The sequence below is a fragment of the Pan paniscus genome, chromosome 8 (genome assembly GCF_029289425.2).
Source record: "Pan paniscus chromosome 8, NHGRI_mPanPan1-v2.0_pri, whole genome shotgun sequence".
NCBI lineage: Eukaryota > Metazoa > Chordata > Mammalia > Primates > Hominidae > Pan > Pan paniscus.
In genome coordinates, this window is record NC_073257.2 from 141,667,709 (window position 1) to 141,738,341 (window position 70,633).

General features: G+C 47.7%; 2 protein-coding genes and 1 long non-coding RNA gene across 10 annotated transcripts in view; 2 read left to right on the plus strand and 1 right to left on the minus strand.

Moving 5' to 3' along the window:
- The first annotated feature begins 27,989 nt into the window (after positions 1-27,989).
- Positions 27,990-43,986, plus strand: LOC129393255 (uncharacterized). The gene is made up of 6 exons (XM_063607206.1): positions 27,990-29,833; positions 30,910-31,011; positions 31,227-31,317; positions 35,043-35,205; positions 41,846-41,915; positions 43,661-43,986. The coding sequence occupies exons 1-6, from the start codon at positions 29,725-29,727 to the stop codon at positions 43,984-43,986; spliced, it is 861 nt and encodes a 286-aa protein (XP_063463276.1). The 5' UTR covers positions 27,990-29,724.
- A 3,191-nt stretch (positions 43,987-47,177) lies between these two features.
- Positions 47,178-59,389, plus strand: LOC129393256 (uncharacterized). Its single transcript, XR_008620045.2, has 4 exons — positions 47,178-49,024; positions 49,612-49,747; positions 55,278-55,383; positions 58,446-59,389. It is a non-coding gene; the product is annotated as an uncharacterized LOC129393256 (long non-coding RNA).
- A 4,006-nt stretch (positions 59,390-63,395) lies between these two features.
- EBF3 (EBF transcription factor 3) overlaps positions 63,396-70,633 on the minus strand; it is a 127,853-nt gene continuing 120,615 nt past the window's right edge. For 2 of the 8 annotated variants that reach the window (XM_034931720.4, XM_063607587.1), the window contains exons 13-17: positions 70,202-70,379; positions 68,933-69,121; positions 68,333-68,422; positions 67,171-67,283; positions 63,396-66,065 (exon numbers count right to left, since the gene is read on the minus strand). In XM_034931720.4, the coding sequence (XP_034787611.1) occupies positions 66,048-66,065; positions 67,171-67,283; positions 68,333-68,422; positions 68,933-69,121; positions 70,202-70,379 (588 nt within the window). In that variant the 3' untranslated portion in view covers positions 63,396-66,047. Of the gene's footprint in view, positions 66,066-67,170; positions 67,284-68,332; positions 68,531-68,932; positions 69,122-70,201; positions 70,380-70,633 lie in introns of all 8 variants that reach the window. The other 6 variants (XM_063607585.1, XM_034931715.3, XM_034931722.4 and 3 more) reach the window with 3 other exon arrangements.

Sequence of the window (70,633 nt, forward strand, 5' to 3'; positions counted from 1 at the left end):
GGCTTTGATTCACTCCCACGATGTGTTTCTTTTTGGGGTAAAACAGTCCCCACGGAGAGTTAAATTTTAGGAAGCCATGAGATCCTTCCAGATGAAAGGCATCATGTAAGTGTATGATACTGTTACTGAGCAAAAGCCCCAGTGCTCCCAGGTGTGGCAACGAGACGCCTGCACTCACCGGGCACCACCCAGCCGGGGCAGGCGCTCCCCGGGACTGGCAGGTTCTCCAGGTGCCTCCTTCCTCTTGCAGCTTTGCTCACTTTGTCAATTTTCAGGAAGGGGAATTTTAAATGTCCTCCCAGTCCTGAAGAGATTGAGCAGCATTTTCAGGAGGAGGCCTCACCGTCATCATTGCCACACTGGCCATAAACCAGAGACCCTGCTGGAGAAACCCTCTGCAGACCTTGGAGGCCTCACACATCCCAGTTACGGGCAGCGCAGCTGTCCCCTCCTGAGAAGATTCCTCTGCAATGGGAAAGCATTTGTGAAATGAGGCAGGGTTTACATAATTGTTGTGAGCCTGAGCACACCTGGCACACCTGTGTCCTCTGCGTACACCTGCCTGGGTGCCGACACTGCTTGCAGGTGGTTTTGGGGAAAGTGCAGGCCTGGCTTCCATATGGCACATAGTGGCTTTTCTAAGACTGTTCACATGTCCCCCAATGAGGAATGGCCCTGGCCCCTATTTCCTGTAGATTCCCAACACCACTGGAGGGCCCGTGAGGATCCTTCTGTCCCTGCAAGGTGTGGCCTGCTGGGGTGTCCCTGCAAGGTGTGGCCTGCTGGGATGTCCCTCCGAGGTGTGGCCTGCTGGGGTGTGCCTCCAAGGTGTGGCCTGCTGGGGTGTCCCTGCAAGGTGTGGCCTGCTGGGGTGTCCCTGCAAGGTGTGGCCTGCTGGGGTGTCCCTGCAAGGTGTGGCCTGCTGGGGTGTCCCTGCAAGGTGTGGCCTGCTGGGGTGTCCCTCCAAGGTGTGGCCTGCTGGGGTGTCCCTGCAAGGTGTGGCCTGCTGGGGTGTCCCTGCAAGGTGTGGCCTGCTGGGGTGTCCCTGCAAGGTGTGGCCTGCTGGGGCGGGTCCTGCCAAGTCTTCATCTCCATCACCGCTCAGCAGGGTGTAGCCTGATGTGGGAGGCGCCCAGGAGGCGAAGCAGAGACATCCTGCCTTTCTCTGAAAGCCACCCCAGTGACCAAGAGGTAACTTGAAATCATGGGTACAAACACCCATAAATCATCATCACAGCTAAGCCGGCCCCCAGCCCCCTCCCAAGGGGTCTTCTGCTGGCACCACCACCACCCAGAAGGAGAGGTGGGTTGCCGAGTGGTCTGCTTTGGCCTGGCTTCACCAGGGATGGGAGATACTTGCAAGGTCCGGAGCCGTGGCTGACCGTGGAACTGGGAGGGAGGGGAGCTGTTTTGCAGTTGTCAAACCCAGTATCTGCCATGTGACGCTCCCTGCCCCACACTTTGCAATTCAAACCTCACCTGGGCAGGCATCCCTGAAATGCACCTTTCCCAGAAGTCTTGCTGTTTCCAGAACTTAAGTATTCTCACTCAGGGAGCCATCTTCTAAGCCACCATTCTGGAGGGCTTTCTTGGGAAAAAGCCTTTCGTGGACTCCACATGGTGGCCCTGGGGACTGGCACTCACCTCCCCTGAGCCCCTCGCTGGAGACAGCGGAGTATCCCGACCGAGGGCTCCTCCCACCTGACCAGACGGGCCATCCACCAGTGCACCCAAGGCTGGACTCCAGCCTTCAGGGAGCCTCGGGTCCAGGTGAGTACATGGAAGAGAATCCCTGAGCCAGACCTGGGACAGAACTTCTGGAACACTCTGGAGCCAGCTCTCCTGCAAGAGCTGTGGGCTGGGAGTTGGCACCACCAATTCCATGGAGAAGTTGGCCTGGTGGTGGCTGTGGAGCTCTGGAACAGGAGGCCCCCAAGGGGCTGCACGCCAGTGCACAGACTGTCTCTCTCATTGCTGATGGGTGAAGCAGACCCTTGGGACAGAAGGACCCTGTGCTCCCCCGCCCCCCAGGCCAGGATCGGGTGGCTTTCATCAGAAGGTCCCACTCCAGGGTGTCGCTGTCGGCTTCCTGGGTCCCCAGCAGGCTTTGATCCTTCCCCCACAGCCACAGAGGGTGGGCCTCCCTCACCCACAGGAGTGTTGGAGGGCAGTGTTCTCACCATGTGAGGTCCCCCAGGGTGCTAACTCCCCTGCCCTTTGGCTGCTGTCCTCCAGCTGTGCAGGAGTGGAGAGCAGCCCTGCTCCATACCAGCAGTGGCCAGAGGCGTTCTAGCCACCCAAGCAGGAAGCTCACAGCCCTGTCTTGACTCTAGGTTAACCAAACACAAGACCACTGTGGGCCACTGGCTGCCTCCACCTCCCCCTCCCCCAAGGTGGCCACACCCAGCACGTGGTCTGCAGAGGCCACAGTGAGCTGAACTGGGGGAACAAGGGCCTGAGGAACTGTGGAGAGAAGCCCCTTTCCCAAAGAACCTGCACAGTGAGCATGCTCTCGGAGCCCCCGCAAGGCCACTGGAGGAGACAGCCGGGCTCTGGCCACCCCAGATCTGCAGGGGTCACAGCCTTCACTCTGATGTGGAAGCGCGGCTCACAGGGCTCAAGGAGCAGGCAACAGGGAGCAGCCATGGAACCCCAGTCCCTGGGCTCCTGCATGCACTGAAAGCCTGGTGGGGTGGGTGGTGGGAGAAAGTACCCAGAGGTGATGGGGGAGAGGGACGAAGACCTCAGGCCAGCTCTGATGTCCCAGAGGCATCTGAGTGCCATGGGCACTGGGCCCAGTTCAGGGCTTTGCAGGCTTCTGGATACCCTGTGTGGCTGGGTTTTAGGCCAGGACTGTGACCTGTGGTAGAAGGTCCAGAGTATCTGAAGACATCCAATCCCAGAATCTTCCTGATCCAGGGATGTCAGGCCTGAGTGACCATGCCCAGAAGCCAGAGGGAATCCTGGTGTCTGTAGCCCTGACCGAGTGTCAGGCACTTTCCCAAGGCACACTTGGGCCTCCCAGGAATGTCCTTCAGCTGCAGGGATGCAGCCCTGGATGGCATGCACAGGGTAAATCCAGAATGTTCAGACAGGTAAAAAGAAGGGCCATAGCCATGTCAGCTGCTGGTGCTCACAGACATTCCTCTAATAAACTGTGACAATGAGGATGGCAGATGAGATGTAGGATGTTGTGGTTCAGGCCTGGGAGAGGTCGAGGCTGGTGGGCCCACAGATGGGCTGGTTCTTTTCATCACCTTTTAATGATTGCATCTGTGGGGTGAGCATGTTCCTCTCGACCTTCTGCTGTGTCCCCCTCTGAACCAAAGCCTGAAGTGGGCTGGGCCTCCTCCCATTAGGCCTCCTGCCGGGACCCGCCTTGCTTCTAAGGTGGAGGGACATCTTCCCCTGACTCGGGAGGGCCAGGTCCTGCCACTCAGACGGGAGGCCACTGCATGGAGCCAGGTCCTGCCATTCAGAGCAGGGGGCCAACGCATGGAGCCAGGGTGGTAAATGTGGGCCTCCCTGACCCGACCTGCCCAGGGAGGTCCTCGGTGTTCATGTCTGCAAAACAGCAATGGGGGAGCTTGCCTCAAAAGAGTGCTGGAAATAGCAAGAGACTTCAAAGATCTTTGAAAACTTTACAAGGCACACAAAAAAATACAGTGATCACAAAATCTCTCCAAGGCACATGCAAAGAAGTATGGCCAAGGATATGTTTTGCATAACATAACCAAAGTTGTGTTATGCAAAGAAATGGGATCAACCCAGTGACCCAGCAATGAGGGACTGGATACATCCACTGGAAACATTCAGTAGAATGGGTGTGATCTCAGCCTGTTTGTCTTCTAAGGGGAAGAGGCCCATCCCTACAGAGTAGCAAGATGACACGTAAGGCATGTGCCCAGGTGCGATGCCCAGAAACAGGCCAGAGCTCATCACCCGTCTCTGGGTGAGGGGATTACAAGCAGTTTCCCTTCTTTATACCTAGCTATGCAGGTGTGTGTATACACACACACACACACACACACACTATACACACTACCTCAGGAGGGAGGAACAAAGGAAGGAAGGAAGGAATCTCAGGTTTTTTAAATGCAGCCTGTAACATATGTGAAGGTTTTTAAAATTTGCTTTTCATTTCCATTTTTATTTTAGATTCAGGGGAGGCATGTGCCGGTTTGTTACAAGGGTGTATTGCATGATGCCGAAGTTTGGGCTTCTATCGATCCTGTCACCCAGATAATGAACATCTGTATCCAATAGGAAGTTTTTCAGCCCTTACCCCCCTCTTCCCTCCCTTTGGAGTCCCCAGTGACTGTTGTTCCCATCTTTATGTCTGTGTGTACCCAAGACTTAGTTCCCACTTATAAGTGAGAACATGTGGTATTTGGATTTCTGTTCTTGCATTAATTTGCTTAGGATCATGGACTTCAGCTGCCTCCATGTTGCTGCAAAGACATGGTTTTCTTCTTTTTTTATGGCTGCATAGTATTCCATGGTGTATACTGGATAAAGTGGACTTTATCCAGTCCACTGTTGATGGACACTTAGGTTTATTCCATGTCTTTGCTATTGTGAATAGTGCTGCAATGAGCATAGGGGTGCATGTGTCTTTTCAGTTGAACAATTTTTTTTTAGTAGATACCCAGTGACGGGATTGCTGGGTTGAATGGTAGTTCTGTTTTAAGTTCTCTGAAAAATCTCCAAACTGCTTCCCACAGGGGCTGAAGCAATTTGCGAGGAATCTCTATTTTTTAAAAAGAAAGCTCAAGAGAGAGGAAGCAGCGGAACCCTTCCACACAGCACAGACCCCCAGGACCCACGTGAGGAACACAGTTCTCGATTTGAAGAGACCAATTCCCAAGGAGGTTTATAAGAAGAAATACCTGTTAGTGTTCATTTACTTTCTCAGGAAGACCCCGGGGTCTGAGGAGAAGTGGTCTTTGAAGTAGTTGGTTCATAAGTTATTGACCGAGGGTCTAGGGGTAGAGGAAGCTGTTCCTGGCCAGCTCCGTGGCTGTGTTCTCCGGGAAAGAGTTATCATTTTGTTAAGAAGTTACTCTAAAGGATGCTTTTAAGGCAATGACCAGAATGTAGACAGAAATTAGCATCTGCCCCCAGAGAGTGCGTACCACCCAGGATTGCGAAAGCGCTCTCATCCCAGGTACACAAGAGCCTCTGTGTGTCTTATGGCTTTTATGATTTTAAATGACCTGAGGTATGCACGCGTGACAGCAGATTCATGGGGGCTGCAGAAACCCCGTGAGAAGCGAGGTATGTTGTCTCTGCACCTCCTGTACACATGTTGCGTCGGGGGTTTCCTAACCTGGGGGGCGGAGGAGTTCGGTGTTCGGTGCATGCGCATTACAACTTCATCACGTGTCCTTCCGGCAGCCCAGCTCAGGGGCCGCGCAGGAAGCCATGGAGGCGTGGCCTTTCTCTCTAGCACCAGTGCCCTCCCGTGGTCCAGGCTGCCCAGGGATGTGCGGAGCTGGACGCCAGCGGCTGGACCCTGAGGGACAGCTGTGGGGGCCAAGAGGACACGTGGAGGTTTTTCATCTGCGTGGAGAAAACACTCAGGGAATGGGGGAAGGATAGTCGGTTTTTAAATTTCATTTTTGCAGATTCTGCCTCGTTGTGGCTGCCGTTGTTGTAACTCTTGTTTCTGTTGAGAAAGTGGCGGAAGGATTTCAGAAGGACAGAGGGTGCGTTTGGAAGCGAGTTCAGAGATCACCAGCCAGCCTCATTGACTCTTCTTCCTGAAAGCAGCACTGGGCGAGCGGTCTAAACCCCTTGGCCGCAAGGGCCGGTCCCAGCCCTGTGAGAGCTGCCTGGGGTCCACACTTTCCCATCCCCTTCTCAGTTTGTCTGCTGGGTGCTAGACAGGCTGGGCCAGATGCCGGGAACTCTTGACAGCCCCTGATTTGTGCTGATTTCCTTTCCTGGGCCCCCACTGGAGTCTTTCCTGGCTCAAGGACTCCTCGTGGAGCTTCCTGGAGCTGGGAGCACACGAGCAGGAGGATCTTCAAGGCCAGGGAGATGGAAGTGCACACAGCAGAGACATCGTCTCACACAGCAGAGACGCCGTGTCACACCTGCAGAGGACGAGATCAGCAGGTTTCAGAAGCCCCCGAAGAAATGGGGAAAGCCCAGACCGCGGGGCAGCACGGCCACCGTGCCAGCTACTAAAGTCACCTCGATGAGGTCAGGAGGTGTTTCTTTTCTTATCCTTCAATGCTTTTTGTGAAGATGAAGCTTTCAGCCATGGAAGACATGAAGCCCGTGGGCACGTAGGCCTCATCTGCTTCTGAAGCAGTGGCTTTCCACACTGCTGCTGTCTTCCAGTGGACGCGCAGGCCTGGCAGGAGTCTTTGGACACAGCACGCCTGCTGCCTCTGCCCCGCCTGCACACTGGGAGTGCCAACACCCGTGTCCCTGGCTGGTGGTCCTCACAGTGCCCAGCAGCCCACAAGAAGCAGTGGGTGTTGGGGGAACATAGACGGCCTATTTTCAGCCACTTAAAGGGAAAATCAGCTCAAAAATCAACAAAAAAATTTGTTGCAACACACTATACATAGTTTCATGAGAAAATCAAATTACACATAATACAAAGCGATTCGGAGTCCCCTGATAGCACTGAGAAGACCTGAGCACAGCATCCTCCAGCAGCTGCTAAATCCCTTCCTCCCTTCCTAAAAAGGGAGCAACATCAAAACTCTCCTTATGCGCCTGACTTCAGAACGCCGAGACGGTCGCCACGCTGCGCTTGCCTAGGACCCAGCCAGTGCGGGCTGCCCTGAAGCTCAGCTCCTTCCTAGCGCAGGGCTGCACACCGCTTACCGCCCTGCAGTGTGGGCGTGAGTGCCCATGTGGTCGTTTATGTTGAGGACTGTATGCTCTGACCATGATGGCACGTGACCCAGTTCCCAAACATACGAACCAACGTCTGGACCTCAGTGTGACTTAAGACCAAGGGCCCGAGATGGCACCGGGTGCATCAGCGTCGGCGCTGAATTCGAGCCATGGTTGAAAAAGCCGAGCATGGGTTCTGCTCAGCTGCTGGAGGGAGGTGGCCAGCTCCTGCACGGTCTCCAGGCCAGGAGGACTCGAGCCAAGCTGAGAACGCTCATTTATTTGAAGCTGCTGCTGCTTTGAGACACAGAATGACACATCTAAATAGTACAGCACCAAGAGGTATGTAGCTGCCTGTATTTTTCCGAGCAAACATCTGACTGCTGTGCCAGGAAGCAATATGACAGGTATTCTGTAGTTTCAAGCAAATTGGTCTCAGATGTAGATGAACAGATTTTCACAAGGAAAGGATGGAAGTTTGTCATGTGCTGGGCCTGAGCCTGCCAGGTGCTGCGAGTTCCTTCGTTCCTGGCTAAGGATGGAAGCCGCCATCTCCTCCCCCTCTCCCTCCTCCTCTTCCCCCTCTCCCTTCTCCTCTTCCCCCTCTCCCTTCTCCTCTTCCCCCTCTCCCTCCTCCTCTTCCCCCTCTCCCTCCTCCTCTTCCCGCTCTCCCTTCTCCTCTTCCCCCTCTCCCTTCTCCTCTTCCCCCTACCTTCTCCTCTTCCCCCCTCCCTTCTCCTCTTCCCCCCTCCCTTCTCCTCTTCCCCCTCTCCCTTCTCCTCTTCCCCCTCTCCCTTCTCCTCTTCCCCCCTCCCTTCTCCTCTTCCCCCTCTCCCTTCTCCTCTTCCCCCTCTCCCTTCTCCTCTTCCTCCTCTCCCTTCTCCTCTTCCCCCTCTCCCTTCTCCTCTTCCCCCTCTCCCTCCTCCTCTTCTCCCCTCCCTCCTCCTCTTCCCGCTCTCCCTCCTCCTCTTCCCCCTCTCCTTCTCCTCTTCCCCCTCTCCCTCCTCCTCTTCCCCCTCTCCCTCCTCCTCTTCCCCCCTCCCTCCTCCTCTTCCCGCTCTCCCTTCTCCTCTTCCCCTCTCCCTTCTCCTCTTCCCCCTCTCCCTTCTCCTCTTCCCCCTCTCCCTTCTCCTCTTCCCCCTGTCCCTTCTCCTCTTCCCCCTGTCCCTTCTCCTCTTCCCCCTGTCCCTTCTCCTCTTCCTCCTCTTCCTCCTCTCCCTCCTCCTCTTCCCCCTCTCCCTCCTCCTCTTCCCCCTCTCCCTCCTCCTCTTCCCCCGTCCCTTCTCCTCTTCCCCCCTCCCTTCTCCTCTTCCCCCTCTCCCTTCTCCTTTTCCCCCTCTCCCTCCTCCTCTTCCCCCTCTCCCTGCTCCAGGAAGGCCCCCCAGAAACTCCACTCCCTGAGCAGGTCCCCTGGCTTGCCTCGGCCAGCATGGACTTCCATCACGCAGGTTCTGACCCCCAGGCTGCAGTGGAGCCATCGTGGCCTTCAGGTTTCAGTGCTCAGAGAGACAGTGTCACATTTGGGCCCTGCCTTTGCAGAAGCCCCACAGATTGGGAACCTTTGGCCCGTTGCAGTGGGGAGTGGGGGATGGGGCAGTCATGCTCGGTTCAGGATCAGAGTCCAGCACATCTGCTTTAGAGACAGCTTCTTGTGTGGGCTGGATAACCTCTCCATGCCTTGGTTTCTGTAGTGGATTGAATGGGGGCCCCCAGAGAGGTCTATGTTAAATCCCTGGAACCCGTGAATGTGATCTTATTTGGAAAAAGGGCCTTACCAGATATGATTACGTTAAGGAGCTCAAGATGAGATCATGCTGGATTATCCTGGTGGGTCCTAAATCCAATGACAGTTGCCCTTATAATAGACAGAAAAGGGCCGGGTGCAGCAGCTCACGCCTGTGATCCTAATACTTTGGGATGCCAAGGCACGAAGATTACTTAAAGCCAGGAGTTGAAACCAGTCTGGGCAACTTAGCAAGACCTTGTCTCTCTAAAAAATAATTTAAAGATTGGCCAGGCAGGTGGCACACACCTGTAGTCCCAACTACTCAGAAGGCTGAAGATGGAGGAGGATCACTTGAGCCCAGGTGGTCAGGGCTGCAGTGAGCTATGATAACACCACTGTACCCCAGCCTGGGCGACAGAGAAAAAACCCGGTCTCCAAAAAAAGAGAGAAAAGGGGAAGACACAGACATACCCCAGCCTGGGCGACAGAGAAAAAACCCAGTCTCCAAAAAAAGAAAAGGGGAAGACACAGACACAATGGAGAAAGCCATGCAAAGACAGAGGCAGAGATGGAAGTGATGGCAGCCACCAGCTGAGAAACACCTGGAGTCACCAGCAGCTGGGGGAGGGAAAGGAGACTGCTCCCCTCACGCCTTCGGAGGGAGTCTGGTCCCGCCAGCACCTGATTACAAACTCCAGAACTGTAGGAGAAGACATTTCTGCTGCTTTCATCCCCCCAGTTGGTGGAATTTGTTGCAGCAGCCCCAGGAGCTCCTGCAGCCACCTCACCTGCAGAACAGGGATGGCAGCGGCCGCCCTCACGAGGCCATACCCAGGTTCCAGTGAAGGCGACCTGGCTTCCTGGCATGTGCAGAGTGCTCAGATTGTGGTGGCGGCTCCTTGGCTTCCTGGCATGTGCTGAGTGCTCAGATTGTGGTGGCGGCTTCAGGTTAGATTTTTGCATCAGACAAGCCCAGGTTCCAGTCCCTAATTCCTAGCTGTGGGACCCTCAGGGATGTATTTGCTCTCAGAAGCCACAGCTGCCTCACCTGAGGAAAAGCAGGCACATGTCCACCCTGCAGGTCTTCTTTGGCATTTAATGGAAAGTTCTTTCCGTTGCCCATGCAACGTGCCTGTCATTTTGTATGACGGGGTAATGCCCAGACCGCTGACTTCAGTACCCTAGGCCGTCCCTGAAGGGTGGGGAATTCATGCAGCGTCTTTTCTGGATGGAAAGCTGTTGAAAATGGAGGCTCGTGGGATTGTGATGTGCACCCGGCATGGGTGTGTAACATCACAACTGGATCTTTGACGAACTTATAACTGGGGTTGCAGCTTAAGGTGGCCACCCTGCGAGACTGTGCCCTATGTCAGGGACACTCAGAAGGGCCTCTCTGACAGCAAATGCCAGGGGCATTTATGAGCCACATTTTTAAAAGCAGCAACAAATAAGGATTCCCAAAGCCCACGCCCCCCCCAGCTAGGCCTGCCTCTGATGTCCACGACAACATTCACAGCTAAGCTTGGTCACTGGGGACATGTCTTTGCTCAAAAACAGCAAGGTACATTTTTAATACTAATGGCATCAAAATGAATCCTAAAGCCACTGTAAATAAAGCATTGTAGGGCCAATGCAACAACAGACATAAGTAGATCAATGGAGCCAACTGGCCCATCCAGAAACAGCCACAGGTCTGTGGAATCTCAGGATGTCATCATATGGCATTTCAGTTCCGTGGGGAAAGGAGTCATTTAATACATGGTATCAGGACAAACTGGCCAAGCTATTTGGAAATAACGCAATTCCAGAAACCTTAGGGTTCTAAACATTTGTTAAATTGGGTTTTAATTGTTACTGTATCAGCTGAAAATAGGAGAAACACGCATCCATGTCTGCATTTGCAGGAAGTGCCTGAGAACACGGCAAGAACTCAGAAGCTGGCCGGGCACAGTGGCTCACGCCTGTAATCCCAGCACTCTGGGAGGCAAAGGTGGGCGGATCACGAGGTCAGGAGATCGAGACCATCCTGGCTAACACAGTGAAACCCCATCTCTACTAAAAAATACAAAAAATTAGCTGGGCGTAGTGGCGGGTGCCTGTAGTCCCAGCTACTTGGGAGGATGAGGCAGGAGAATGGCGTGAACCCGGGAGGCGGAGCTTGCAGTGAGCCGAGATCGAGCCACTGCACTCCAGCACTCTAGCCTGGGCGACACAGCGAGACTCCATCTCAAAAAAAAAGAACTCAGAAGTCATAAAGAAGAATGTTGACTTGCCTGACCTCATGAAGCTGTTGGAAACAGAAGACAAATGGTACCCTAGGAGAAACCATTGGCAACATGTAAGACAGAAAGATTGTGTCCACAATATATAAAAAAACTTCTACAAATCAATAAGGAAAAGGCAAACCACCCAGAAGATAGATGAGCAAGGAATATAGACAGGCACTTTGTAAGGGGAAACATACAAGCAGCAGCTGGAAGCCTCTAGAAAAAGCAGCAGAAGGACCCAGTGAGCTTGAGAGTGATCACCTGGAGTGACCTCCAGGGGACCTCCCACCTCACGAGTGATCATAGCATGACAAATTAAAGCAGGAGATAGCATTTTGTTGTGATCTGGGTGAAAAATGCAAATGATGTGTAATTCTTTGTCCACAGTGTAGAGAAGGGGCAGGCATTCACTGTTGGTAGTAATGTTGGCATGTTTTTGGAGGGTAGTGAGGCAGTATTGATTAAAATGGTAAATGCCTATGCCATTTGACCAAACAATTCCACTTTTAGGAATCTATTCTACAGAGTTATTTCCATGAGTATATAAGGCTGTAGCTACAAGGATACACATGGCACTGTTGTTTGTAACAGCAACAAATGGGGAACAGCACAAATGTCCCATGGGCATGGGGTTGGCTGGATACATCCCAGTAAATATGTCCACACAACACAGAACAATTCTGCTATTAAACGTGGTAGAGTAGACCTCTATTTACTGACATGGGAAGGTAGTCATGACTCACTGCTGAGTGAAAAAGGCATATAAGAAAACATCAGGCTGGGCACGGTGGCTCACGCCTGTAATCCCAGCACTTTGGGAGGCCGAGGCGGGCAGATCACAAAGTCAGGAGATCGAGACCATCCTGGCTAACACGGTGAAACCCCGTCTCTACTAAAAATACAAAAAAACATTAGCTGGTCATGGTGGCGGGCACCTGTAGTCCCAGCTACTTGGGAGGCTGAGGCAAGAGAATGACATGAACCTGGGAGGCAGAGCTTGCAGTGAGCCGAGATCGCACCACTGCACTCCAGCCTGGGTGACAGAGCAAGACTCCGTCTCAAAAGAAAAAAGAAAAGAAAACATCAGGTACGATCAGTGGTGTTTTATTAAACTAAATTTTTAAATTGTGCTTACAGACATAAAATTGTGGAAGAGAGATCATCAAATTCTTTGCAGGAAGACATCTTAGTGGAAGTTGGAGAGTTGGAGAGAGCTGCTTTTGTTGTGTGCCTATGTGTGAGTGAGTTGGGGAGAATTACTTTGGTGTGTGGGCCTGTGTATGAGTGAGTTGTGCAGAGTCGCTTTGGTGTGTGGGCCTGCGTGTGAGTGAGTTGGGAAGAATTGCTTTGATTGTGTGTGAGTGTGTCTGTGTGTGTGTTGTGTTGCTTTTCAGAGTTATTCAACTCTTATAAAAATGTCTTTATTTTCTAAGAAAGAAATAGTTGTTATCACTTTGAAAATATGATCCATGATTGTGTTTTAAAACTATATATATGGCCATGTTGTAACATTTTTTGAAAAGACCATCTGCAGAGCAAGGTGCTTCAGTGATTATCTCAGCACGAGGAAATCACTTCATTTTTTGTGTGCTTAACTGTACATTCTCAATTTTTGCCATGGAAATGCGTTATGTTTGTAATCATAAAAGAACACACTTACTGGGTGAAGAGGAAGGACCCTGACACATGTACTAAGAAGACAGCATGGGCCCACGCATCCCACCACGCGACTGGTGTCACGTGCTTGACCAGCTGTTTATCAGCTTCGCCTCTCCACTTGCAGGGCAGCTGAGCACAAATACTCCAGGTGAGATCATGCCCAGCCTGTCATCAGATAGCACATCAACATAAATGCAGTATCACTTCAGGGCTGTGAGGTCTCAGAGGGAGGGGAAAGGGTAAACTAGAAAATCAAGAGGGGCGTCCTGAAGGAGGTGGCAATCAAACCGCATCAGCTGGAGCTGGGCAGGACATAGAGGGCATCTTGAGTAAAAGAAGCAACTGGACTCCAGGGAAGAGGAGAGGAGGGCCCAGGTGCCACGGTCCCTACGAGATGAGACTCGGGGACTGGAGGGCCAGGCTGGGAGAGGGCAGGCCCCTTTGCCATGAGCACAGGCAATGTGGGGCCAGTTCTTAGTGACATTTCAGATGGTGACCAGTCAGAGGACAGCAGGACGTGGTGGTCATCTACTCTCTGCCACAGGGGACACAGTGGGCCCAGCACCCCGGCCACATGTGATGGAGCCTCCAGGCCTGCCCAGCACCTACTGCCCTGGGACAGGCTCTCTTTCAAGTCAGCTCCTCTGTCCAGGAAGCATCTGAGAGGCCGTGTGGTCCTGGCCAAGGAGGCAGGCCGTAAGGAGGGCAGGCCCGAGGACCTAGGTGTGGGCACACTCCGTGTGGAGTAGTCTCTGAGGCCAGACCTGCGGTTCCTGTTTCCTATGCCCTGGGGACCCGGAGAAAGAAGACGGATGGGCGCTGCAGCGGGGCGGAGCAGGCCTGAGCCCAGCTCGAGGAAAGCTTGCCTTCTCGTCTAGTGTCCCCGTGTTTTACATAATTAGGTAAGTCACTTAATGTCGCTGTGTCTTGTTAGAGAAGCTACTAATCCTTAGAGCGAACAGAACTAACTAATTAGTGTAGAACACTTGGAAAATATAAGAAATTCAGATGTAGAGTGTAATTTCCCAGTCCTCCCGGCATTGATGCTCACACAGTGTCCCTGGTAGAGCCGCGGGCCTGGCTGCATCGGGAGGGATGGGTCTTGGAGGCGGTGGCATAAGTGAGACACCTGTTCTGAAGCCCCAGGGCTGCCGGCCACACCCCCTGCCCTGCTTAGCCAGCTGTAGGCCACGTGGGGACAACAAAAAGGGAACTATCCAGGGGCCATCTGCCTTGCTACCCTGGCACCTTGAGGCAGGGGCAGCCAGGGCAGGGGACCATGGGCTCAGAGCCCGTCAGAGCCACAGGGAGGTGCTGAGATGGCCTGAGGGCTGGAGCTTCCCCCTGAGAGTGCCTGGGCTTCCACAGACTGGTGGTGGCCGAGGTCAGGGGAGCCGGATGTGGCAAGCCCCGGGTTTGGCTCTGGACACTGCCCATGACTGGCCGTGCCTCAGCAAACCTGCTTTGCCCTCCGCCTTCTCTTCTCTGAAACGGAGCTAATGACGCCACCTCGCAGCTCCTCCAGAAGGTAAAGACGGGATTACGGGACACCTGGCACACAGCCTGGCGGATGGCACTCACTGCTGTTTTCCTCCGTGACGGAGAACCGCAGAACTTCCTTCACAGTTGGTGAGCTATTCAGAAATGATATCCGAGTCCGAGGCTTGGCCTTCACTCGCTCCAAGCTCCAGCGGCACCTGCAGCCACCTGTAGGGTGTGCCTTTTCCTCTAGTATTATTGGAAATAAGATAGACGATCAAGTGTTCACTTCCTAAGGATGTATGGAGCTGTCGGCAAATCATTAATCTCTCTTTAAACCATGGTGACAATATTTACATTTAAGATCAAGATGATGATTATCTGAAGAACTCCCCTGGAAGCTCTTCTCACAACTGGAAAAACACAGCAGCCAGTTAGCAGAGCCACGTCCCAGGCCAAAATAACTGCCTGACAGTCCACGGGGCCAGGAGTCTACAGGGTGTTGGCGTGGGGAGGCGCGCCTTCCGGCAGAGGCTGGAGGGCTGCTGTTGGCAGAGTAGATGGAGCTGCTCGGGGCACAGCATTCTGGCCCAGCCTTGCAGGAATGTGGTTCTGACAAACCAGCTGGAGAAAAGCATTTCTGAAAAGAACTGTTTTAAGTTATTAAAAAAAAAAAAAAAAAGAATTTGTGGGCCTGGAACGGTGGCTCATGCCCATAATTGCAGCACTTTGGGAGGCTGAGACAGGTGGATCATCTGAGGTCAGGAGTTTGAGACCAGCCTGGCCAACATGTTGAAACCCCGTTAGTACTAACAATACAAAACATTAGCCAGGCATGATGACATGTGCCTGTAGTCTTAGCTACTCAGAAGGCTGAGACAGGAGAATAGTTTGAACCTGGGAGGCAGAGGTTGCAGTGAGCCGAGATTACGCTACTGAACTCCAGCTCGGGTGACTGAGTGAGACTCTGTCTCAAAGAAGAAAAAAAATGAAAACAGAATTTGTGCCAAAATGGTGCAGAAAACAACTGAGTCACAACAGAATTGAAAAGCCAGGTAGTGGGTGTGCTGGGCACGGCCCGGCCAGGCCTTGGTTCCGAGAGAGAACCTCCGTGCCGTCCAGCACTGGGGGAGGCGTCCTCTAGGAGCCGCTCATTTCAGTCTTTTGTGCTCCTCATGCTGCTGTCAAGCCTGAATGATCAGCCCAGTACTCTCAAGGGGGTGTGAACAGCTTGGCGTGGTCTGATCAGGCCGCTTTCCTCGTGTTGGTCTCTACATCAGGGCACTGGCATCTTTAGCAAGTGTTTTAGGAAACAGGTAACATCACCAACAAAAGCCAACATGTCTGCTCTTGATCAAGCACCTCCACATATATTGAGACCCCTGACGCCCACAATATCCTGTTAGATACTGTATCTCCGCCATCCCAGGACAGGTAAGTGCTTTGCCCTGAATCACCTCACTTTTCACCAGGATGTCTAGACTAGGGCCTGAGGCCATCACCCCAACATCTGTGCTGATCCCACTAGGTAATGACGCTGCTTCCTTATCATTCTAGAGTCAAGCCTAGATCCCCTACAAATACCCATGCACACTTAGAGCTCACTCTGGTTAAATGTTCCAAGAAGGATGTTGGATGGTCACTTGATATCATCCCATGGAGTTGAGGATACGCCCGCCCTCTGAGCAGCCATTCCTCTCCCGAGCACATTCCCCTAGAGAAGCTCTGCACGTGTGCACAGGCACCAGCTGCAGGAGTGCCATCCACAGCACAGCTGATTATGAAAAACCGTAATCAACCCAAACATCTGTATGAAGAAAAACGAAGAAATGCAGAGTGGCATGTTCACATGATGGAATACTATGCAGCTGAGAACATGAACAATTGGAGCCATGGCATGAATGAAGCTGAGATATTTGAAGCGTCAACCAAGTAAGCTGTAGGAGATTACATGTGGTGGAAGACTAGTTTATAAATCTCACAGACAAGCCTTAAAGAAAATGTATCTCTTGAAGTAAATGTACACACACAATTATACACATATATATGATAAACCCTTTTAAAAGGCAAGGGAATGATCAATAAAAACATAAACTGTTCCCTCTGGGCTGAGGCGGAGGGCAGGCCATCAGATCAGCAGGAAGTTGATCTGGTTTTGAATTGGGTTGTGTGTGCACTGGAGTCAAACATTATTTTACAGAATATATTTCATATATATTTTACACATATTTGCTTTTTTGTTTCAGATATTTCACAAGTTTTTAAAAATGTAAGCAGGTCATGAGGCCGCTGTCCAGGACAGCAGCATGCCCGTTTCTGGTGATACTTGGTGCAGAGGGTAACTCCAGCAGCTGTGCGTGCTGACCCCTCCAGCCAGCTCTGGGCAAGGGGTTGTTTCCTCCCAGCTCAGTGGCTGAGCAGAGCTCCAGCTGGTGAAGGACCCAGGCTCTGCCAACATTGTGGACATCCCCTCCACAGGCCCTGGGATGCCCTGTGCAGAGGCAGAGGGTGACCGGGAGCAGTGGGCAGAGCCCGGACCCTCCTATCCCGGGAGGAGCCTCAGGTCCTCTTTGGCAAAGAGCAGGATCCGGTAGCTTGAGAAGCTGTGCAGCTGCCGCTGGGTGCACCCTGTCACTCAGCAAGCCAGCTGCTCCGGAACAGGCACTGCTTCTAGAATCCACTTCCTTCTCGCAGGACCAGATGTGTCAGCAGGTGACAAGAACAAGTCCAACGCCACCTCACAAGGGCTTTGGCTTTGGGATCCCCTACCTGCAGGGCCTGGGTTTTGGAGAACAAGGTTTGGCCCCAAGAGTATTCAGATCTGCAGCAGAGCAAGATGGGATGCAACATATCTAGATAGATAACCTCACCCCAAACACAGGCTTCGTGCATGGACCCGGTGCAAAGGGCAAAGGTTACGAAGTATCACTTACCCAATGCCCCAAAGAGCCCTTCAGGCCTGGGAGGAAATTCTCAGGAGAGCCTGTGGAAGAAGGGGTTCAGTGGAGGGACGCTGCTGACTGGGAAGGAGCCTCCAGCCCTTCCAAAGGCCACACTTTCAGCAAACTTCACATTAAAAGACCCGCCAGTGCCTGGTGGTTACTGAGACTGGTGTTTGCTAGACCCTTTCTCAAAAATGAGTCAAGGCAAGGCACAGTGGCTCATACCTGTAATCCCAGCAGTTTGGGAGGCCAAGGCAGGCAGATCACCTGAGGTCAGAGCTCGAGACCAGCCTGGCCAACATGGTGAAACCCTGTCTCTACCAAAAATACAAAAATTAGCCGGGCGTGGTGGTGTATGCCTGTAATCCCAGCTACTCGGGAGGCTGAGGCAGGAGAATCACTTGAACCTGGGAGGCAGAGGTTTTGGTGAGCCGAGATTGCACCACTGCACTCCAGTGAGACTCTGTCTAAAAAAAAAAAAAAAACAAAACAAAACTCATGCCACTTTTCTTACTAATTTATTTTGCTATGGAAAAATACAGTTTTTAAAATTATATATGCTGCTTGTTAATAGTGTTTTATTATTTTTAACAAAGTTAATACTTTTTATTTCTCAGTTTCATTTTCTAGTATGCTATCAACAGATGGAAACCACATATCTATTATTGACCACCTCAATATTTATGAGTATAAAGGTGAAGAGAGCACACGTTCTAAAAAGGGCAGTGGGGGACATTCATGCTTAAGAATTTCCTACCAAAGTTACATCCAAAGAAAATGATGTTACACAAAAGAAATAATCAGCAGAGTAACAGATAACCCGCAGAATGCGAGAAAATATTTTCAAGTTATGCATCTGGATACAAAGGACTACTATCCAGAATCTACGAGGAACTCTAACAAATCACCAAGAAAGAAAACAATCTAATTAAAAAGTGGGCAAAGGACACGAATAGACATTTCTCAAAAGAAGATACACAAATGGCCAAAAAACTATGAAAAAATGCTCAGTGTCACTAGTCATCAGGGAAATGCACATTAAAACCACGAGATACCACCTAACCCCGCAAGTATGGGCATTATTAAAGTTTAAAAAAAAAAAAGCTGTTGGTGTGGGTGGGGGAAAGGGAATGCTTCTACACTGCTGGTGGGAAGGTCAATTAGTACAACCACTATGGAAAACAGTATGGAGATTCCCTACAGAACTAAAAGCAGATCTACCATTCGATCCAGCAATCCCACTCCTGGGTATCAACCCAAAGGAAAATAAGTCATTATATGAAAAAGACACTTGCATACATATGTTTATAGCAGCGCAATTCACAATTGCAAAGATGTGGAACCAACCTAAGTGCCCATCAACCAATAAGTGGATAAGGAAAATGTGGTGTCTATACACCATGGAATACTACAGAGCCGTTAAAAGGAATGAAATAATGTGTTTCGCAGCAACTTGGGTGGAGCTGGAAGCCATTATTCTAAGTGAAGTAACCCAGGAGTGAAAACTAAAAACCATACATTCTCGCTTATAAGTGGGAGCTAAGCTATGAATCCACAAAGGCATACAGAGTGATATGGACTTTAGAGACTCAGAAGCGGGAGGGTGGGAAGCAGGCTAGGGATGAAAAAAAAAAAAAAAACTACACATTAGGTACAACGGACACCACTCGGGTGATGGGTGCAATAAAGTCTCAGAATTCACCGCTCTGTAATTCATCCATGAAACCAAAAACCACTTGTACCCCAAAAGCTATTGAAATTCAAAACTTAAAAAATAAATAGATAAATGATGCCACATGGTTAGCCATGGGAGCTTATTTCTCAACTACAATGAAATGCCACAAGCCTCCCCTTCTCCCGAGTCTCCCTTCTGTGACATGGCATTTGAGACAGCATCCCAGGGCAGTGGTGGTGCCCAACTTATTACTAAGCTGCATTATTTGGTAAGTCAGAGATGGATCGCTTCCAAACAAGCTTACCCTTTTCCATAAAGATTAAAACACCACCACCAAAAAAGAACGAGATTTTTTTGAAGAAACAACCCCAGGCTGCAGGCCGAGGGAGCTGTCAGCATCGTTCATCCTCATGTTCCCTGGGCTGGGGGGAGGAACTGGCAGCTGTTCGCCAGTGATTCAGTTTTCTTCGTTGTGTGTTTCGTAAGTGGTTTTTAACCAGGCGCCCTTAAAATGTATTATTGTTAGAAAATAAACCAAGAAACAAGGGATGGTAATTTAGTACTAGGAAGTTAATTCTGGAGACCTCCGACCTTTCAGCAGTCATGTGGCTATTGATTTTCAATACCACGAGGTGGCGGCCACCCTAGGCGTGGGGTTCAGTGGATTCCAAACAGTTTCTCCCTTATCAGTTGAGTCCCTGAGTACTTGAGCATTAAGACAACAAATGTCCGGAGTTAACGGCGTGTCACATGGCAGCTGGGTGGACGTGCCAATTTTCTAATGAAGTTGGGTTGTTGGCAAACACACCAGTCATCATATATTGAAGGAGGTCTTCTTTTGTGTATTTCCAGCACTCTTGAGTGCTTCGAAAGATACCAGTTACATCATTGTCTGAGGGTCAGGCACCAAGGGAGAAACATCCGTCCCCTGCCAAGACAAACACAAGCAAAAGCAGAGTTAAAACCAAAATGGGGCTGGGTTTTCTTGGAGGTGTTGGAAATGTTTTTTCCAGTTGTGCTTAATGGGGGGATATTCGGAAGGAAAGCAGGGGCTCCTAAGTCCTCGTTTCTCTGCAACAAGAGGCACCAGGGTCTTTCCTTGCTCCCAACTTAGCTTGCACTCTGTGCGGGAGAATCGGCCTCATTTTTCTTCACATTGAAGAAAAACAGTCAATGCATTTTGGGTCCAAACCACTGTGTAGCGGAGGGATGACACAGGCTCTCAGATAAGCTGACCGCATCTATACCTCAGCAGACTCTGGGAGATCCTCACCGTCTCTGCCCTCTTCCTCCACTCCCCACCAATAATAAATTAGGGCTGCCATCTTGTATTGATTACTGAAAATGTTATGTCCATGGGAAGAAAATGCCATTTCTTTAAATATCAACATTACAAGAGATTTACATGTTTTGTTTTCTTTTGTTTTACAGAAATGTGTGTGTGAAAAAAATTTAAGCAATTGAAAGGAGCCAGGGTGTGGTGGGAAGAATTATTCAATAATAAAAAAAAAATCAATCCTCAGTTTGGCCTGGCCAGACGAGTGTTTCTCGGCTCAGGTAAGTAGTTTAAAGTCAGACATGTCTCATACTGGACTTTTTACAGGAATGGCAAAATTTATAATGAAATTCAACAAGGAAACTGGAAAAACAGCCAAATTGGTGCAGCAAAGTGGTTAATAGGATCATTAGCCTACTCGCTGTATTTTTTTGGACATTGTGTGCCTGTACCGCCGCACTCGAGAGCAGATTGCAGGAACAGGCTGACAGTTAGGAGCTAGCTCAGCAGTGCTGGGTACAAACTGCCATCTTCCTGTGGATTTACAGCTGCCACTTCTGCTACTTCAATTAGTTCTATGGCACACAGATGTTGCTTAAATGTTGCTGCTAATGATACTGCAATAAGCGTAAGATTCATGCCATATTTTGAGGCACGTAAATTTCTCAAGTGGCACAATTAAAGTGGAAATATTAGGTGGTGAGAACTTGGCAGTCTCTCCAACTTGGAAGGCGCACCCGCTATGCAATAATGGGTCAAAAATTCATTCAAGTTTTACTGCTGTTCCGAGTTTTAAAAGACTTTTCACAGTTGAATGCAAAGTAGTAAAAACCAGGGTATTAGGAAATGAGAATGCAGTTCTGTTATTCAGACATGACTTTTAATTTCAAATTGAAATCACATGCTCACTTTTCTGGATATGACCGAAGGGAAAAGGTACAGGCTGAAGAGATTTTGTCTTTAAGGGTAAAAGTCCCGAGTGGAAATGAATTTATTGCTGGGCCAGCCTCAAAATCAGCACTGTCCATGACTGAGGAAGTGTGGCGATCGCCTCCCACCCAGAGAAGCAGCCGCATTTGTACTGGAAGCCAAGTTCATCAGCAGCTCTCTCTCTATCCACCCCCGGACAGGGTCTCAAACCAGGGACTGGAGAAGTGTGTTGGGACAGGCACACACATGCACACATGTGCACACACTGTGTGTCCCACCAGCACAACGCATGCACACTCACACACGCTTGGTCTCTGCCTCATACACACGTGCACACACACTTGGTCTCAGCCTGTTACACATTCACGCACACACGCTCCATCTCTCCCTCCTACACGTGCACACTCGCACATGCATGCACGGTCTCTGCCTCTTACACAGGTAGAGAAGAAAAAGACAAGTGGGGCTTCCAGGAGTCTCACTTCTGCCTGCACGGAGTCTCCCTTAGTATTTCTCTCCCTCATTTATCATCCCAGGCACAGTCCCCTGCCTGTCGCCAAATTTTCTTTTCCATGAAAAATCTCTCCTTCGGAGAAGAGCTTCTCCCTGACTGGTTGTCACATACGCTTTTGATTTTCTCACACACCGACTTAAAAGGCAGGCGGTTCAGGGCAAAGCCGGCACCCAGTAGGCCTTTCTGCTTCTCGAATCTTTGACTGTGCAGGTTGTTCCCCCACCCCCACCCCATTTTAACTTATTGATTTGAACTGTCAAGTAAATGACTCCGTTGCACTTAATCAGAATCCTAGACTTCTGCCATCCCAATTAGAATTCGAGGCCATGCACCGGAGCTCCACATGTGTGGCTCCGCTGGAGGGCTGGGCACAGTCCCTGCACCTAGGGCTCTCTGGTGCGATGGTTTGCAGGATAAATCCTGCCCTGGGAGCAAAGGCCTTCTGCAGTAGGCATGCAAGCCGATGCTGTCCTGTAGGTATTTGCCAAATATTTATTTTTCCCTGAAATGATGCAAACGATTTGGTGAAGCCTTCCCCTGACCAATTCAGGATGCGGTATGATTTAGCATTCAGTAAATTTCACAACACCTTTCTGCCTCCCTCTTCCCTCTCCCCTCTCCCCTTCTCCCCACCTCACCCCACCTCACCCCCTCCCTCTTCCTTCCTCTTTTCCTTCCCTCCTCCTCTCTTTTTTACCCTCTCCTGCCCCTGACCCGGTACCTATAGCACTTGGATTATTTACAGCAAATCTTACAGATGTCAGTATTGTCTTGTTCTGAAGCTAAAAAGGACAATGAGTTCCCGCTGACCTCGGTACAATGGATCTCGCTGGAGCACAATATGTATTTTATATAGGCAGTGAAAAGCCTACAAGTAATTGAGAGAGAGAGAAATGTCACTGTAGCATTTCTGTTGACACTGCACTCTGCGTGTGGAGGGAAGCCCGGGGCCTGGCGGCAGAGGAGCAGCCGCGGCCGCGCTGTGCACCCAGGAACCTGTCCTTCAGGAAGGAGGCGGCGGTAGAAATTAATCTGCTCAGATTTTCCAACTAATGAAGTATTCCCAGGACCGAAGGGGCCACACAGAGACGTCTGCGGCGCTGCTTCCCATTCGCGCAGATGCGCACGGATTCCGGGCCCAGCGCTAACTCGGATGTGTTTTCCAGCTCCGTTTATTGTCTTCCATAATGCTTAATGTACTGTTTGTATATGTTGTCCTTGCACTATATTTTGATGTGCTCTCATATATTTTATTCACCTCTGGCTTTCTACGAAGGCAAGCTCGCAGCAACACTGAGAATAATTATTCGCCGCCATCAATCAAGAGTCTCCGTGGTTGGCTCCTCATGGGATGGCCTTGATTTTAAGCATGAAATGTAACTCTTGCTCTTTGGGGCCATTTCATTCTTTGTTCCTGGGGCCTGCCTGTGGGCTCGTCGGGACACTAGAGAGCAGGCCTTCCCGTGGCCGCGGGAGAGCCGCGTTCCTGGCTGGCCATTCCCGGGCCCTCTAGAAGGGAGCGGCTGAGAGCTCTTTAGCCCTACTTGGGGTTTAAAAGTGAAAAAGGAGCAGCTCTTCCTGGTGGAAATTGCGAGCAGAGGCTGCGTGAGTTCCGTAACTCGCACACAGCCTCCATTTGGAGCCAGAATGAGCACGTGAGGGACCCCGGGCAGAGGGGCCAGTGCTGACATTATGCTCCATGCAACCTCCCATCCTGTTCTGGGAGATGGTGCAGACCAGGGGAGGGAGTCAGTGTGCGAGGGGATGAGGCTCCAGTCCTTTCCTGGGCACCAAAGCCAAATCCCCCCTGAGCACAAAGATCTTCCCTGGGTGACTGCAGAAGCAAGGAGACCTGGCCCACCGTCCCTGCTGGCTTCCTACTGCCCAGCCGCGTCTCTGCCTCCCTACCCCAAAGCCTGCAGCTCCTAAGTGCACTATTTGGGCTGTCTTGTTTGCAGCGGATGTTTGAAAGACAGACCCTCTTCTCTAGTGCTGGCCTTGAGTCCTCAGAGAGCTGTTGTTTCCTGGGTTTCTAGCTCCATGGAGGCAGAAAGAGACCCCAGGGTGTCCTTTGGAGGAAGATGAGCCCCCTGGGTTAACCGAGCTTCTGCAGTGGTGCTCCTGGGTCATCACTGTTGCCACTGGTCAGAGCCAGAGTGTGTCTGCCTGTGCTCTCCTGAACACAGTGGAGCTATTTCCAAGTTCAGGTGAAGGGGACATGGAGGTTAAGCAAGGCCAGAAAGACAGAGACGTCCTCTTCCCCTGGTAGCAGGTATTTAGCAGATGGGAAAATATTAGCAGATGGGAAATCAGCAGATACACTCAGCTCAAGATGCAAATTTAAAAGCCACCAGCCCCTGTACTAAATATTTACACTGAACATCTCTACTCCATCATCCGTCTTTTATTTTTGTGAGCCCATACAACTGTTCTTATTACAAAGTCATGTAAAAGTTGAGGAAAGAAAATTTCACCTTTGAAAACAAATTCATGATGAATTAAATTTCAGCATGAAAATAGAAAAAAAAAATTCAAATTTCTGTTGACTTTTGGGCTTATGTCCTGAAAGAGTTAATATACATTCTTCCATACATAACTTATTCACATAAATTAAATGGTACACCCCCAAAAATTGTTTCCCTAAGTAGCTGATATTGAAACTTCCATTATTGAACAGTTTTTAAAAATGCAATTCTAATCCCTTTTTAAGTTTCAATACCAAAAAAAAAAAAAAAAACCACTCCTGAGCCTCCAAAAGCCACCCTCTTCACAGACCACGAGGGCCAGATCTGCCACGTGGTTTTTGTGGACAGATTCTTTCTCTCCACATTAAAATCCTAACTGCCACGTCACACCCGCACAGAACCTCAGCAACACCTTGACATGTGTTTTCTCGCTTAGTCCTCCAGAGGCCTGTGAGGCCAGGCCTGTTACATCCACTTTACAACAGGGAGACTGAGGCTGGGATATAAAACTCACCAAGGCTCATAGATGCTTGTCATCAGAAGGGCTTGAATCCAGCTTTTTTTGACTCCAAGTCTCTCGTGCTGTCAGCCATATCCAGGGATTGAATTGGATACTTTCAAAGGGACTCTCAATCTATAAAATTCAACAATTGCCATTTTATACGCCAGTGGATTCATTTATTCCTCCAACAAGCATTTGCAAGCCTGCCATGGGCCAGGCACTGTTCTGGGGTCTGGGGATATAACCATGAAGTCCCTGCCCCAGTGGGGTTTACATTCTAGTGGAGAAGATAATGAAGAAGAAAGTCCGTAATAACATTTCACATCATGGCTCTGCTATGAAGAGAGCGCAGGCAGTGGGGTTTAGGTCAGACTGGGAAGTGCCTCGTAATCTACTATCTTGCAAGTTTTAAGATGGGATCGAATTTAGAAACAGAAGGCCTATAGCAGATGACAAAATCTGCCCTTCTTCAAAGGTGCCCTTCATCCCCAGAATGAATGGCCCCTGCCTGCGTGGACTTGGTCACCCCAATTCAAACTCAGCGTACGCAGTGCCATTGCCCTGGTGATTTTTTTCACACTCAAAAATTGGACGAGAGCACAGGGCTTGCCCACATTGTCACCACAGAAAGACGCTACGCTGGTGCATGAGGAAGTTACCCAAGTTACAGGCCCTGATTAATTTCACTCTGTTACTTATATTAGAGTGTGGTTACCTTAGCAACTGCAGAGTGGGTTGCTGTGGTGTCTGCATTCGACAGCCTGAGCTTTGAAAGCCCACAGGGTGGGATGTCGGAAGGGCAGGCATATCTGGCCCAGAAGATGGTGGTGATCCCTCGGGCCGTCTTCAGCTCGCCAGGGTCCTTAGTTGGTTCAACTGTCCGTCACGGTGTCCTGCTGCTCTGCTCACCTCTCCCATGCAGCTGGCTGCATTGTACCTCACCTCCAGCACCACTCTGCCTCCACACCTGCCCTCCCAGTCCTGCCAGGGCAGGGCCTCCTCCCTTTTGTCCTCCTGCTGGGCTCCAGGCTCCTGAGAAGCAAAGCAGTGTCTCCCTTGGTCACTGCCCCCAGGCGCCAGCCACCGGCCAGCACTGCACAGGCATGGCAGGCCCTTGATAGGCAGCGATGCTAAATGGGGTAGCTCTGTTTGTTCCAATCACCTTTAAAATGCTGTTTTATAGACAGTATTTGATAGGCCTATTTCAGCTGATTTCTAGACCTAATTTTTAAAAGCAATTATTAATCTATTTCCCAATGACTTTGATTGTAACTTGAAAACCAAAATCTAATAAGAAACATTTTGAGAAGACAGTGAAGTTCAAGGTCAGGCATCATAAATGGAGAAGTGAGGAGCCCTAAACCATTGGCCATGCCTCGTCAGCTCTGAGCTCCTCATTCCCACCTTTCCTCCTCGTTCAGCTTTATCCTTCTCTTCCTTCCCTCAGACCAGAACAGTTTTCCCAATGGCAAAAACATATTTTCATTCTAATAACACTGAGACATGACTGCCCTTTCTCCTTTCTGTCTGTATCTACATTTAAGTTACACGTAGTTACATTTGAATAAAACAGATTTGAAAGATTATGTCATAAACCTGGTACCAAAACCTAACCAAGATATTGAGAAAAAAGATATGTCAATATTTTTATGTACAGAAATGAAAAAAATATTTTACAAAATATTAGCAAAGGAAATCAAATCAAGCAATGAACAAGTGGGTTTATCCCAGGAATGCAAGGTTTGTTTAGGGTCTGGAAATCAGTCAATGTAATTTGACACATTAACAGAATAAAGGAGAAAAAAACAATCATCTCAGTAGATGTAGAAAAAATATTTGATGAAATTCAGCACTCCTTTATTATAATTTCTCAGCAAACTGTAAATGGAAACTATCCTAATCTGATAAAAGTCACCTATGAAAAGTCCACAGATAGTATACTTAATGGTGAAACATTGCCGTGCTTTTCCTCTGAGATGGGGGCACAGCCAGTATGCCTGCTCTCCTCACTTCCGTTTAACATTGTACCTGATATGCCAGGCTGTGCAATGAAACAAGTAAACCAAAATTCATAATGTTGGGGAAAGGAAAAAGTAAAACTGCTACTATTTGCAGATGACTTGATTGTTTACATAAAAATGTGAATGAATCAACAAGGGAAAAACTAAGTATATTTAGCAAGGTCATGGGATATAATACCAATATGCAAAAACCAACGGCATTTCTATTTACTGTCAACAAGCAACTGGAAATATGGAAAATTTTAAAGCAGCACTGTTTATAATAGCATAAAAACCAAAATGCTTAGCAAGGGATGTAATACATGATGTGTGAGACCTCTGTACTGAGACCCACAAAACCTTCCTTAGAGAAGTTGAAGAAAACACAAATGGAGAGATAAACAATGTTCATGGATTGGAAAGTCAATCTTATTAAGTGGTCATTTCTTCCCCAAATTAACCTAAAATTTCAAAGCAGTTCCAGTCACAATCCCAGCAGGCTTTTATAGGTACTGACAAAAAAATTAAAAACCACCTCTGAAAATGCAAAGAACTGAGAGGAGTCAAGCAACCTTGGAAAAGAACAAATTCAGAATACCTTGGCAAACTGTATTTATAATAACCAAAAATGAGAAACAACTGAATGGCACCCAACAGAAGAATGGATAAACAATTTTGTTATGTTCATACGATGGAATACTACTCAACTGAAAAGAAATGAGCTATGTATGTATGCAACAACATAGATGAATTTCATAGGCGTTATGCTGAGTGAAAGAAGCTAAACACAGAGGTACAAACGCTTTTCACTTCATCGCATTTCATTTATGTGATGTTCTGGAAGATGCCTAGCTGATCCATGATGAAACAAAATTCAGAAGGTTAGTCGCCCAGGGTGGAGTGAGGTGGATTGAACTAGGAAGAATCATGAAGGAATTTCCTGGGGTGATGGAAAATTGATGCTCGATGGGTATATAGGTTAAATGAATGTATCATTTGTCAAACATATACAATTAAGATTTGTGCATTTCAAAGCATGTAAACATTTTGAAAGAAGTAGTAATGGGGGCAGGAAGCATAAATGAAGCAGGGTTGGCAAAATGTTGATGGTGTGGAAGCCGGATTATAAGTGTCTGAGGCTCATTATACTATTCTGTTTATTTTCTATATGTTGGCAATCCTCCATGGTAAAAGATTGGTTTTTAATTTAGCACATAAAAAAGGAAATAATGCAACATAAAACATTTTAATCAGATCTCACTTTAAGTTAAAAACTTGAAAAAATGTGTTTTGCCAAAAGTATTTAATTTTCAAAGTCAGCTTCCTGTGTGGTCAGTATCTTTGGGCTTTTGTCCTTGGGGTGTCCCTCGGTTGGTGAAGGGCAGCATTGCGTCTGCTTCCTTTGTAAGGAATCTCTGAACTGAGATGGTGTCGGGAAATGATTTGGGGATAGACGTGCTGCTTCTTTACAACCATTGTTACTTGACATCTTTCCAATATTTGTTAAAGGGCGTGGCAAACACTAGTGCCGCATGTGTCACCAATGGTCACCAGCTCCAGAAGGCAAGTAAGATGTGAGCGAATTCCATGAACACCAGATGGCTTCAAGGGGCTTCCAGGTAATTTGAAGGAAAAAAGTTTAAGGACAGAAGATGATGCTGAAAAAATAAAATCAGCTCTAAAGTAAGTATATCTTTCAGTTCCCCATCCCAAAAATAGATGATAGGCAAGAAAAATGGGAGAAATGTTGACTGTGTTGAACACCACTGCAGGGATGCTGTTAACAACAGCAGTTATAGACTATCAAGTTTGAGGCTCATTGCTGTCCCCACCTGCTATGCCACACGTTATCCCCCCTTGCATTGTCAGTCACTGCCTGTGAGCCATGTGGATGTGGTCAGTCTTGAGGAGCCCCCACCGCCCTGCACGATGCAGTGGGCTTGGTGGAGAATGCCCCCCAGAGCTGCCTGCAGCCCCACGGCTGCTCCAGGCCCAGCCTCTGCTCAGCAGGTTTCTGACTTCAGTAAATGGTTTCATATCCTCCCTCTTTTATGTAGTTGGTGAATTTAAAATGGGCACCATATGGTCTTTTTTGTAACCTCAAGAAAGGTTCTCTGGGTTTACAGTAATGACACATCTAGCATTAGATTGAACCATTTTTACTTTTATTTTTAACTAAACAGGCCTGCCTTTGGAATTTTTGCATATACAATGCTATTTCCAGAATTGAACCCTAACATTAGTACAATTCTGTAGGGCAAAGGTATCCTGACAGTGTGGCATTATAGCAATAGTAATTTTTTATATTATTGGCAATAATATTTTATGTAAAAGTTTTAACATTTACAAAATGCTAGTATATCTATTATCCAAATATATCATTTTGATATCATTAATGAATTAACTAGTGATACACTGTGTGCTTTGTAGATCAAATAATCCCTCTTAAATATCAGTTTATGGAGGGAAACCATGAAGAACCACCAGGAAAATTAGAGTGCTTGAAAGACATTTGGACAGGCCAGCTGCTGCCATCCAAGGCCAGCCTGTGTTTGTGGGCATGTGAGAGGCCCCCTGATGAAACCTGGGATAGGAAGCAGCTCTGACCCCTTAACCTCAAGCAGGTAGGGGGAGAGACCCAGACGAGGACTTGGGCTGCAGGGGTGCTCTGAGCATGGCTGCCAAATGCCAGGCAGCAAAGCAGGCTTCACAGATCGTGCCTCTTTAGAAACCACCTATCAAGCCCCATGGGAGCAGAAACCTGCCCTGAGCGGCACTGATCTCTGTGTCCCACCTGGTTGTGGAGTTGCCTGGGTATGTGGTACTCAGGAGGCCTTTAGGCGGCTCCAGCTGCAGACTGGACAGACAGCTTTGTCCAGGGTGGGCTTCTCTTCACCTGCCTCAGCTCCACGAGGGCAGACAAGCCAACTGGATGGAGTCCCTGGGGCTGGGACCTGCAGCCCAGCTGGGAAGCAGACTTGCCAACAGCTGATACCAGCACGCTAGGCTTGTGTGGTCTCCAGCATGTGCAATAACCAGGACACAGAAAATTCAGTTCATACTCACGTGGGTGAGACACAGCTCACCGCTAAGACTGATGCCCAAGCAGACAGGCCACACAAGTTAGTTCAGCTTCAGAACTTCGACCACTGCATCCTCTCTGCAGAAACTGTAAGCGGTTTTAATTATGTTTAAGGCAGATCAAACTTATTTCAGAAAAGTATTAGCTCAAGACTAGGCATAGATTCCCTAGAGAGCTGCTGGCTTCAGCTCCTCCTTTCCAACAGAGCTGCTTTTTTATTATTTTTGCCATGATTCCTACTGTTTCTCTTTATTAATGCGATACTGAACTTTCCTCCAGAAAAGCAAGAGATCCTTAAGCCCATTTCAACTCTATTGCTGATGTGTTTTTATAAATATGCAGCCACCCCAGCATGCTGGGAGAGCCTGATGTGCTCCACGAGGAGCCCCCAAAAGCCGAGGGGAACACAGGACACTTCCCCGAAGGCACAGGGGCCTGGTCCTGCCCCTGGGCCACTCCAGGTGGGTCAGAGGGAGGATGAGCCAGACAGGTGGCTTCTAGGGGTTCAGCCAGAGTCCCTGTGCCCATTCCCACTGGGAACATGTCTCCCAGGCCAAGCTGGGTGTGGAGTTGAATTAAGTAACAACTCAAGCAGGGGTCAGGAGACCCCCGACCAAGGTCTGCCCCAAGGCTGGAGGGGAGGCAGAAGGGGGCTCTCCTCCCAGGTCCCCAAGGGCGGGGCCAGCGGGGGTAGGGGGAGGTGGCACAGAGGAATGGAAGACGGCCACGAAGCCTGCCCTGGTGGGCACGAGGGGAATAGGGGTGATCACAGGACATGAAGGTTTTCTGTGTAGCATTTAATGAGTTCGAGGTGTATACCCCTGTGTAACCAACACCCCAGTCAAGGTAGAGACCTTTTCTCGAACAGGTATTTGCACACCCATGTTCATAGTAGCATCATTCACAACAGTAAGAGGAGGAGACAACACAAAATGTCCTTGGATAGATGAATAGATGAACAGTGTGGCACATCCACACAATGGAATATTCACCCTTACAGATGAAGGAAATGCACACACATGCTACAACACGGATGAACCTTGAAGACGCTAGGCTCAGTGGTATCAGCCAGACAGAAAAGAACACAGAATGTGTGGTTGTCCTTACATTCGACACATAGGATTGTCAGATTCATGGAGACACACAGTAGAATAGTGGTTGCCAGGGGCTGCTGGAGAAGGAAGCAGGAAGCTAGGGTATAATGAGGGCAGCATTTCAGATCAGGAAGATGAAAAAGTGCTGGAGACAGGTGGTGCCATGTTTGAACTGCAGCTAACTGGAATCCCACCATATACTGTCCTGAGTCAGGTTCCCTCGTCCAACAGAATGCTTTGAGATTCAGCCTTGTTGTCTGTTTCAAAAGTCCAAACATTTTTGATGGCTGATTAATATTCCATTTTAAGAGCATGCCACAGTTTCTTCATTCATTCTTTTGTTGATGGACGTTGAGTTGTTTCCAGCTCTTGGCTTTTATAAATCAAGTTGCTGTAGACATTCTTTCTCAGGCCTCTTTGTGGACAGGCATTTTGTCTCCCAGGTGCATGCATGGGAGGCGATGGCTGGGCAGCTGTACATCCACCTTTAGAGACACTATCAGGTTTCCAAAGTGGCTGCACCATTTTACACACCCACCAGCCAGGTATGTTGCCCATCATCCTCAACAGCATTCAAGGTTGCTATTCCTTTTTATTTCAGCCCTGGTGGGTGTGAAGGGTGGTCTCGTGGTGGTTTTATTGTGCATTCCCTGGATGACTGATGGCGTGGAGCACTTCCTGGCTTTTGCACATCTTGGTGATGTGGTTGTTTGCTCCCTTGCTCATTTTTCTCTTTCTTTTCTTTTCTTTTTTTTCATAGAGACAGGGTTTTCATGTTGTCCAGGCTGGTCTGGAACTCCTGAGCTCAAGCAACCTGCCCACCTCAGCCTCCCAAAGTGCTGGGATTACAGGTGTGCGTCACTGTGCCCGGCCCCCACCTTGCTCATTTTTATACTGTGACCTCCTTATTGAGTTGTAGGAGTTCTGTATATTCGAGAAACAAGCCCTCTGTCAGTTCTACATGTTAGGAATATTTTCTCCTAATCCATGGCTTTTCATTTTCTTAGTAGAGACTTTTTTTAAGCAGCAAGGGATTGATTATAGGGTATTAAGTAGCTTCAGGATGTTTGGAAGGAAGTTTAAAATGCTGAGCTCTCAGGAACAACTTCCAGATGTGGACAGCAGAGTTGGCCCGGAGGCAGGGTGGTTGCCACACAGCTGCCTCCAGAATCACTCTGCTTCTGTCATAGTCAAGAAGCCTCCCCTGTCTTTTGTGTTTTTAAACTTTTTATTCTGACATAATTTTAGACGTATAAAAAGAATTCCAAAGATAGTACAGAGGGTTCCCATATGCCTTGACCCAGCTTGACCCTCATAACATCAGCCTCTTATGTAACCATAGTAGAATTGTCAAAACTAAGAACTTAACAACAATTCAACACTGGTAACTGAACTATAGACTTTATTAGGAGTGCACCAGTTTCTCCACAAACATTGGTTTTCTGTTCCAGGATCCATTCCAAGATACCATATTGCATTTAGCCATCATAGCTCCTTAGTCTCCTCCAATCCATGATCATTTCCTAGATTTTCCTGTTCTTTCACGACTGACTCAATTTTTAATTATGTCCATGAAGCTCATAAACTTAAAAAAAATACCAACTAATCCTAATAGTTTTAGATTACTTAGGATTTTCATCATATCTGATCATGTCATCTGTGAAAAAATAATAGTTTTACTTTTTCCTCTCCCATCTTTATGTCTGTCTTTTTTTTTTCTTGCCTTATTTCACTGGTTACCATCTCCAGTCAATGTTGAGTAGAAGTGGAAAGAATGGACATTCTTGCCGTGTTCTGCATCTTACGGGAAAATCATCCAGGCTCTTGCCATTATGCATGATATTAGCTGTAGGTATTTCATAGATGCCCTTTAGTTCATTGAGGAAGTTCTCTACCAGTCTTCATTTGCTGAGAGTTTTCAAAATGAATGAGTTTTCAAAATGAGTGAGTTGAATTTCACCATGAATGAGTTGAATGCTTTTTCTTCGTCTCTTGAGATGATTGTATGATTTTTCTCTTTACTCTGCTAATGTGACTTACAATTGATTTTCAAATGTTAAAACAATCTTGACTTCCTGGAGTAAACTCATTTGATCATGATTATATTTTATTTCTTACACATTATGGATTTGATTTGTGAAGGATTTTTGTTTCTGTTCAAGAATGATATTGGCCTATAGTTTTTTTTGCTCTTTCATTATTCTCCAGCTTTGATGTTAGGTTTGTGCTGGACTCATAAAATATATTGGGAATTGTCACCTCTTCCTCTCTTCTCTGAAAGAATGTGTAAAATTGGTCTTACTTATTTCTCATATATTTGGTAGAATTTACCAGTGAAGCCTTTGGAGCCTGGAGTTTTCTTTTGGGGAGATCTTTAATCACAGATGCAATTTAAACAACAGATATGGGGCTGTTTACATTTTCTATTTATATTGTGTCTATCATAAAGTTATGTATTTCCAGGAATTTATCCATTTCCTCTTTGTTGAATTTATGGCATAATGAGGTTCACAATATCCCTTTACTCACCCCTAATATCATTAGGATATATAAATGTCTCCCTTTTAAAAAAATTCTGATATTAGTATTTCATATTTCCTTCCTTTTTATTTGTTTGTTTGGGTCTGGATCAGTCATGCTAGATATTATACTTTTCTTTTTTTTTTTCTTTTTTTGAGACGGTGTTTTGCTCTATCACCCAGGCTGCAGCTCCCACCTACCAGGTTCAAGTGATTCTCCTGCCTCAGCCTTCCAAGTAGCTGGGATTACAGGCACATGCCACCACACCCAGCTAATTCTTGTATTTTTAGTAGAGACGGGGTTTCACCATATTGGCCAGGCTGGTCTTGAACTCCTGACCTCAGGTGATCTGCCTGCCTCGGCCTCCCAAAGTGCCAGGTAGATATTATGGTTTTCTATTACTGCATAACCAACTATCCCAAAATGTAATCACTTCAGACAACAATGATTTGTTATTTCTCACATTTCTGTAGGTGAACTGGGCATCTCTTCTGCTGGTTCCATCTGGGTTCACCCATGGGTGGGCCCCACTCTGCAAGAGGGTCCATAGGGCTGGACCGTCCAGGTTGGTCCCACTCCCAGGTTTAGCCCTTTTCACTGTCTCTTGTAGCCTGCCATCCTCCTGTGGGTTAGATCTTCTTTCTTACTTGGCGGTCTCAAGAAAGAATCCAAAAGGGCAAAGGCAGGAGCCCCAAGACCAGCTGAGGCCCAGGCTCTGAACGCACACAGCATCACTTCTGCCACATTCTGTTATTGACCAAGGCAAAGTCACAAGGCCAGTCCTCATGTAATAGAGTTGAGAAATGTATGGGAGATGTGGCAGAGTTTCATTGCAAAGGGTCATGCCTTTTTCAAAGGAAGAATCTGTGGCCATGAAACAATTTATCACGTTCCACAATGTGGCCATAAATTATTTATTTTCTTCCCACATACACCATATTCTTTCTCCCATTCCAGTATGGCTAAAAGTCTTATCCCAGTTAGGGGACTTGGCTCAAAGTCCATAGTGCTGTGATCAACATCAGGTCCATCTGGACATGTACACATGGCTCTTCTGGTGTGATTCTTCTTGATCCAGAAATCTGTGAACTAAAAAGCCATGTTACCCCACAGCAGGGCCAGGATGATCACAACAGTCACCCCCATCTGAAAGGAGAGGAACATGAGGCACAATGGAGGTCACTGGTTCTTACCAATCCTAAGCTTCAGAAGGGCCCAGGTAGTCAGATCCCCCTACTCTAGAGGAAGAAGATATTCCTTGATTAAGGCACAGTTCTGCTCTCAGGAGGGGCTTCCTAGTCCTTTTTTCTCTCCATTGTTCTCTTGTTCTATTCTCCAAGGATCTTTTATTTTCCATCAGAAATGGCCCATGTTTGAAGATGAGCATCTTTTCCTGTTTCCAGCCCATAGGAAGCTGGAGGCCCAGAAGTGTCTTTTAATTTTGAATGATATCAGCCCCTTTTAGTGAAAGCTGGTGGTGCTCTTATTAATACATTTCTCTCAAAAATTTTATGAGTCTCCTATGAATCTTATTGGAGCTTGAGGCTTCTCTATGCACCACCACCCCCACCCCACAAAAAAAGAACAACTGTAATTCCTTTCAAGACAGACCCCTCTTCACTTTGGATATGTCAGGCTCCTATGAGACAGTGCTCCATGGGTTCTTAGGAAGCCTCTTTCCCCTTGTTGAGAGGTTCCCTGAGGCACTGCCTTCAGTCTTTCTGAGGCCTCAACAAAGGATCCCATGAGCAGACCCTCAAATCAGTCCTTTCTTTGAGGCCATTTCTTCCGTTAGGGATATTTTGCTGACTGTTGAAACCGAAAACGAGAAATACTTCCATTTTTCAATGAACCAATCAGGATTGGGGACACTTTTCTGTTCCCTCTGAATTCTGCTTGCAAACTAAATGGATTTTGGGTTTGTTTTGGTTTTGGTTTGGTTTTTAGCCCATCTCTCTTTTCCTATATCTTTTCCTAATTGGCACTTTCAACACTCTACTAAGAAATGTTTTCATCCATATTTACAAATTATTTGGGTACATTTTCTATTTTCCAGGTTACTGCTGGCAATGGTCCTGCTGGTGGCTCTGTCCCTGCTTCATTCAGGTTGCTCTTCTCCAGCCTCCCATGGTCCCCTCCTCACGGCTCTCCCAGTGCTTCCTCAGCACCTTTCCAGCTTCCACCTGATGCCTGCTTTGAAAACCAGGTCAAAGTTTCAGGTTCGTGTTAGAACAGCACCCAACTTCCAGTTCAGTGATGTGTCACTACATAACAGACCACCACGGCGCTTCAACGGTGATGCCTTGCTGTTTCTCCCAGTTCTGTGCTTGGCTGGGTAGTTCCTTACTCACATGGTTCCTTCAGCTCGAGGGTTTGCTGGGTGGGAGGGTCCGAGATGGCCTGGCTCACCTGTCCAGCTGCTGCTTGCTGTCGATGGGGGCCCCACAGTTCCCTCCTGTATGGTTTCCATCCTCCAGGAGGCTTCCTTATGTTCTGGCCTCAGGGCTGTGCATCAAGAGGGTGGAGACAGGGGTGTGTTGGCTGGAGCTGGGCCCCCGAGCTCACACAGCTTCACTTCTGCCAGTTCCTACCGTTGGTCAAAGCAAGCCACAGGGCAGACACCTCCAAGGGAAGGGGACGCAGTCCCCATGACAGTTACAGCAAAGTCACCTGCAAAGGGAGTATGAGAAGACTTTTCAAGATAAACTTAGGAAGGCGTCTACCACACCAGATGTTGATTAATTTCATGGGTCTTTCTAGGTCCTGGTTGAACCTCAGTGTCCCTATTCTTTGTAGCCACGGCTTCACCTTCTCTGGCTCCATGACACAGAGTGTTCACGAGAGACATCGCTTCTAAAAGATGCCCTCTCTCCTGTACAAGGCTTGGAGTGGTATAAAATTCTAATATATAATTCTCTAAGGGAACTGCCAAAGCCTTTTCCGTGGGAGTTTGTGCCATGGTGCCACTGCAGGGTAGGGTCATTTTGAGGAGCAAGGCATGTGCTCGTTTTGCACAGAGCAGCTGCCCTGGACCAGCGTTCCTGGGGGTCAGCAGGCATCTCACAAGGGTGTCCCACCGCCACTGCCTCCACTGTCCCACTCTCACCGCTGACCTCCCTCTCTCCCATTTCCAAGCACCTGCCTCCCTTTCTTCTCCCTGCTTTCTTATTTCCCTCTTCTTAAGGGAACTCTTGAGAACCTAATCGGCAGTCTTTCAAGGGATCTGTCCCAGAGTGGGCTGCAGAGCTTGAGGAGCGAGGCCATTTGGAGTGTCCCAGGCCCCCGAGGCCTCAAGGCCATCCGCCTGGCTGCAGTGCAGCCCACAGATGACCTGGGCTCATGGAACCAGCCAGGGAGGCCACCGTCTCCAGGTTCTGTGTCAGTGTCTGGGGTGGCCCACACCCCAGGCTGGCACTCCTGCAGTACCTGCTGGCTCGTTGTGTTCCTGGGCGCTTCTGGTCTTGCTCTCCTCAGGAGGTGGGCACCTTGCCAGCACAGGGCCCTGAGTGTTTCCAAAGGTGGGAGAGAGGCGAGGAGGCAGCACTCGCCTGGACTTCCCTGGAGTCCGCCCGGCCCATGCAGCACCTGGGGCTCTTCAGGGGACCCCACTCCAAAGCAGAATGAGACACACAGGGGTTTTCTGATGGTTCTTTCATCCCCTCAGCTCCTCTTTCTTCAAATCGCCTTTAACCTCAGTCAGAATGCCAGTCTTCGCCAGGTTGGCCCAGTGCCCAGCACCCTCGCACCTACGCAGAGATTCTGGCGGCACTGCTGAGGCAGGAGTTGGTTCTCCCAGCTGTGGGTGAGCTCTGGTGTGAGCTTTGGTGGTCGCTGGGCCCCACAGACCCTACTCGCCCAGAGCAGGGGCTGCCTACATCATGAGTGTGTGAGCCACAGTCATGGCCAGAAAGAGCCCACTCCAGAGAGACATGCAGCCTCTGCCCCCCAGGCCCACTGTGGGGCTCCTTCAAACATGCAGCCACAGGCTTACCCCTACAGCTCACTGGTTAGGGACATGGCGTGGCTGTGGCTGGAGGGCTGGGGCTGGGGCTGGTCCCTGTGTCCATGGGAGGTGGAGGCAGGTTCCTGCAGCCCAGCTGCCACGGTGTGCAAGCTGCAACAAAAGCTTGGGTGTTTCTTCAAAAATGTTGATGTCAGACAGGACAAAATGTTGTGAGGATGTTCCAGATAAAAGAAGACTAAAGAGACATGGCAATTAACTGCGATGGACTGAATCCTGGACTGAAAGAAAAAAAAAATGTTAGAAAGGAGATTACTGGGTTAATTGACAACATAGGACTGTGAATGAGAGAGTGCTGTGTCCGCATTACACCTCGGAGCTGGCGACTGCACTGAGGCTATGTCCCTAACGCTTTCCTCTCAGAAAGTGTATGGGGATGAAAAGCCACAGTGCATTCATCTCCCCCCACAGTGGCTCAGAAAATACACAGTTGTAGGCGGAGAAGTCCATGATGACAACATTAACGGTGTCAGTAACAAATCTGGGTGCAGGGTCGATGGGTGTTTGCAGTATTGTTATTCTTGCAGTGTTCCTATGAGTTTGAAATTCTTCCCAAATAAGACTCAATGGTTTTAGTTTTACTAAATGGTTATGTTTTCTGGGGCCCAGACATCCTGCATCACTCCCTGGCAAGCTACCCCATGGGTTCCTGAGGACTGTGGAGTTGCAGGTGGCCATGCCACAGAGCAGCCCCTCCACAGGGGACTCAGAGCCTTGGCGGGTGGCTGCAGAACTGCCCCAAGACTCAAGACAGGGGAGGGGAAGTGAGGGGCACAGCGTGCAGGGATGTCCACAGATCTGCAGACTGCTCGAGCTCCTTCCCTGGAAGCCGTGTGTAGACACTAACCTCTTCTTTTTTGTCTTCCTGGCAAGGCAGAGGCAGCTATTGAACAGAGTGGGGCATAGCACTTCCTTAAGTGTTTGGAACCGGGGCAGCTGAAGACCTGTTGTCTCTCCTCCTTGGCTCCAGAGCCCTCCGATGCCCTTAACGTTTGGATTGATACTCCTCGTTGGGCCTGTCTTCAATTTGGTTTCAGGCACTTTCCAATAAGTGCATGAAGTGCTCTGGGGCTGAGGAGAGGCACTAAAGAAATCAATACATGTTCATCATCATCGAGGCACTTATGAGGGCCGGCTGTCCCTCGGGTCGGCCCACAGAGGTGCATGCTCGCCCGGGCTGCCCTGCTGGTTTTGTGTTTCCCCATGGATGGCCAACCAGTCTCAATAATGATCAATATCACTTTATCAATGCATCACTATTAACCAGGGTGCTTTAGCCGTCTCGCATTCCTGTCTTGGAAGAGTGCCTTCCAGACATTGAGATTTACAGTCCAGGGCTGCATATTCATTTCCTTCCCTCTCTGGTGGGGTTCCCAGGCAGGAGGCCCCAGAAACCAGCCCTGCCTTCTAGGAGTTTGTAGTCTGGTAGGGTAAGGGGATGAGGGGGATGGTGGGGAGAAGCAGGGGGAGGGGAGGGATCATGAGCATGCCCTGCAATTACAGAGCTGGTTTTGAGTTTTAGAAGTTTATGCCAGACTTACTCTGGATATTTTCTGACTTGTTTTGAGAAAGGAGGGTGGTCCCCCTGACCCCAGGAGCTTGAAGAAGCATCCATGAGTTCATACGTGAAAACCAGAGTAGTCGTTATACGTGGACAGCAGTTGACAGTTTCCGAAGCTTGTGCCTGTGTGGACATTGTTCATTTTATGGAAACTCACAGTAATCCCAAGAGATGGGCAGAGCAGATGGCAGCCTCCCCACTGTAGAAGAACAGGGAGCCTCTGGGCCCACAGAGCAGCAGGGGCTGAGCCAGGCGGGTCTCACTCCTCCTGGCTGGGTCACCTCCTGTGTCACCCTGGCTCTATTTTCTGGAGTCAGGGGTTGGACGGGGCCACAGTCAAGGTGATGTGCAGCCTGCCAGCAGCCCCAGTCCCTCGCGGGCAGCACAGCCAGGAAAGCGAACGGGCTTCCTTTTCCCTCTGCCCCAGCACGGGAGGGCATTCAGGGTGGGAGGGTGAGACAGGAGATTTCTGTCCTCGCTCTCTTTCCTTCAAGTCTTCAGAAAGTGCCCCCCATGTTTTTAATAGGGTTTGGTTATGTTTGGTGCACAGACCCTGCCAATGTCCTTTCCCCAGAGCCCTTTGTGTCCAGCAGTGGGTCACACCCAGGCCTTATCCACCATCGATTCCCTTCACCCTCCAGCCCCTGGGACCCCACCATCCCACTTCATATTGTGAAGAGCCCTCTAAGGAAAATAAGCAAGGCTCACTGCCTGCACCTTCCAGGAGGGCATACGGAGCCCCAGAGCGAGTGTGTGGCTTGCCCAAAATTGCCAAGTGGCTCCTGGCTTGCCACTTCCCCCAGCCAGGCCCTGAAAGGTCGCTGCCCAGGGTTCCCTCATGGGACTGTCTGTTTCCAGGCTAAGAAGGCTCGCTCACCTGGGTAGCGGTGCTGCCCTTCGAAGGTGTGTGGAACAGGAACAGTGTGCATGGAAGAGCTGCTGTGCTCCAGCAGCTGGCCTGGGCTTCTCATCCATCTCCCCTGGGGTGGCTAAACCCCTTTCTACTGCCTCTGTCTGTCAACTAAACCCTGAACACCCACCGGAGCCTCCTCTCACTCTGCCACCGCCCTGGTCCGTGCCGGGGTCTCTCTTCGGGACCCTGCCCCCTTCTCCTGGCGCTGGCCATCTGCAGTCCCACCCCCTGAGGCCCATGCCGACACGGGTCTCCAGGAGCACAGAGGGTGCATGCTTTCTGTTTAAAATCCACCACTGGCTTCCAACCAAGCCCCATCCTCAGCAGGGGGAACAGGCACCTTGGACATCCCAGTCCCTTCTCCCCATCCCTATCCACATGGCCCCTGTCCCCCAGGGCCTGGAAAGTGTCGCACCAATATTCTCTTCTGAGGGGTGGGAAAGAGGGGAGCTTCCTCCTGGCCTCAAAATGGACAGTGTTAGGAAGGTCACCGGCAGGGAGCAGGAGCCTGTGATTCCAGTAAACACCTCACTCGAAGGGGCTTTATGGAGACAAAGGAAACTTCTCCTGGCCATGATGTGGGTTTTTTGACAAACAAGCCCTGACCCTTAAATAATTGTCCAGATCCTGGTGACAGCAGATGCACCCCACAGCCGCTGCGAGCTGCTCACTTGACCCGTGACCTCTGACTTCATGTGAGTGAGCACGGGCCACGGTCTGCGGCTTCGGGAGGACCTGGTTATGGGATGCTATTGACGAGGCATTTATAAATATTTAATCTTCACGTTAAAAATATGGGACAGAAGAACCATTAGTCGCCGACAATAAAAAGGCTCTCTCTGCTGATCGTTGGGGCAAAAGAAGATCAGGGTAGATTTTGATCAGGCTAAATGACAGTACTATACGTTGAAAAAAATGTAAATAAGTGCTGTTTCCAAGGCAGTCATAGCTCAGACCTGTGGTCAAGGATCTAAAACTGGCCTGTCGATTCCACAGAATCTGTGCAAAGTACAGACCATTCATACAAAACAGAATGGATGGTTTATTTACGCCCAGTGCCATTAAGAATGGAGGAGAAAAGTTCAGCCCAGGATAAGAAGCTTAAATCTTGATTTTTTTTTCCCTTCCCCCTCTCAAAAGAATGGGTTCCTTGCATTGTAAATTATCCAACCCTTGTCCTTGGGTTGGCAGCTACTTCAGGCTGGTACAGACATTGCATAATCTTAAATATTGATTCTTGTTAGACCAAAAAAAAAGTCTGAGAGCACCGAGCTCCCCTGGTCTGCATATCCAGGAAATCGCCTTGGCTATAGCTCACTTCTGATGGCCCCTGGCCTCCTGACAGCGAGATCCATTCTGATTAGAAAAGTTCTAAGAGAAAAAGCAATGGTTAGGATCTCCTCTCCATCATAGCAAACACGGGATCAACTTCTGCCTAAGTGTGAGTCCTCAAGTGCTCCCAGAGCTTTCTGGGCAGAGTAAACCCAAAATGATGCAAAGCCCATCATCCACTCACTCCCTGCAAGTGAAGCTCCCCCGCTTTGGGCAGTGCTCCCTGCCCCATTGAGGCCTCTCCACACTGGGTGATGGGTGCACGCCTCTGCTGACCCTGGAGGGTTCCCCACTGGTGCTCCGTCCCCTTTGTCTGTCCCCAAGACAGTGTGGGGCAGAGCTGGAAGTGCTGATATTGTCCATCCCAAGAAATGATGCCTTCATAGGAAGAAACTGATTTTCATAAAGCCAAACTGTGTGGTGTGATGTTTACAGCTCTATACGGAGTCCCCCAGGCACCGAGATAACTAAGGCTTGGGTTTTAGGAGAATGAAGAGAATGGTCTGTGTAAATCCATTAGGGTTAAAAAGGAGCCACTTCTCTCTCCCGATGTACAGACCACCTTAGCGCTGGTGGAGGAAGACGGCCAACATCACAAAGAGAACTTGTGGCCATTTCCCGGGCTCCCAGTTTGAGAAGCGCGACGCCACTTCGGTGACTAAATGCAGAAAGAAACCCGAACCATAAAGTGTGTCTTCAGTTTGGCAACTTGTGGTACAATTTCATGAAATGCAATTAATTTTTCTAGTCCTCTGTGGCTACAAGTTTCATTATCTATTATCTAACCAGTCAACTTTGGTTACCTGCCAGTAGCATCCACGGGAAAGAGACCTGTTGACTGATTTCTTCAGTTTCATGTTGAAAAGCCCTTCCCCTGAAAACTGTTTCTAGTTACTCCAACTGTCAATTGAATTATGGTGAAAAGCCAAGAGTGTTTGCAAAACGGAGTTATGTGTTAAAATGGTGCAAGGTGCTTCTCATTTAATGCAGATTCGTTTTCCCACTGGTTTCTTCTTGCTGTGTGTTCTGCAGGTCTTGGAAGAAACCATCACACCAAGGTCATTTCTGAGCACAGCGTGGAAGCTCCTATGTCTGCAGGCAAGTGATTGATTGAAGTTTGGCTAAAAGAAAGCAACAAACCGGGGTCTTGGACTGTGTGAAATTGTAATAGTTAAAGCCTCCTCCCAGTAACCAATCACTGCTGACCACACTCTGCAGGCCTCCTGCTCAAACCAGAGATGCCTCATTGAATCCTCAACTGTTATTTGAAGCCACTGGGTTGCCAGGATAGTAAGGGGCCAGTTCCACAGGGAGCTTCAGGGCCTGGTACAAAACCTAATGGTCTAGCCCAGTGCCCTTCCAGACCCAATGGGCTGTTTCTGAAGTTTACCTCAATCTACAGAGAAGGCAAATTACTATTAGATGGCATAGCAGATCCACATTGTGCAAATCAATGGCTTATTTTCAGCTGAGCCTTCTCTGTTCTTTAAAGCAGGCCCCAAAAACCTCTGCTATGGTCTGAATGTGTCCCCCCTCACCAGCCCCAAATTCGTATGTTGAAACCCTAACCCCTAAAGTGATGGCATTAAGAGGTGGGCCCTTTTAGGAGGTGATTAGGTCATGAGGGTGGAGCCCTCAAGAAGGAGATTGGTGCCCTTATTATGAAAGGCCTCAGAGAGCTGCCTTGGCCCTCCCACCCTGGCAGGAAGGTGCCATTTGCAAACCAGGCAGAGGAGAGACAGTAGATCTGCTGGTGCCTTGACCTTGGACTTCCCGGCCTTAGGAACTGTGAGAAATACAATTTTGTTGTTTCCAAGCTACCCTATCCATGGGATTTTACGATAGGAGCCCTAACAAAGGCTGTTTGGGGGAGTAGCAGCCACAGGTCTGGATGTCAGAGTGATAGTTCATATTTATTGTCAAAGCCTCTATTTCCCACCACGGCCCCCCCGACAGCCTAGCTCCAGTCCCTACCCCGATGAGTCTAAATGCATGAACTTCTGCCAGACAAAGAGTTCTGGTTAGGGGCTAGCCTTTAGCTGCTACTTTCTTATTTCTCAGCCTTAAAAAACGAAATCAGTGTTCCTCCTAGGGTTCTGAGTGCCTCACCTTTTATCTCTGTGATCTGCCTCCTCCTGAACCTGCCAGCCCCAGAGCCACAGCAGGGGTGGCTTAGTCTCTCATTAACCAGGTTTCCCTCCCATCTCTGCTATTCCTAAAGGTACCATTCAGTGGCCTCTAATGCTCGGACTATCCCTGAGCTTTTATAAAGAAGAAAAATCTTATCAGCAGCTTTCCAGTGTTTTTGAGAACTATTTGTGTTTTTTGAGATCTATTTTCTATTTTTATTCTTTATCTCTGTTTCTTCATCTTTGAGTTCCTCCAGTGACCCTGGCAGGAGGCCGGCCATTGCTAATGATTTACAGTACCTGGGCTTCATCAGTTGCTCTATAACTTCCTCGTTAGAAACTTATTTTTGTCAAGGAGACACTTTAGCTGCCCATAAAAACTGCCTTTGGAATCGAAATTCCTCTGAAACTCACACAAATGCTTCATTAAATTTCTTTGCTTCTCTGTCTCTTAATTTCCCCACATGGATCAGAACTCGATAGGAGATCGTCTAAAGCCACCCAGTAGCCCCAGAGAGGTAGCTCAGGGCCCTCCAGCACCTCCCATGAGCACGGCACTTTACAGTTTACAAGCCTCTCCTTGCTCTTGGCAGCAGCCCTCCAGGGCAGGCAGTGATGTCCTCATCTTAGATGAGAAGTCTCTGAGCTGGCATTTCCTAAGGTCTCTCTGCTCTTCTGAGGGTGACTGGACTCTGACCCGGTCCCGATTCCTCTGCAGTCCATGAGGCAGCTGTCCTGGCTCTTCAGAAGGGATGGACCTGGGACCAGTCACTTGGAGGAGCCAGGAAGGAGGGGCTGCAGGGACTGAACAGCCTGGTTGCCCAAGGGACCCAGGGCAGAGGGCGGTTGTGGCAGGTCTTTCTCCTTTCCGAGGCCCTGAGCAGCTCTCTACAGCGTGGCTCGCTGCACCCCCAGACATCTTCCTGCCACATGAAGGGGTCCCTGGAGGCAGGGCTGACCCGACGCATCTTTGAAGCTCCCCCCATCACCCACATTGATGGGAGAGGCCTGAGCATTGCTGCCAGCTCACCCTGTGTTGAATGATGGTCACACCCACCCTACATCTCCCAGGAAGCCAGCACCCCCTCCCCTCTGGGGTGGGCACCCCCTCTGCTGTGCTCAGAGCCCGGCTCCTGCCCACTCCCTGACGTGGAGTGGTGAGGACAAGCCTTTCCCATAGGCACTGCCACATTTGTGGGGTCCTCTGCCAGCCACCACCACTGCCTCCCCACAGCCAGCACAGCCAGCATCCCCACCCTCCTGCCGGGCCAGCCAGGACGGGACTCAGCCATGCAGGAGACGGCCCCTTCCCTGGCAGCTTGTGAGCCCCCGGGGGCTGGAATCCTCCTGTGGCCCCGAGAGGCCTCTGTGCACCAGGCACAGCCTAGAAAGGCCTGGCCTTGTGGGGGTTCTACTGCACCCCTGCCTGGATCCCAGGCATCCCCGGGTGGTGGCGTTGCAGGTCCTGAGCACTCTGGTCCCTGCTGCCCACACCCACTGCATGGCCAGGAGAGGCTGGAGAGGCTGGGTCAGTGTGGCCACCAGGGCCACTAGATTCCTCGAGGCTCCTCCCTCAGGCTGTCCCCGCCCCACTGGACAGGACCAGGGTGGCACCTGGCCAGGAAGGACTCATTGTGATGGCCTTGTCCCGGCTTCTGCCATCTCCACACCCTGTAGCCTGAGTCCCACCCTGCCTACACCGTCAGCCTTGGCCCCACGCAGAAGCAGCCGCTTTGATGTTAGAAAGTAGATTCTGGTGCCTGGGCCTTGGCTTTGCCTGGGGCAAGTGGGACCCACACTTGTCAGGGTGGAGCAGCTTTTCCAAAAACTGGCACTGGACAGAGGCAGTGAGGCCACCACTGGAAGGCAACGCCAGGGAAGGGTCGGGCACTGAACATTGTGTGCCTGAGCCCAGTGGCCCCGGAAGGCCCAGGACATTTTGTCCACGGGCACTCAGGGCTGCCTGCACAGGCCCCAGCTTGCCTTGGGTTTTGGAATATCCTTGGCTGCAGGAGAATGTGGATACCATCATTCACTCCATTTTTCCCAGAAGCGTGGGCAGCAGGGCAAGCAGTGGGCTTGGGTCCAAGCAAGAACAGGAGCGTTTGCCTCCCCTGGCTGGCAGGTCCTCCTCCTGGCTCACAGGGCTAGCAGGGAATGGGTGAGCAGCTTAGGTTTGGGCCAAAACCCACCATGCTCTCCACCCTGCTCCTGTGTTGAAGGAAGGGTTACCTTTTCTTTCCGTGGGTGTTTACATGCTGTATTTACTTTGGGGAAAAGAAAACTAGTGTCACCCTATAAGGCCACCCTATAAGGTGAACACTGAAGGTGCAAGTTCTTTTCCAGCCAGCAAACAAGGCAAACATCTAGCTTAGTGGAAGGAGCAGCATTACCCAGGTAGGAAGCTCTGTGGATGGAGGGGCCCGATGAGGCTTCCTGGGATTTATTCTGGGGCACGTTAATGATGAGACGCTGCTTGCTGGGCCTCAGCCTGGCACTTGCAACGTTCTTCATCTTTTTCTTGTGATCTATGTCTTCTCTACATATTCTCTATATATTTCCAATGTATACATTGTGAACATTTTATCCTAGTCTGTGGCATGTCTTTTTTTTAATTTAGAAAAAAAAAATTGTGGATATGGTCTCTCACTATTGCCCAGGCTAGAGTGCAGTGGTGCAGTCTGGCTTACTGCATCCTTGACTTCTGGGCTGAAGCAATCCTCCTACCTCACCCTCCCAAGTAGCTGGGACCACAGGTGTGTGCTATCACACCCTGCTAATTTTTGTATTTCTTGTAGAGGTTGGTTTTCTCCATGTTGACCAGGATGGTCTCAAACTCCTGGCCTCAAGCTATTCGTCTGCCTTGGCCTCCCAAAGTGCTGGGATTATGGGCGTGAGTCATTGCACCCAGCCATAGTGTGTCTTTATACTTTCTTTATGGTGTCCTTTGATGAGAATTTTTAAGTTTTTATGAAGTCCAGTTTATCAGTTTTTTCTTTCATTGTTAGTGCTTTTTATGTCCTGCTTAAGAAATCTTTGCCTATCCCAAGTCTATAGAGATGGTTTCCTATGTGTTTTAGAGATAGTTTCCTGTGGGTTTTTTCCAGAAGCTGTATAGTTTTAGCTTTTCTCTTTGGGCCAATTATATATCTCAAATTAATTTTTTCATATGGTGAGATGATATGGTTTTGGCTGTGTCCCCACCCAGCTCTCACATCTTCAATTCCCATGTGTTGTGGGAGGGACCTGGTGGGAGATAATTGAATCATGGGGACTGGTCTTTCCCATGCTGTTCTCATGACAGTGAATGAGTCTCACGAGATCTGATGGTTTTAAAAATGGGAGCTTCCCTGCACAAGCTCTCTTCTCTTGTCTGCCGCCATGTAAGACATGCCTTTCACCTTCCACCATGATTGGCCTCCCCAGCCACGTGAAACTGTAAGTCCATTAAACCTCTTTCTTTTGTAAATTTCTCAGTCTTGGGTATGTCTTTATCAGTAGTGTGACAATGGACTAATATATGCAACATAAGTGTCAAGGATTTTTTTCCCATATGGGTGTCAGTCACTTTAGAAAATATTTTCTTTTTCCATTGAATTCCATTGGTGCCTTGTCAAAAATCAAATGACTTTATATGTATGAGTCTTTTTCTGGACTCCTTATTCTGTTCCAGTGATTTGTCTCTCTAACCTTATACCAGTATCACATTGTCTTAATTATTGTTGCTTTTTAGCAGACACAGGATTCTTGGAATTTTCCATTTCATCATGTGTCTGTTTTGGCAAGTTGTGTTTTACAAAGAATTTGTTCATTTTTTTTCTGTGTTGTCAAACTTCTTAGCATGTGTATTTTTACAATGTCCTCTTACTATCCTTTTAATGTTCATCAGGTCTATAGCGGTGTTCCCTTTTCAGCTTTCCTGATCAGTCTTACTGGAGATTTGTCAATTTTGTTGATCTTTTCAAAGAACCAGCTTTTGGCTTTTGATCCCTTCAGTGAACTTTCCACACTGACGGTCACTATGACCTTGGCTCTGCTAATCCCCCAATCCACATGAGGATGGGTGGACTTAAGTGACCTCTAAGGACCCTCATTACTCAGACAATCCCTGGCTCTGTGAGTCTGTGTCTTTCTTGCTCCCAGTTAAGGTCAGGATTAGGACTTGGAGGGTGACAGTTTTGTATCAACTACAGAAGGAAATTCCAGCTGCAGGCCTGCGAGAGGAGATGCCCCATGCCTGCCTCCTGACATCACTCTGCTCTTGCGGCCATGTTGGTTTCTCTGTGGCCCCAGGACCTTAACACATACTGTTCTTGCTGTGTTTGCAAGACTCACCCCCAACCCCAACTTTGCTTCATTAATTCCTTATCAGTTTCCAGAGTAAACCAACACATGATTTCTGGAAGAAAGCCTTCCAGTTTCTCAAACCCCCTCATTCCTGCTGCTGGCCTAGACTAAGGAAGGCCTTCCCAATTCTGTGTTCTCAAAGGACTGAATGGGTTTCCTGCAAAGCACCTACTGCAATTGCTTTTAAATTGTTATGTAATAAATGAAGAAACTTAATATGTACCTGAATGGGGCAACTCAATATTTCATCAATAGCCCCCATACTATAAACTCTGTACAGCATCAAACTGATTCTAAAATTAGACTGAGTGCAATGGCTTATGCCTGTAGTTCCAACACTTTGGGAGGCCAAGGTGGGAGGATTGCTTGAGCCCAGCAGTTTGAGCCCAGCCTGGGCAACATGGGGAGATTCCATCTCTACAAAAAAAAATTAAAAATGAGCCCAGGGTGGTGGCACACACCTATTGTCCCAGCTACTTGGGAGACCGAGGTGGGAGGATCACTTGAACCCAGATTGTCAAAGTTGCACTGAGCCATGATCACACCAGTGTACTCCAGTCTGTACAACAGAGCAAGACCCTCATCTCAAAAAAAAAAAAAAAAGTTACATGGAAGAGTAAATGAACAGAAATAGCTGAGAAAATATTAAGATTCTTAGAGGAAGCTTGCTCTTCTAGGAATTAACATATATTTTAAACTATAAGAATTAACAATAGATGGAGTCTAGGCAGGAATTCTCTAAAAGGTCAGTAGAAGGGAATTTAAAAAGAAAAAAGGAATTTAGAAATGAATAATGAGATATTTAAAATCGGTAGAAAAGATGAGCTGACAACTCAATATATGGTTTGGGGATAATTTTTTCTCCATTTGGAAAAAAATAAAATTAAATTTCTCCGTGTATAAAACATAAAATTAAACCCTAGAGAGATTAAACAACTATAGGCTAAAACTATGAAAACCATCAAAGTACTAAGATAAAGTGTAAGATAATTTTGTTTTTTAATCTAGGACGGAGAATATTATCCTAAACAAAGAACTAGAAGCCATAAAAGATTGACTTACAGATGGCTGGGGAGGGGTGGGGCCGTTGCACAGGGAGAGAATCCCAAAGCAAAGTCATTGGCATAGAGAAGATATTTGCAGCACATAAAGAGGCAACCACCATCAAATACAAAGAGCTCCTGCAAATTAACAAACAAAAGACAACCCAGTAAAAAATGGGCAAATGATAGCAACAGGCAGTTCACAGAAGAAATACAAAAGCTACATATATGTGTGAGAATATGCTAAAATGTGTAAGTAATTAGCAAATGTGAATTAAAACAGTAAGATTTTATTATCACCAATCAGATTAGCAAAAATTTTGACTGAAAGTATTCTCACTAGAATGTTTGTCCCACAAGAACAGTAAATGTTTGTCTGTTTTATTCTTGGCTAAATTCCCAACACCCAGAACAGTGCTTGGCACCTAATAGGCACTCATTAAATATGTTTTTCATTTCTTTAACTTTGCCAAAATATACATGACATTTACAACTTTTTTGAGACAAGGTCTTCCTCTGTCATCCAGGCTGGAGTGAAGTGCTGCAATCGTAGCTCACTGCTGCTTCAACCTCCCGGGCTCAAGCAATCCTCCCATCTCAGCCTCCCGAGTAGCTGGGCCCACAGGCATGCACCACCTTGCCCAGCAAGTGTTTTCTTTTCTGTAGAGACAGAGTCTCCCTGTGTTGTTCAGGTTGGTCTTGAACTCCTAGGCTCAAGTGATCCTCCTGCCTTAGTTTCCCAAAGTGCTAGGATTATAGGCATGAGCCACCATGCCCAGGCATTTATAATTTTAATCATGTTTTAGGTGTCCGGGTGAGAGGCATGAAGTACATTTACACTATTGTGTAATCATCACCTCCATGAATCTCTAGAACTCAGTTCATCTTGGGGACAGAAACTCTTCCCCTTTAAACAATAACTCTCCATCCTCCCCTCCCCCGCCCCTGGCAGCCATCATTCTACTTTCTGTCTCTATAAATTTGACCACTCTAGATACCTCGTATAAGCAGACTTAGACATATTTATCCTTTTGACAATAAATATTTTTAGATGAATGAATATCTAGTACAGGCGAAGGTGGGGTGAAATAGGGATTTTCTTACATGTTGGTGAATAAGAACATTTGACCGCACCTACCCAAATGTAAAGTATACATTTAACAAGCCAAAAACCCCACTTCAGGGGCTCTTTCCTGAAGAAACACTGATTAATGCACAAATATACAAGTGCAAGGGTGTTCTCTGTGGCACTTTTTAAATATAAAATTTATTAAAATAGGAACTAAGTACTGCAACATTCAAGAACCATAAGCATCCAGCCCCATGCAATTTACAAGGTGAACCTACCTGAATCCTGATCTGAAGTTCCAGCAGGCTCCCTCTGACCTCCTCCTAGTCACTATCTCCCTGCTTGGGTAAGCTCAACTCTGCCTTTTCACACCATTGATGAGTTTTGCCTATTTTTAACTTGATATAAAGGGAAATCATATAGTGCACTCTCTTTTGTGTCTGACTTCTTTTGGTTGACATTATGTTTATGAGATTCATTTCATATCAATGCATGTAATGATAGCAAATTTATTCTCATTATTTTGTACAATATTCATATCGTATGAATATGACACAATTTTATTTAGATATTTTGCTACCCGTGACCATGTTCACCATGTTTCCAGTTGGTGGCTTTTAAAAATACTGCTGCCATTAACTTTGTTATGCATGTACTTTAGTGAATACATGTACTCATTTCAGTTGGTTGTATACCTAGTAGTGAGATTGCCAAGTCATAATGTTCAGCTTTGGTAGATGCTACAAAAGAGTTTTTTCAAGTGCTTCTACCAATTTACATTCCCACTAATTCCCACTAGCAATGTGTGAGACTTCCAGTGGACCCAATCTTTGCAAAAACGTGATATTGTTTGACTTTCTCAGATTAGTCATTCTGGCGGAGATATAGTGGTATCACTTGATCTTTTAATTTTAATTTTCCTGACGATTAATGAAGTTTAACATCTTTAAGATGTGAATTTGCTATTTGGATACATGATTTTCTTTATGTTTCTTGTTCAGGTTTTTGGCCATTTTTCTGTGAGACTGTCTGCTTTTTCTTGATGATATGCAGTTCTTCGTATTCTGATATGAATTCTTTGTCAGATATATATCTTGCAAGTGTCTTTCCCCACTCTGTGGCTTGTCTTTTCATTTTCTTAATGTATCATTTTGAAGAACAGCATTTCTTGATTTTAATGTCATCCAATCTATCAATTTATTTTATGGTTAAAGTTTTTTGTTTTCTGTTTAGTGTATCTTTGCCTGTCACCAGGTTACAAAGATATTCTCCCATGTTTTCTTCTAAAAACATTATTGTTTTATCTTTCACATGCAGCTAGAAATCCATCTAGACTTGCTTTTTTATATGGTGTAAGGTAAGGGTTAGTTTTATTTTTTTCAAGAGATAAAGCTGATTGACTCAGCTCCATTTGTTGACCCAGCCTCATTTTGTCATATGTTGGGTCTCTTTCTGGACTCTCACCCATTTTACTAAACTTTCAGGCTATCTTTGCACCAATAATACATTGTTTTAATTAGGATAGCTTTAAAATAAGCCTTGCTGGGTGATGGTCTAAGTTTTCCAGTTTTATTCTTATTGAAGATTATGTTGCTATCCTTAGCCCTTTGCATGTATCTGTAAATTTCAGAATCAGCTCATCAAACTAAACCTGCTAACATTTTTATTAAGATTGTGTTTAATCTTATGGGGTAAATTTAGGTAATTACAATAATGAGTTTTCTAATCCATTGACATGGTATATCTCTCCAACTACTTAGATTGTTAAAATGTTTTTCTCAATTATGTTTTGGGGTTTTCACTGGACCAATTTTGAATTAAAAAATTCCATTTATTTCTAGATATTTGATGTTTTGCTGCCATTGTGGGGGTATCTTTTTTTTTTTTTTTTTTTTTGAGACTGAGTCTCACTTTGTCACCCAGGCTGGAGTGCAGTAGGGCAATCTTGGCCCACTGCAAGCTCCCCCTCCCAGGTTCATGCCATTCTCCTGCCTCAGTCTCCCGAGTAGCTGAGACTACAGACACCTGCCACCACACCCGGCTAGTTTTTTGTATTTTTAGTAGAGACAGGGTTTCACCGTGTTAGCCAGGATGGTCTCGATCTCCTGACCTTGTGATCCGCCCATGTCGGCCTCCCAAAGTGCTGGGATTACAGGCGTGAGCCACCACGCCCAGCCTGTGGGGGTATCTTTTTTAATGGTATCTTTAAAATTTTTCATTTTCTACTTATTTGTTACCATAGCACTTTTTAATAATAGCAAAGAATATAAAATTTTCAACAGAGGACTGGTTCCATAAATGTGGTTTCATATGTACAATGGATTATTCTGCAGCCACAAAAAAGGATGGGGTGGATCTACATGTACTGACAGGGAACTTCATTAAATGGTGTAAGTGCTAATGGGGGAAGGATGATGAGAATAATATAAAAATTATTGTCTCATGGTGTTACAACTATATGTAGATGTCTGTTTGTTTTTAATGTCCTTCAAACAAGGTCCAGAAAGACTGACAGCCCATTGGTAATAGTGCATCTGCCTGCAAGCTGAAGGGGTTTAGGCAGAGTTTGGATAAGGAGGATTAACCTTTATCTCCAAATACATGTTCATTGCTTTTATTTGGGAAATAAGCCTGGATTACAAGAAAGAAAAAAAAGGGGGGGATTATTACCTGTTTAATGCCTGCCTTTTTTTTTTTTTTTTTTTTTTTTTTTGTGAGAAGGAGTCTCGCTCTGTTACCCAGGCTGGAGTGCAGTGGTGCAATCTCGGCTCACAGCAAGCTCCAGGGACTACAGGCACCTGCTGCCAAGCCCAGCTAATTTTATTTTTTTTTTTTTGTATTTTTTTAGTAGAGATGGGGTTTCACCCTGTTAGCCAGGATGGTCTTGATCTCCTGACCTTGTGATCCACCCGCCTCAGCCTCCCAAAGTGCTGGGATTACAGGCATGAGCCACCGCGCCTGGCCCTAATGCCTGTCTTTCTTCTGGTTCAGGACTGGCCTACCACAAGGTCTCCACAAATACTCAGGATGGAGCTGGCATTGAATGACCCACTTGGCCTGCACAGAGACTGTCAGGCCTAAGTCTGGAGCTCTGTTTATGTAGTTCTATAATTTTAATGAATGTATATTGTAAAGTAACACAAGAACTGTGCACTGTGGAGCAAAACCATGCTAGATAATGAAAGAACTGGATTATTAATGGACCACTGTAGTGTGATATTGAGCCATGTGCCTCGAGCACAGAAGCAGATGCCTTGGTCCAGGGTCCTGCTTCTGTTATGTGTATGGACCCCTGAATCAGACTAGTGAAGCCTGCATACCCCTTCCCCAGAACACTGTTTTCATTGTCCACAAAATAAAATACATACAATCACAGAAAAAATTAATTCTATTAAATAGTTAGCAAAACATTACAAATAAAATTTGAGATATCATTGTATATGTGCTTCTTCATTATTCATGCATTAAAAAAAATCCAGGAACAGTTGAGCTAATTATTACCAGAATCTCCAAGTCACGATAACCATAAACAATCTGATACTGCTAAAATGACTGTGGCTTCTTGCCTATACTCATAAGGAAATGCTGAATTTTATAGCCGTTAGTGAAAATAAAGTTAAATTTTTGTTTTTCATTCAAGTTTATGGACCCTAGGTTAAGAACCCTTGCCTTGGTTGAAGACACAGTAAGGAACACTGTTTCCGTGAAAATGTGGTTTGCAAAAGTTGGGGTTCTGGGGATGCAGCAATAATCCAAGCAGACCAGCCCCTGTCCTCATGGGGCTTCCCTTCTCATGGGGAGACAGTGCAGAAGTTAATTAAGTCAAACCTGAATTTCATTAAATGGTGTAAGTGCTAAGGAGAAAAATAAAATGAAAGGGAGAAGGGAAGGTATATGTGTGGTGTTTGGGGTGGGGGTTAGTTTTAGACAGGCAGGCAAGGCTGCCTCCCTGGGCCGGGGGTGAGACGTGAGTTGGGGAGCACAGCAGGTGCTTTTGCAGAAGAGAGCTCCAGGGAGAGGGAACAGCAAGCGCAGAGCCTCAAGCAGGAGCTTCTGCAGCAGCAGAGGGAGGGAGGTGTGGCAGGGTAGTGGCTGACCCTCAGTGTCCTTGTGGCCCTTGGAAGGTCTGTGGAGGGGGTACGACAAGAGTGGTATTCCTTTCATTTTAAGGGCCCCTCTGGTTATGGTGTCAAGACACAGAGAGATAGAGCTGCAGGGCAAGGGCAGGAGTGAGGGGACCAGTTAGGAGGCTGCCACCATCCACCAGGGACGCACTGATGTGGCTCAGAGCAGGGTGGCAGGGGTGGCATCTGCTGAGACTCCTGAGATCCAACTGAAAGAGACAACAAGTTTTAAGGAAATGTAAGAAAAAGAACTGTGTTAAAAATAGTGGAACTGAGTATTCTGAAATGTTTAGAAAATAATGAAACTGCTTTTTAAAAAGCCATCTGGAAGGATTTTACTTTTCCTTCATGTCATTTGGAAATGACCTTCGAGGAGAAGCCCTGTGTATGTGTGTTCCACAGAGGACCAAGAGTGGCCTCCAGAGAGCCCTGGCAGAGTCCAGGCCGGGGAGGGGGCAGGCTATCCCACCTGGGGACAGGGCAGGCTATCCCACCTGGGGAGGGGCAGGCTATCCCATCTGGTGCCATGTGGGGCCGGGACCTTGTAGAGAGTGTGGACCTGCCTTGGTCTCACCCCAGGCAAGAATTGGGAGCCATGATCTCCACTTTGGTGATCTGGAGATAAGGGGTCAATAGGGGCCTACAAGACCACCTTCCCACTCCAAGGTGTGTGGACATCAAGCAGCCCCTCCTGGGGAGCAGGTGGTGGTGGGGTCTTGGCCAGCTGAGGACAAAGACTCAGGAGGGCCCGGGGATCCCATGTGCCAGCCAGCCTGCAGCATGAGTCCTGGCCATGTGCTCCAGGAAACATGGTTTCCCCAGAACACCAAAACGCTTAAGAGTAATTCTTCATGAAAGATAATGTTCATTTTTTATGCTCTGATAAAACCACAGGGCTTTTTAATTTTTTGTGACAGCCTTATCGAGAAATAATTCACATACCATACAATGTACTGATTTAAAGTGTGCAATTCAGTGGTTTTCTAACATATTCACTGAAACAGGGCAACAACTACCACAGTCCATTTTAGAACATTTTTATCACATCAGGAAGAAACCCATACATACCCCTTGGCTGTCACCCCCATCACCCCATGTCCCCCAGCCCTAAGCAACTACTCTTCTACTTTCTGTGTACATAGATTTGTCTGTTCTGGACATTACACAAATGAAAACATATAATATGAGTTTCTTGGTTATTGACTTCCTTCATTCAGCATAATGTTTTTAAGATTCATCCATGTCGTAGCATGTTTCTGCATGTCATTCCTCTTATGGTTGAATAATAATTCTGTTGTATGGATGTACAATGTTTTAAAAATCCATTCATGGCCGGGCATGATGGCTCATACCAGTAATCCCAGCATTTCAGGAGGCTGAGGAGGGAGGATTGCTTGAGACCAGGAGTTTGAGAGCAGCCTGGGAAACATAGCAAAACCCCATCTCTTTATAAAATACAAAAATCAGCCAGGCGTGGTGGTGCATGCCTGTAGTCCCAGGTACTTAAGAGGCTGAGGTGGGAAGATCGTTTGAGCCTAGGAGGTCAAGGCTGCAGTGAGCCTTGATTGTGCCACTACATTCCAGCCTGGGAAATAGAGTGAGAGACTGTCAAAAAAAAAAAAAAAAAAAAGTCGTAATGGACATTTGAGTGGTTTCCACCTTTTAGCTATTATGAATACTACTGCTATAAACATTCCTGTGCAAGTTTTTGTGTGAATTTCTGTTTTTCATTTATCTTGTGTCTACACCTAGGATTGGAAATACTAGGTCATATGGGACCTCTGTGTTTGACCATTTGAGAAGTTGTTGGACTATTTTCGAAAGTGGCAACACCATTTCCGATTCCCATCAGCAATGTGTGAGTTTCTAATTTCTCCACATCCTCACCAGCGCTGGTTATTATGACCTCCTTATTACAGCCATCTTACTGGGTGTGAAGTGGTAGCTCATTGTAGTTTCGACTTGCATTTACCTGCTGACTAATGATGTTGAGCATCTTTTCACATGGATATTAGGGATTTGTATAACTTCTTTGAGAAGACGTCTATTCAGGTCATTTTCCTATTTTTAAATTGAGTGATTTGTCTTTATATTATTGATTTGCAAGAGTTCTTCTCATATTCTAGATACAAGTCCCTTATCAGATAAGTGATTTGCAAATCGTTTCTCTCATTCTTTGGGTTGTCTTTTCACTTTCTTAATAGTGTCTTTTGAAACATAGAAGTTTTTAGTTGTGGTGAAGTCCGATGTATTTATTTTTCTTGTGCAGCTGATGCTTTTGGTATCACATCTAAGATTTGTGTCACATCCATTGTCAAACCTGAGGTCAGGAAGAGCCCCCTGTTTTCTTCTAAGAGTTTTTACAGTTTTAACTCTTACAGTTAGGCCCTTGATCTGTTTTAAGTTAATTTTTTATGTGGTGTGAGGTACAAATATAATTTTGTTCTTTTGCTTGTGGCCCTCCAGTTGTCCAGCACCATCTGTTGAAGAGACTATTCTTTTCCTTGAAAGACCTTGGCAGTTTTGTCAAAACTCAGTTGACCATAGATACATAATTATACTTCTGGAGTCTCAATTTTATTTCATTGATATGTCTATCCTATGCCAGTACCACAATGTCTCAATTGCTGTTGCTTTGTAGTCAGTTTTGAAATCAAAATATGGGAATCTTTTAACTTTGTTCTTTTTCAAGAGTGTTTTTTGGTTATTCCATGTCTGGTGCCATATAATACGAATTTTAGGATGAGCTTATTCGTTTCTATAAAGAAGCCAGCTGTGATTATAATAGGGATTGCGCTGAATCTGTAGATCAATTTTGGTTGTTATCTTAACAATATTGTCTTTGAATCCATGAACATGGGATTTTTTTGTTGATGTAGATCTTTATTTTAACAATAAAACCATAGGGCTCTTTGAAGGTGTTTCAGAACAGCTATCTTTTGAGGTTGCCTACTCTTACCAACTCCTCTGTGAGAGCTGCCACAAAGTTCTGGGTCTCCATCATGTCCAAGGCATTGATGCAGCCCTAGGTGAATAAGCCCAGGGAGTCAGCTGGAGGGGAACTGGGCTGGGTTTTGTTCTTCCCTTTAAAGGTCCTCCCTCCTGCAAGCCTGCCAAGGCAACTGGGTGCTCATAGCTCCAGCTCATTGCTAGATCTTGGGTGTTCCCTTAACCTTGGTTTAAGATCAGCTGTTCACTTTGTCTCTACACACTATTCCTTTCCTCTTCAGAGCTGGGGAATCATCATATTTTAGGGTGCCCAATCGTCTGAGTTTGTCCTTTCACGTGTGTGAGAAGGGCATAATCCAGTCTTTATCATGTGTGTTTCTACTACCGTCAGCACCACTTATTGGAAAGGCCACTCTCTGCCACTGCATTTCAGTGCCACCTTTGTCGTCAATCAGGTGACCATGAATAGGAGGTCTGTTTCTGGTCTATGCCATTAGGTTATTTGTCTGTTCTTGTTCTGATACCAAAGTGTCTTAGTTATTACAGCCTCATAAGATGTCTTGGTTTGGGTGGTTCAAATCCTCCAGCCTCTGTCTCTGTCAGAATTGCCTTGGCTCTGGATCATTTACAGTTCCAAGTAAATTTTAGGATCAGCTTATCAATTTTAAGAAAAGCACCTAGTGGAATTTGATTGAGATTGTACTAAATCTATAGGTCAGTTTAGGGAGGAAGAGTTGACATCATCCCAACAGGTAATTTTCCAATCCATGAATATGGTATATTCCTTCATTTATTAAGATTTTTAAATTTTCTCTCAGTACAGTTTTGTGGTTTCCTGTGCAGACATCTTGCATAACTTTGGTAGCTTTCTAAGTATTTGCTGTTTTTAATGCTATTGTAAATGGCATTGAAAATTTTTAAATGGCATTTTTAAAATTCCTGTTATAAAAATACTGTTGTTGTCATAGAAATACAGTTGTATATTGACCTTGTATGCATTAATCTTGCTAAATGTATTTATTAAACCTCATACTTTGTAAGTTATTTTTGGTTCTCTTATAATGCTAATTTTAAGATATTTTTTTCCCCTAATTTGCCTGGTCAGTAACTGTTTGGTTGCAGGCAGCAGAAACTTCCTCCAGGAAGTTCAGATAAAAGTGAAGATAGTATCAGGCCCCAGAGGCATGCTTGGAAAGCCAGAGCAAGGAATTCAGTGGGGCTTCATGGGAACTCCTCCCTTGGGATCTCTCCCCTTTGGACCATGAAATCCAGATCTCCACACCTCTGTGCACCTCTACTCTTTCCTGCCCACTTGCCAGTCTGATGTCTGCTGTCTTAGCACTATGTAAGCCCCAGCTCAGATTCCAGGTAGCCATGCACCAACGCCCATCCCATCAGGCCTCAGTGTTCTAGGCCAATCTGATGGCTCTGAGTTAGTTGTCCCGGCTACCTTGTTCACTGTAGTAGGAGGGCAGGGTGGTGAGACAGTGATACAGTGAGCAGTGTTCTCCAACACATAATCCTGCCTGTCTATTCACAAGAAAACTTGGAAAATATTAATGTAATGTGTAAGTTTTCACCTCCCAGATATACCTACTGTTAATTTTGCTGTAACTCTGACTAGTATTTTTTCTAAATATATATATATTTTTATATATTATTTATTTTCCCTCTACATAGAAATTTACAAATTGAAATTACGTTCTATATAAACAGTATTATATATATATATATGCTTGTTTTACCTAATTTTATGTCATTTGAGGTTGACGATTTTATTAGATATACTTCAAAAACAATCTTTATGGTTTAATAGAATATATAATATTCCATTATAATGGCTATATCATAATTTAATGACCAATTCCTATTTTGAGCCATTTGGGTTCTTTCCAATTTTTTGATAAATATTGCCATAGCTAACAATTTTGGACTTAAAAGTCTTGTCTAATATCTGATTATTTCTTTCAGATTGATTCCTTGGAGTGGAATTAGTAAAAAGGATATGAATATTTTTAAGTCTCTTGATATGTCAGACTGATTTCCAGAAGGCTTGTACCAATTTACTCTTCTACCGACAACTGTAAGAATACCCTTCCTCCATCAACAGCATTGTGTATTAGCTTTTAAGAAAAATCTTTTCTAATTTAATAGGTTAAAAAAATTCATCTCATTATTTTAATTTGATATGTATTTTTAAATGAGGTTGAATATAATTTCCCAAGCTTATTGATCACTTTTATTGTTCCCTTGTGAATGGACTGTAAATTTGCCTCTTTTCTCTTTAGGGTGTTCATTGAGTGTTATTGATTTGCAAAAGCTCATTGTATATTAAGAATATAAACCCTTTGTTGAGATTGTTACAGGCATCTTTTCTCTGTCTCCTGATGGCGCCTTCCCTGCATCAGCCCTGTGTTCTGCCAGCCCCACAACAGTAGCACAGGCAGTGAAGAATCTGGTCCCTTATAGGTGGAAAAACAAGTTCTATATTTGGCTTAGCTGATGAACCCTGTGATGGCTGAGCAAGCTATACCAACACCCTCATTGTCCATGGCCCACCATCAATGTGGAGTGTTGGGAGAGGGGGTGGTCTGATGGGGCAGCTTGGTGAGAGATACCTGTGTCCCCTTCTGACCCTTTGTGTCTTTTTCAGCCAACACCTTTGATATTGTTGTTATTCATTGCAAGTCTACCCTCCAAATCATGATCGCTCTTATTTTCCTCTTCTTCATTCCATCCTTAGCCCATTATTACCTTGTTGGCAGTCACAGAAGCTAACTTTTATTGAGCCCTTGCTGGGTGCAAGCTGCAGGTGTAACCCCTTGCAGCCGAGCCCCTCTGGCTGCCTCATTCCTAGCCCGCACCTCCCTCCCACTCCCGCACCTCCCTCCCACTCCCGCACCTCCCTCCCACTCCCGCACCTCCCTCCCACTCCCGCACCTCCCTCCCACTCCCGCACCTCCCTCCCACTCCTGCATCATAGGATGGGCTCAGTGTACCCTTCCCACACTGGCTTGCCAGCCCCATGTGTGGACCCCATGTGGACCCCAGGAAACCCACGGAAAGCACAGGGAGCCAGCAGTTCCGAGGCCTCCTGGTGGCTTCAAAGGCCCTGGGAGACATGGTCTTCTGCTTCCAGTTTGGGGAGCATGGATGTGTGACATTGGTTATATTCTGACATTGGTTATATAGCTGAGCTGCACCAGGCAAGCTAGTTTCCACTTGTGGCCTGCACAGGTGGCCTCGGCTGAGTCAGGCCCTCCAAACCGTGTGGGTGGCTTGGTTAGGATCTTATCAGGGAAGTGTGACTTCTTTCCTTGCTTCCATTTAGATGCCCCTCCCTCTCTCTCTCTCCCTTTTTTTTTTTTTTTTTGAGACAGAGTCTCGCTCTTGGTGCCCAGGCTGGAGTGCAGTGGCACAATCTCAGCTCGGTGCAACCTCCGCCTCCCGGGTTCAAGCCATTCTCCTGCCTCAGCCTCCCAAGTAGCTGGGATTACAGGTGCCCACCACCACGCCCGGCTAATTTTTTTGTATTTTTAGTAGATACAGGGTTTCACCATGTTGTCCAGGATGGTCTTGAACTCCTGACCTCAAGTGATCCACCTGTCTCGGCCTCCCAAAGTGCTGGGATTACAGGCGTGAGCCACTGCGCCCGGCCAGTCTTTCTTACTGAAGATACCTGAAACCTAAATCAGTGGAGAGAGGGTAGGGTTCGAAGATTGGAGACGTCACCTGGCATCGGGCCCTGGTCCTTTCAGCCTGGTGACCCTGGCCCATCATCAAACTTTCTGAACTTCAGTTTCACCACCTGGAAGTGGGGAGTCAGCTCCAGCACAGAGCTTTGCGGGAGGACAAAAGAGACGATGTGGATAAAGTGCTCCACAGATCATCAGGGGCGGCAAAGGTATTACTGTTAGATGTGTGCAATATTTGACTCGCTTCGGAGACTATATTTAAGAGATGGTCTCTGAGGAATCTTGAATCAGAAACAGTGTTCACCTCCTCCTGAAGTAGTGCCTGCCCTCACTTTGTGCCTGGCCCCAGTCTTTCCAGGAGGGACAAAATGCCCTCCTAGATTCCCACTAAGTACCAGAAACTCAGTAGGACCTCAGCTTCCCCCCTCAGCCTTGACCGGGTGCCCCCATGCAGGGGTGAGAAAGGTGCAAGTTCATCCAGGGCACTCAGGAGACCCACTGGGAGGCTGGAGGCTGGTGGCCTCAGATGCTTTCGAGTCTTCTCCAGGGGGACACCACCCTGGAGTGGCCTGGGGGGCAGGGCAGGCTCTGCCGAGGAGAGCACTGGGGCTTCCACTGGATGCTGGATGGGAGTTAGCCAAGATTCTCTCTGCCCAGATCTCAAGGTCTTGGCACATGGGGACTGGGAGGCCCACATGCTTCTGTATCCTGTGTGCAGCTGTCTGTGGGGTGGTATAGAGCCAACTGGGGTGGAGTGGCACGGGGGTGGGGACTCACCAAAACTGATGGCACTCCCCAGAGAACATGTCTCTGTGGCCATCCGTGGATCTGTGAGTGCAGACCTAGAAGTCACTGTGATTTTTGCCAAGGACGACATCCCAGGTTATAAAGCTGCCACTGGATTCACCATGATTGCACCTGTTATTGTCACAGGTTCAGTTGGCTGCACTCAGTGGGGCAGGCGGAGTCACCAGGGCTGCCTCTGCTTGCCAAGGAGCCCTGCCACGGGTTGTCCCTAGGCCAGGGATGGGAGCGGGAGCTGCGTCCACTCTCACTCCCAGCCCCGCCACAACGGCAACTCGCTCCCTGTGAAATCTGCGACTCTACACTGGGACATGACAAATGACCAAAAAATCAATTTGTAATCTGATTGGAGGTTTTTGATTTCCTCTGATGAGTTTAAATTTCATTAAAAGCAACCTTATTCCAACATAAAAGGAATCCTTGAAGGGTAAAACGGGGGATTGTCTCACCGAGTATAAAGCATCCCAACTCTTTTGTGTGATTTATTCATGGCATTAATTGTGAGGGCCAACCTGTGGTGTCCGTTGGCAGCTGCGCCGTTATCAGGGCCTGGGATCGGCCCAGCGAGCTCAAAGCACAAGGACTCACATTCAAAAATCACTCTTCGGCATATTGACACTTCAGTTATCAACAACCGTTTTTATCTGCTGGGAGGGAGATCGCAGCTCGTGGGGCCGGAGTAAGCCACAAATCACTGCCGCCGCCGCCTCTCTGCATTCTCTTAATTGTATGTATTCTCTGGAAAAAATGATCATCGTGGCCTCTTGTCTTGATGAGAAATTGACATTTCTGAGGACTTCTTTGGGCGCTCCGAGCAAGCGAGATAAGGCGTGGGTTGTTTTAGAGGAGAGCAGCGTTTCTTCCCTTTCAGGGGCCTCTTTACTGCTTGCGTTGACCCACTTGATGAGTATGGATTTCATGAGGTCTTTTTCAGCATTTGAACTATAAAAGGTTCAGAATGACACCACCCCTTATAGACAAAAGATAACCTTGCCCTTTGAATATATCGATTCTTTATTAACTAGGCTGTTTAATGCAATGAAATGAGGCATTAGATTGAAGCCCATTTCAAGTGCTTTGAATAATCTTTAAAAGCTTGAAAGACCTTAAAAGGCGGCCTGACAATAATTGGCATGCATTTTGAAAGAAGGCAGTTCTTGCTTCTGATTTGAAACACAAACATAAAATAATTTCTCCATCCCTGGGTTACAGGGCGTTGGGTACTCATGGCACCAGCGCAGAATGGGAAGGTGGTGACTTGCCCAGCAACTGCTTGTCCCAGCCCCAGCCCCAGCCCCAGCCCCAGCCCCAGCCTCCAGCCACTTGGAAGGGAGCCTGCAGGGGAGGGGAGTGGGCAGGCTTCAGGCTTGTACCTTATAAGCCTCTCTCTTTGCTGTCTCTTTAAGGCTGAAATGAGAACCTGATTGTCAATGACACGACAAAAAGGTATTCACAAGTTTCTTTATGTTTTGAATAATTGTTTCCTGTTTTGCTCAGCAGAACAAGTAATTAAGATGACATTTGTGAGTACTAATTTGGATCACACTTATGTGTATGTGTTATAAAGCTGCAAGCCAAAACATGCAAACCCAGCCTTTCATGGAGGAGAAAATGAAAAAATACTGAGTGAAATGGGAGCATGGGAAACTCGGAGGAGCTGAACATCGGCGTGTAAATTAGAACCTCAGTGTTGATAGCAGATCTCATTATAGTCGGTGCATTTGGCTACCGACGTGCAGCCAGCAGTGCCCGGGGCTAGTGCATGGGGTCTGCTGTGCCACTGTGGTGGCAGTGGCATCCGTGATGCCCCTCTTGCAGAACATAGGCGGCGCAGGCATCTGGGTGCCCTGGTATCTGCACACCTATCCAGAGCCTTTGCTGCTGTGTCACTCTTCTAAGCCTGGTTCTTGCCCAGTGGAACCCAACCATGGAACCAAAAGAAGCATGTGTCTGGGGTCACCGGAGCCGTTGTTCTCTACCTGCCCAGTGCGCTATTCAGAAGCAGAGGGGCTGGGGCAGAAGGTCTGGAGGGAGTGGGTTATGAAGCCCCTCAGTGAGCCTTGGGATTGTTTGAGTTCTCAAAGACAAGTGCTGGAACAGTGATTGTGTCACCCCAGTGCTGCTGTGGCCCACAGAACATCTGTGACACAGAAACATCAGCCAGAGTGCAGCATGAATACAGATGGCACCTCTGGGGGTCAGGACCACGTAAGTGACAATTTGCTGAACCTCTCTTTCTATGCAGGTTAGAGGACGGAGGCTGGATAACTTTGTGGAAAGTTCCTCTGTGGATCATTTTTATCTTGGCCAAGTTGCAGCTTCAGAACCCGGTATGTGCAAATGAAACCCCTCATGTAACTTTTATGTTAGTGTTTAGTCATTTTAATAATCAAAACAGAGAAAATTACCAAAAGTGAAATTCACAGACAAGAAATACTTTAATTAAATATTGTGTAAAATGAACATTTTTATACAGTTAAATATCTGAAAAAATGTACAGATAAAACAATCTTATTGTAGGGTCTTTAACAGTAAAATCTACCATTTAGTGAAGTGCTCAGTCTTGAGACAGTGAAGTGATGTGGGCATTGACTACTTAACCTAAAACACAAACCAAGTGAGGGCATGGGGAAGCTGGCAGGCGTTCTCAGGGCGTCCATGTGAGCTCTTTTGTAGATCAAACCCTTACTCGTACAAAATAAAACGGAGGCAATTTAGTTCCAAAGTGACTTCTCAGGCTTTCCCATGTAGCTAGACCTTGTCAACCGTCACAAAGCCAGACTGTGACCTGCTGACTCCCGGGGACATTCTGTTTATTTAATTTTGTCCCTAGAATGAACACTTTCTAAGTTGTGCATTGTTGATTTTTGTCAAGAAGGTAAAGTCCCTCCTTTTTGTTTTAAATTCGATTTCTGCTGCAGTTTGCAAAATGTTTGCTGTGCCGTGTCTGCAAAGCACTTAGTGCAAAGGAGAAAGAAAAAAAAAAAAAAACACCTGACACTTTTGGTCTCACTGTGGGTTTGGCACTAAGAGGCACGATATCTGAAGGAGGTCATTCCAGTTTTAAAAGTACGGACAGTGCTGTTGGAACTGACCACAAAAATGTATTGTTAAAAAAAAATTGAAAACCAGCAGTGATTTGGGTCCCCCTGAAACCTCTGTGAATCGGAGGTGGGCCCAGGAGGGTACAGGACGCAGCAGAAATAGTCCCAGAAAGGAGAGACGGGTCATGCAGCGGGCTTGTGCTTTTTTGTGTGTGTTTGTGTGTTTTACACCATACATCTCCAAATGAAGTATTTATTAACAATTGTAGTGTAAGCCTGTGATAAAATAGCACAAAGGTTCTTTAAAGAAGTCCACTTTTAAGGCATCAGAAAAGTTAATGTGGCAAACATTTTAATTAAAACATCAGAAGTAAATTTTATTTTAAACTTTAGGCCTCTGAATTTTTCCAGTAAACACAGTTCAGCTATGTGGCAAAGTCAATGGGTGGCATCTAAAATGACTTTTTACATTCTACAAAAAAATAAAATAAAATAAGGACACAGCCCCAAATGGTGTCACCTCTTTGCGGCCGCTCCACATGCACAGAATCTACTAGGATTTGTCACGGCCGGGTGGCACCGATTTGTTTTGACTATACAACAAACTTTTTTTTCAAAAGTATTTGTTCAGATAACTTAAAAATAATATAAAAATAAACAATGAATTTGACTTTTCCTCAAAATAAAAAAAAAGGATGGAAAGTCTAAACAATAGCATATTTTTGAAGTACAAATGAAATGTAAAGACACTGGTTCAGCTTAACGAAACAGATCAAAGAGACAAGTTCTTGGCTAATGCTCTTCCCAGTATCACAACACCAGGCCATGATCAAAAACCAATACAGACAAGAAAGAAGAAAAAGGAAAAGGTGGGAAAAGCAATGTACAAAATTTCAAAGATAAATACAATATTTATAATTGATATGTTACAAAATAAAGTCCCTTAGCAACTGCAAGTGTTCATGGGAAAGTAAGTAAGTGTCAAATGAAGACCATTTTATTCCTTATAAGACACATAAGGAATAAAACTTGTTTTTCTAAATATTTTAAGTGGATCTGAAAAAAATTCAAGACAAGTGTATAAATATTTAGCTACAACTTTGGCAAAAATCACAAAAGTCTACAATTTTATAACCACATACAAAACACATTAGGGAAGAAGGATCTAGAAGTCAAAAGGACAATTTCTGGTACAAGAAACATAGACCTCACAGTAGCCTAAGAATGCAATAGTATACAGTGCTAGCAAAAGTTGAAAAAATGTTGCAGATCACACTTGCTTAACAGGAAGCTCTAGCAGTGGGAGAATATTGGAACCAACAGACAGTAGCATTTTTTCTCTGTCAGTGTGCTTGTTGAAGGCAAGAGAATTCAATATCAAAGTTACAATTTCTAACTACAATAAGTTACAAAGTTTCATTTCATTAAGATGAAGTTAAGCAATGATCAACCCTCCCTCCCTCCCTGCCACCCCAGTTTCTCCTCCTCATATAGTCATCCTTTTTTCCAGTCTGATGGCTCATACCTCCTTGGCCCCCTTTTTATCACCACAAAAAAATATTTCACATTATAGAGATACACAACCATTGTGAATCTAAGTATGAGTACAGAAAAATGTTTGGAGGCATTTTTCATCAGCGTTTCATGATCATCAAAATGGTGCATTCACAAAGTTTCTCCCAACACATAGCAATTACTAGACATGGCCAAGACGGAGTCGGAAACTTTATACAAAATAGGCGTCGCTTTGTTTTCCTTATTCTTCAGGACTGAGAAATGTGAAAATATGAGAAAAGTTCAGTCAATAAAATGGAATTGTTCATGAAGAAGTAGGCTGTTTGCATGTTGATTCTTAATAGTTTAAATAAAATCTTTAAACAAAGTCTTTTGTAGCATTTCAATTGCTGCTGATTTTTTTGAAGATACTGTTTCCATCAGCATGTCTTAATATACTAAACGTGTCCCCTGAAGTCCGTCCTTTGATGCTGGGTGCTGCGGAAGGTAAACAGAAGTCCCTCACATTGGCGGGACTACCAGCCCAGACATAGCTGCAAGACAGAAGGACAGAGCAGTTACTGCAGGCTCCCCCACGTGCCCTCCCGCCAACGCTGACGCGGGCGGGGCTGCCCTTCCCCCCTATTCAACTGGGAGGCTGGTCTTGCACAGTTCCGTCCACCAGCCTCGGGCGTGGTTAGGGCGTGCTGGGGAATCTGCTTCCTGAGGTGGGGGCACACGTGGGGACAACAACCCCCGGTCCTGCCCCTCCTGCAGCCCTCCTCAAAGGCTTCTTTTGGAAAAGGGAAGGGCTCCTGGCACTGCTGTGTGCAGAGGCTGCAGCTTCCCCACACTGACCGGTGCACTGCCAACAGGTGCAAAGCCAACGGAGGCCCGGAGCCCCCTCTGTCGAGAGGTGACCCAGCCTGGTCACTCCCGTGACGCCAGCCAAGGCCGGCTCACAGGCCCTGCTCTCGCTCCCTATGTGAGAACCAGACTGGCCTCAGTTTCCCCCTCTGCTTCCAGGTCTGGGCTCTGACCGTGCGGTCACCTCTCTGTATCGTAATGGTGAGTCAGGGGCTCTCCAGAATCAAAGCCACTCACAGCCCACCTGCCCTGGAACCTCCAGGCAAGGGCCACGGAGAGATGTGAGTCACGGCACCGCCTCGGGACCTTTTTTCTCTTCTCAGGAAAGAAGAGAAAACTTTGCACGAAAACGCCAAGTGGGGCTGACGCTTTCACATGAACTCCTGGTACGAATGTAATTTAAAATCTTTTACCGCTGGTGTTTAATTTTTGTCAGAATGATCGTTCTCATTAATTTATGTATAACATATTAATACATTTGTTCATGTAGTGACGTGAGCTTCAATTTCTCAGTTCATTAATTTCAACAATATTAATTTATCTCCGACTCACCGTTACAACTTTACGGTTTGGAAGCCCTGTGCGTACACAACGCGTAGGAGGTGCCGTCTTTCAGCCGGCCCGACCCCGTGGCACGGGCAGGGCCGCGGCACCTCACCACCTGCCTCTGCAACGACCCTGGTGTGGTGCCCGCTGATGGCACGCAGGCCAGTCGGCGGCACTTCGGGGGCCTGGGCGTCCCTTCATACGCTAACGGATGTTGTGAAGACAATGATTTCAAATCACTGATACCTTTCCAGTTCCTTTTTTGAGCATTAGTTCATCAAAGTGAAATATGCCACCGACTTCACAAAAGGGCCAGTTTGTCTTCTCCGCGGCTACGTCCTCAGCACCCAGCAGAGAGCCTGGTACATAGTAGGTGCTCAGTAAATACTGGTTGAATGGGTTCATGTTTCTAAAGGAGTAACTGGATTTGAGTCACTGGGAGGAGCATATACCAAAGGTGGTGTCTGAAAGAGGCCAGATGACGGCCACTTAATTTAAGTGCCTGCGGGCCTCAGCACCTCACAAAGGGCCACTCGCAAGTTCATGAGGCCTGGGGGCACCCATGTGGCTCTGCCCGTCACACACATCACAGGCCATGTGCAGCCTGCACAGCCCAGATGGGCCAGGCGCTGGGCAGGCACAGGGTGCCCACCCCGTGTGGCCTCATCTGTGGACAGCTGTGCCCTTGGGGCCGGCCCTTCTCCCTCCTGATTCTTTGAAAGAGATCACGTAGGAAAATCAGCTCCTGTCCACAGACAGGACTGCAACCTGGTGTTGGTACACACCTGGCCCTGGGTCTAGGCGCACACCCCTTTCCAAAAGACAGTGCAGCCCTGCTGGATGTGTGGTCCAGCAGATAAGGTGGAGAACCAAGGCCCAGCCTCGGGACAACGAGGGTAGCAGATTTTGAGATGGGCTCCACAGGTAGCATGGTGCCCCGCCATCCCCATGCCAGGGCTATTTTCGCTGCTTTGTGCATAGCAGGCTGCAAGCCCAGGAGCTATGGGCAGGGCAGCATCCTGCGCTGAGAAGTGCCAGGCCCCGGGCAAAGGCCCATTGGCTGAATCAGACCGATAGTGACCACAGCTACCTTCACCGCACTCCCGCCTTCTCTCACGTGGTCCCACCCCCTTAGGGGCACAGGGTGCTCCACCGTAAGTACGCTAGGTGCCGTCGGAAGGGTGAGCTGGACAAAAACCAAGAGGAGGAATCTGGTTCTTTCTGGGGCTCAGTGCACAGGGGTCCTCGCTGTGAACACCAGGCAGAGGTGGCACGCATCAAGGTGGGCCACGGGAGCACATGCAGCGGTCACAGAGGTGCCAGGAGAAAGGCCGAGCCCCCACCCCCACTCCCATCCCCACCCCTGGAGAGGACCCGGCACTGGCCCACGGCCCCGCACCACCCTCACCTTGCAGTCCGTTCCCGTTGGCGCTGGTGCAGGAAGGAGGAGGAGAGGCTTGGGGCCGGACCACGGGCGCGAAGGCGCTCTTCTGTTTCACTGCAGAGATGACATTGGCAGGTGAGAATGAGAAAATGCCGTGTGTGCTGCTACAGTTTGAAGGGAGGGTGACCGAAGAGGCTGCCATGGTGGGGCTGGACGGCACTACTGCAACAAAGCAAACACGGTCAGCACGCGCGGCCGCGGCACAGCGCCACGGCGAGAGGGCACCAAAGGCCTCGCCTCAGACGGAGGGGGCGGGGGCACGAAAACAAAACATGACATGCGTCTGGCTCGGCCACGCTCTGGATAACAGGCAAGCTCTTTTGCACTGGACTTTCCCTTCCAATTGAGCAGCCCATTTTGTTCTGATTTTGTTTTGGTTTCCAATGAGATCACATCGGGCCTGTTTTGGGTCAATTTACGGTCGCCATTTGGACGCCCAGCCTCCAGGGCCACCCTTCCTTTTATCCAGTAGCTCACATCACAGAACATCCAAGCAATGCACACACTCGACTCGGTAGTGAATATGAATCTGCGTGATGACGTGTGACAAAAACAGACACTTACTGCCGTAGGGAGAGTTAGCGGAGGAGCCATTAAGAAATCCAGGCGAGCCAGGGACCCCTAGACTGGCCATGGCGCCACTTCCATATCCATTCATGCTAGTGCTGACTGTGTTGTAATTGGACTGCTGGGGAGTACTGCTGGGGACGTAGCCTCGCGGGGACACGCTGCTTGTATTGCGACTGTAGCCGACTGTTGAAATCCCCCCCCCCCGGCCAAAAATAACATTATTATCAGCGACAGACACTTGGGGGGGGTTCCCCGAGAATCTATATCATATATTAACATTGCTAATTGACCCTGTGCTTTCCACCTGCTCTAGCGCCTGCTGCCAGCTCGGATGACCTTATCACGCCAACCCTGCTGCCACTGTCTCACCGTGAGCCCCATCCTGTCTCTGCTGGCTTCGACAGCCAGCCGGGGCGCGCTTCGATCTCACCGTCAGTGGCTTTCACGTTTCTCTTTAGAGGCAATTATCAACAGCTTGGATTCCTGGTCTGTCCCCCCACGCTCTGTGAACTTTCGGCCTCTGTAGACCTTCAAATGCCATGACTGACAAGGAGAGCTTGTTTGTGGCCGTAACTTCCCCTGAAAGGCTGTTTGGGGGTCTTCATTTGTATGGTTGTTATTTCTATACATGGGGGTGTTCGGGGGACATGGAAGCTTCATTCCTGCCATGGGAGCGTGGATGGACGGGAACAAAATCAGTAGTACAGGTGAGGTGTTTTCTAAGATCACTGCCTGCGCGCTTTTCAATGAAGAAAACTAAAATGGACCCAAATGGCAAGATGCAGCGGCCTTGGCTGGCCCAGGACACTGCACTGTGGGATGGGGTGCGGGGTGGGGAAATGGGGGTCTCTCTCCATGGATTCGTTCCAAACTTAGACCCAAATCCCGCCGTGCAGTGCGTCCAAGCAGGCTCCCCTCAGCTCCCTAGGCCATGGCTATCCTATGGCTTAGCCCAGACTTCCAAGGAAAGCAAAGTCACTTATGAACACATTGAGGGAAACTTCTAGCAAATACCAGTGACCCGCATGGCATCCAGTGGAGCTGCCGTTTTTAGTAACTGGGCTCTCTGAGTGTTCTTACCCCAGCACTGGCTGGGAGGACCTGCAGCAAGGTCTTCCTGAGCAAAGGAACCAGCAGAGCCAGAGAGAACAGAACGCTACGGACATTCCCCAGCCGGCCCTGGACACGTGCCTCTTCAGCTAAGGCCTCAACCAACCCGCGGAGGGCGTTCAGGGCAGGGGTCCTCCCAGCACGCCGGCATACCTTGGTCGTTGGCTTGTGACGTCTCTGACACGTTGACGGCTAGCTGGCTGCTGAAGGAGTTGACGCCCATCATGCCTGTGTGTGCAGGGTTGTTGCCCAGGGTGGGGATCTGGTTGTGATTGCGGGGAACGCTGTACAGCGCCTCGGCGATGTCCGCCGCTCGCTTCAAGATGATCTCCTGCAGCAGGAGCAAGTGGGAGCCGGCCTGTCACCCCAGGCCCGGCCCAGCTGGCCGCACTCTCGGGGGCCCACCATGGTGGCATCCCACTGTCCCTTGCCCAGACCATGACCAAATCTATTTCTTAATGGGCAAAGAGCTTCCCCTAGGAAAATCATTTACTGACGCTTTTGAAAGGGTGCAATATCTGGCTGGGCACGGTGGCTCACGCCTGTAATCCCAGCATTTTGGGAGGTCAAGGCAGGCGGATCATC

What these genes read in the sequence shown, in the direction of transcription:
- LOC129393255 (XM_063607206.1), top strand. Translation starts at nt 29,725, where the DNA reads ATGCTGGGAGAGCCTGATGTGCTCCACGAGGAGCCCCCAAAAGCCGAG. An exon ending in TTTACACACCCACCAGCCAG is followed by an intron (nt 31,012 to 31,226) that starts GTATGTTGCCCA and finishes TTTTTTTCATAG; the next exon opens with AGACAGGGTTTTCATGTTGT. An exon ending in AAACCAGGTCAAAGTTTCAG is followed by an intron (nt 35,206 to 41,845) that starts GTTCGTGTTAGA and finishes TGTGTTCTGCAG; the next exon opens with GTCTTGGAAGAAACCATCAC.